The following is a 72,089-nucleotide window of genomic DNA, read 5'->3' on the forward strand; positions in this document are numbered from 1 at the left end:
AATGAGAATTATGCTACTCTTTTGGGGTCATAAAACAATGAACTTGAACACTTCAGTTTAGTGACTAAATCAAGTGGTTTCATTTCAAATTTTCATTCATTTCACAGTAAAGTACTAGAGGTAGAGAAAGTCTATAAGAAGAGATGAAACCGCAACTTCTAGCAAAAGCTATGCCATAAGCATGTTATAAACCAAATGGCAGGTACCTAGAGCACCGGGCCTACAGTCAGGAAGACCCAAGTTTAATTTTGGCTATTAGGCTTAACCTTGTTTCCCTCAGTTTCCTCTGTTAGTCTGTAAACTGATCTAAAGAGTGAAATGATAAACACTCCAATTGATCTTCATCAAGAAAATCCTAAATGGGATCATAAAGAATTGGACACAACTGAAATGACTGAACAACAACAAAAACAAATGGCATTGTCAGTCTGTGCATAGAGAATTAGATTGGCAAAGGAAGAAATTAAGGATGAGATTAATTTGACCTTACTTCAATTTTTTAGTGACTAGTGATTCAGCTGGTTTACATATTTCCTCTATCCAAACAGTTCCTGGCATTCACTATAGTAGTCACTTAAGAAATGCTGATTGATTAATTGTAGATTTGGATTAGAAGATCATTAAGATTCCCTCTCACTCCAAATCTATGACCCTGTGAAAAGGGCAAATCACTAATGGTGTCAATTATGCAAGAGTAGATCTGAGCTGAGAGAGATTAGAGCAAATCACAGAGGGAAATGGAATTCTGATTTTCAAAGATTAATTTATCAGTGTTTCCTCTACTTTAATGCCCACACATGCATAGTCTATTCACATACCTATGTGGCCTCATTCCTACATTTCTATAGAGCCCTTATGTGTCTTTTGTGCTGGAGGACAGGAGTTGGGAGTGGGAATAATGGAGAAAGTATGTATCAGAGAGTGAAAATGAAGCTTAAGAAAGCCTTTGGTGTTTCACTCTGGGTTAAATATATCTGGAGAGATAGATTTCCCTTGGCCTTTTATATAGAATCTGAAGGGACTAGTCTTTCCTTTATAGTTATTATCTTTTTTGTTGTTGTTACATAGTTGTCTTGTTCATGTTAGAAGCAGGTACATAAACTAAGGTTGTGTCTTTCTTTACCTTTTATAATTACTTATTGACCCATTCACATAAAATCAATTTTATTTCACTACTACTGTCATTTTTATCATAATGGCCAAAATTCTTGATTAATGTTACTAACTGCTAGTTTCCCATACTTGCACAGAGTTCTGAATATACTAGCAACTATTTGGGTGAATGAAAAGAGAAATCAATTAATGAAGAGTATATCTACTAGTTGCCAATCTTTGTGCTGGATAATGAAAATAAGAAGAAAAATTTTAAAAAGGAAGATTCAAGGAAAGGTGTTGTATAGAATAGATCTGCAAAATGTCCAATGCAATGAGTGTTGTCAATTATCCAGGCACTGACTGGATTGGATTAGGAGGAAGAGGCTGGTGTGTGTTAGTGTATCTGGTAAAGGATTTTTCCTAATTCAATATGTGCATCAACCAGCATGGAAAAAAGGAATGCTTGATTTATGATTAAGTAATGAAAGGACTATTATTACATACCTAAAGATAGGAAGACCCTTTATTGTGACCTCAGTCAGAATGGAAACAGGTAAAAAAGGAAAACAAGCAGACTATTTTAAACCTAAAAATTATTTAAGATATGTTAAAACTAAAAAAAAGAGGAATAAATAAAACTTAAAACATTTAAGGAAAATTGAGAAATAGCTATGATCCTTATTTTATAACGAGACACAATTCAGAAGTCATTTATGCTACAGTGCTGAATGATTCTGTTGCCTGGGAATTAAAAATGAAGAGCTAGAGAAGACCAGAATAAAAGGTATAAGATCATTTGTGTTTACATTTGTAAGTGTGCAATTGGGGTGAATCAAGGATCCCTAAGCATTCATCTTGGAAGGGGACTGGAAACTGACCCCACAGAACCCTGAGAGAATTCCGTTTGGGAGGGGGCAGCAGCAAGAGGAGTTTGGAGGAATTTTTCTCAATTGTCACTTCTCTCCTGACTGGACTGGGACCCTGGGGGGTTGGTTTTTTAGTTGGGAGGTTTTGATTTTGGGGTGGATCCTGCAAGAATTCGGTTCCTCTGTACTTTTATTACTGATTGTTAGGAGATCACAACTATTAGCATCAATTCCCACTCTCTTCATTTACCAACAAAGAAGACATTGAACAGCAATTCTCCAATTTGGCCAGAGAGCTCAAACTTCTGGGGGAGCGGGCTTGAATGAGGGGGGGGGTTCCCTTCCCTGATCCTGCCTGAATCCATTGATCCTGTTATTTCCTTTTTATATTAGTTTAGAAATATTTGATAGGAGACTGTGTGTGGGGGATGGGGGGAGGGAGAAAGAGTGGGCTACTGTGACCAAGCCACCAAGATAATGAAACTGAAAGAGCACATATGACAATTTAGGGTGGGCAATGGCATTTACCCTGCACCAAATAACTCAAATACTACAAAAAACTGTCTCCAAACCATCTCAAAAATAGTAACTACAGTGATATACCACAAGAGAAGGAAAGGGAAATTACAGAAGCAGCTGCATCCTTTCCCTCCTTCCTTGATTCCAGCCTATACCCTTTTCCCCTGTCCCCTGAATTTAATTACCCTTTAATAAACCTCTCATAGTTTGACAGTTAGAGACTGGAGCAGTTACACTGAGGGGGGAGGGGAGGCGACTGATCTTGGGGCTGAGGGGCAGACCATTACTGGACTCCATCTTGATGGGCAAAAGTTAACTTGAACTTAGGAGTGGGGGAAGTTTGTCTCAACAGGGCTGGCTCTCAAGGTGGGAACCTACCCATTAGGGTCACAATTGAACCCCAACACCTTCCTTCAGCATCCCCACTATAGCTTTGCCAGTTTGGGGAACCTCTGAGTTTGTTCCCTCATAGGTCTTCCCTGGGGTGGGGGAGAATGATAGCTGATGTGGTTCATTGAAAGCTAAGAAGGGGGAGTCTAGATACACCCCCTCTTACCATCAATACTTACCCCAATACATTTTTGGTGAGCCAAAACAAACAAACAAAAAAGAACCTGATTTAATTTTTAAAAAAAAAGCCATTTTATTGAACCAAATACTGAAAAGTAGTCAGACGGCAGCCATTTTGGATCAGCCCCTCCCAATAACTACAGAAGCCTCAAAAGGACAAAAAGCATAGAATGGCAAAGCAGAAAACCTTACTAGCTAAGTAGATACATTGAAACATGGCCTGGGAAAAGGGAAGAGCTTTGTTTTGTGGTTCTAAGTAGCTCTATCATGCTATATATATTCTTTGGAACTATGTGTGTATGGACTATGGACAGAGACTATACTGAATTATATATTAAATTTCATTCATTTAATAGATTCTTGCAACTGGTTAAAGATGGAAATAGAAAAACTGATAGCATTTATTCCATCATTTATGGCAGCTATTGTTTCATTACTGCAGATGTACTGGGTGCTACAAAAGCTGATGGGACAGTTATTGGGAAACAAAGCTGAGGAACAAGTGATTTTAGCAACTCTAAAAGCTGAGTTAGCTAAAATGATACAGGAAGAAATCGCCAAGATGGGGGGAAAGATGGGAGAAAAGGCAAATGGCCAGGACAATATATTGATAATTACAGAGACTAATGACAAAGAGAATACAGACAAGCAAGGCAATGACAATGAAGGCAAAGACACCACAGTAAAAGGAGCAGAAGCAACTATTCCTCTCCTTCCTTTACATGATAAAGCAATTTTAAGGAGAGGAATATCTTGCAGTTACAGAAAGATTTACGAAGTATAAAAAATGACATTTATGAGACAGAATCAGCAAAGGCAATAGAGAAAAAACAAAACAATAAACAAACAGACATACTTACAAACATAAAGACATGTAAAGAGAGTACAAGAGACATGATAATGGAAAAAAGCAAAATCAAAGACATAAATCAAAGCAAATCACAAGAAAAAGCAAAGACAAACCTCAAATCTGCAACACATACAGAAGAAGAATCCACAGACATGCAAAATTAAAACACAATGATAGAAATTTCACCACAAAAGCAATTATTAACCAATGAATACACAAAACTTACAGAGATAAATTCATTTGGGTATTCTGATGAATTTAAAACACAAACTGCTATAGAAATAGATAAAACAGAACAGATCTGTACATATGGGAATGGGAAGGAAAGATTAGAACAGGGATATTTAGTCATGCAAGAAAATAATCTCCCCAAGAGGAAAGGGAAAGTGATATTGCAAATGAGTTTTCAGGAAATAATAATAACTTCAATGCTAAATCCAAACAACAAGGAATTTGTCCCTGCCACATCCAGGATGGATTCTGTCCCAAAGGTATCAATCTTGTCATTTTACAAACACACAGGGATGTATGGAGAAAAATCACAAAAGTCAAAGCAAGCTCAACAAAAGAAATATGTGAAACTTGAGGTGGCAATGGAAGGAAATAAGACCAATACAAAACCTTTGTTGCTTAATGAGGAGAATAACAAAAAACATTTGAAACAAAGCTTAACTGAAGTCCATCTTGTTAATGCAAAAGGCAAGGAAGTATCTAAGAACCCAAACTGCAAATAATTTATCCCTGCAACAGCTCAAACGGAAAACTCTCTAACAAAAGTACCAATTCTTGCACTTTCCAAACACAAAGAAATGCATGCAGAAAGATCAACTAGATTAAAAGACCTTCAAAACCAAGCAAATGAGGAAATGTATGCAGAAGCAGGGAAGAATGAAAAGGAAAACAGAAATACAAAACAAACTGTATCTACATTCAAGCCTGCTAATGCAAAAAGTAAAGAGACAACAAAAGTCTTGCAATGAAACCTTTATCACAGACAAGTTTTTCTTGAGTCAAACAAAAATGAAGATCAAACAGAAATGATCAAGAACACAAAAGAATCTTTTTCTTACCCAAACCCAATAATACAAACAGAATCAAATGATACCTTAACTGGTCATAACATCTTGTATGATACACATGTACCAATCAATAATATTACTGAAGATAGCAGTCACACAACAACACAATCAATCATGAATGAGAAAGATCAAGGGGAAGTGAATCTCAAAAGGGGAAACAAGTGGCTTTGGAGGGAAACAGACTAGGTTGGATATAGCACAAGAGAAGGACTGTGATAATATTGTCTCCATCAATTGACTGGTACAAATCCACCAAGATAATGATACTGAAAGACCACCCATGACAATGAGAGTTGACAATGAAATTTACCCTACACTAAATAACTCAAATACTACAAAAACTATCTCCAAACCATCTCAAAAACATAGCAAAGACAGTGATACACCACAAGAGAAGGAAAGGGAGATTACAGAAGCAGCTGCATCCATGAGCCTAGTCAATCAAGCAACAGAAAACAATGAACCATACATGACTAGCATACTACCAGAAAATGATTTAATAAACATAGACATTGAATCAAATTTAGCATTAGATATAGTTCATACCAAACCATCATGAACATACCCTATGCACACAGACTCTGATGACATGAGTTCTGATGATGATGATGAAATGAGAATACTGTATCAAGAAGCAAATAAACCAGCAATTATGATACCAGGCATAGGCACTGCGGAAAGACAATCATGGTTAAGGTACCAATATGACACTAGTTGTGATGAAGAAGAACAAATAGGAAATCCATATCCAAGAGAAACTAGGCTCAATTCGCAACAACAAGAAGAGATAGTAACAATTCAGCAACTCTTATACCTAGAGTCTGAATGGCATAACTTCAGGTCTAGGAACGAAGTCTATAAGAAGAAAGTCAGCAAAGAGAAAAAGAGAAAGAGTGGTATGATCTGGGGGACATATGCACTTACAATTACATAGTGCACAGGACAGGATACGTCTATCAGGAAGATTTGAGTGAGCACATTACACAAATGTATAGACAATTAAAACAATACAACTATAGAGCACACAAGAAAGATCCAAAGAAAGAGAGAATACCAACAAAGTGTAGAGTAGACTGTAGTAGGAAAGGCACAGCAGATGGATGGAATCTGAGCAACACTGGGGGCTAGTTCCAATGATAGAAAACATTATACCTCCAAAGAAACCTGTTTACACATGGATATTGAATCCACAAACTCAAGTTACAGCAAAGCAAAAGGTTTCAGAAAGCATGTATACAGGGAACACAGAAACCATCATCTGCCAAGTGTAAAGCCAAGATACAGAAAACTCACATAGGTGTGCATGCATGGGGAAAAAAAAGAGCATTGCAAAATACAGCATCCAAATCTAGCAGAAAATGAACAATGAACTCAGAGTCAAGAAATAAACATACATACATAAATACATATATGTACATACATATATATAAAACATACACACACAATCAAATGATAAACACCACTGACAAAACATTTCAATCCACATTGTTCTGGTATCCAGACCAGAGACCATTTCAGCTGGCAAGTGGGTGGACAACTGACAACATATGAGGGAGATACAGAGAAGGGGAAAAGAATCAAGAGAAGAACAGGGAAGCAGAAAATCACCAAGAAAAAGATGCAAGGAGAGAGGACTTTGAAAGACAATGGGAAAGATCAAGAACTTTGCAAGAAGGACAAGGAATGGGAGTTGTAAGACTAGTGCGGCGATACCACAAAAACACATTGACATCATACAATAGGGAAAATTGTATCCACACTACATAAAACTCATCAAGGAAGAGAATCTATAGTCACCTTGAGAAGATAGACAATGGGAAATGAAGAAAAGGTAAGTATAGGCATCCACACAACACAAAAAGGACATAAACCCCAACACAAACTGATAACTAGCGGACACTGTGCGTAAATAAGCAAGTGTCAAAAGACTGGATTGTAAATATATATATATATATATATATATATATATATATATATATATATAAATGTATAAGAATGTACATAAATGTAAATAGTTAGCAACTCAGGAAGGTCTTGGCCAAGTATGAAGCCGAAAAGCTTTGTATATGGTTAACACTGGAATGCAGATTGCAAAAAGGATGTACATAGTTTAAAAATCTTGTGAATAACTGTATTATAGATGTAAACCTTAGAGTAGGCTGTAAATACTTCCAAACCATGTAAATACTAAACATACTAATAGTAGTAGAGGTAATTAGAAAAATAGACATTAGGGAGAGAGATAGTTAGGGAAAATTCAAAATTCAAGGAAGAAAGAATCAGGGAGAGAATAAGAACACAGTGTTAAAAATAGTTTAAAAGACAGTAGCAATACTAATCCAATAACCCTTGTCCTTGTTATAAAGTAGTATTGTATTTAAGACATAAACAGGCAAGACATAGGTAAAGTAATAGTTAAACATAAAAGAAGAGCATTAATTTTATTGTTATTAAATTAAAAATAGAGAAAGTAGCTAAATAGAAATGTTAAGAATATTGTTTAATAAGCTTAGACACAAAATTAGGTAAGAAATTGTTAAGAATAGGAATTGGTATGTTGCAAAACTTTGATATTGTATTCATTAGGGAAAATCTATTAATTGTTGCAAAATTGTTTCACGTGTTAGAAATATATATTGGAACCTCGTATTCCCTTCCATTCCCTTACCAACTTTCCTAGCCCTCCTTAGCAAAGTATAGAAAGGATAGCATTAATATAGGATAAGATAAATGTAGGATTTTTTATTTGGGGGGAGGAATGAGGAATTAAGAATAGAAAGGGAATAGATAAATAGAGTAGATGGAACATACGTGGACCCTCTGGTGGATGGTGCACAAGACAAAAACAGGGGAATCTGTAAGTGTGGAATTGGGGTGAATGAAGGTTCACTAAGCATTTGTCTTGGATGGGGACTGGAAACCATCCCCAAAGAACCCTGAGAGAATTCTGTTTGGAAGGGACCAGCAGCAAGAGGAGTTTGGAGGAGTTTTTATCAACTGTCACTTCTCTCCTGACTGGACTGGGACCCTGGGGGGTTGATTCTTTGGTTGGGAGATTTTGATTTTGGGGTGGATCCTGACTGAATTGGGCTCCTCTGTACTTTTATTACTGATTATTGGGAGATCACAATTACTAAAATCAATTCCTACTATCTTCATTTACCAACAAGAAGACATTGAACAGCAATTCTCCAATTTGGCCAGAGAGCTCAAATTCCTGGGGGAGTGGGCTTGAATGAGCAGGGATCTCTTCCCTGATCCCACCTGAATCCATTGATCCTATTACTTCCCTTTTATATTAGTTTAGAAATATTTGATAGGAGACTTTAGGGGGGAAGAGAAAGTGGGCTACTGTGAACAAGCCTCAGAAGATGTCCAGAGCTGTTCTCTTGGGGAGAAGGCATAGTTGTTAGTGAAGTTCATCCTTTCCCTCCTTCCTTGATTCCCTTATATCTTTTTCCCTTGTACCCTGAATTTAATTTATCCTTTAATATACCCTTCATAGTTTGATACTTAGCATCTGGAGCAGTTATACTGAGGGGGGGAGGTGACTGATCTTGGGGCTGAGAGGCAGACCATTTCCTGACTCCATCTTGATGGGCAAAAGCTAACTTGAACTTAGGAGTGGGGGAGGCTTGTCTCAACAGGATTGGCTCTCAAGGTGGGATCCAACCCATTAGAATCACAACTGAACCCCAACACCTTCCTTCAGCATCCCCACTATACCTTTGCCAGTTTGGGGAAGTTTGTTCCCTCATAAGTCTTCTCTGGGGTGGGGATGAGTGATAGCTGATCTGGCCCATTGAAAGCTAACAAAGATCTAGACTAGATACACACCCTCCTACCATCAATACTCACCCCCATACACAATAAGAAAAGAGGAGAGGCCTAATTGTTTTTCATCTTCACAGTATTATCATCACAACTTCTTATATTTAGCCTTTATGATGCTTTCCTGCCTCCACCAAATTTCTTAATTCATTTCCTTCTTCCTAAAATATCTTTTCCTAATCTCTTTGCTTGAAGAAAACTTTACTATACTTCAAGAACTGAATCAAATACCATCTCCTCTTTAATGTACTAAATGGATTCCCACTGGTCTCAATGTTTGTCATGTACATTTTGGTGGTATTGTGCTGTAATTATATTGAAGGGCCCTCATCAAGTCTACTTCTATAGCATCTCCTACTAGACTGCTAAGATATAAACACAGACATAAATATAATTTTCACTCTACATGCATTAGAGAATTACAAAGTGAATTGTAATGGAGAGGCTGGTACTTGTGAAGATGTATTAGCTTGCAAAGATGGTGTCACTACCAAGGAACAAACTCAGGAGATGCATCTGAGAAAGTGATTGTGCCCTTTCCTTTATTGTCTGGTTAATGGAATCATCTTCCTCCTTCAGACTAATATGCCCCAAATCAATGGCAAATGCTAACTCAGGCTGTCTTTTGAAGACACTGAGAATTCTGCCCCTCCACTTAATAGAAGAAAACTTTCTCTCTGCCATATGGTAGGTAGGAAAACAGAGAATGAATGTCCATGCAGACTCTTATCCTCATGATTCTGTAAGAGGCTCCCAATTCTCTTCCACAGAAATATCTTAGCAAAAAGTAAGAAACAGGAATCCATTATGGATGTGGTAGCTTGTGGATGGCTTAAATGCAAGAATAATAGCTATAATGTAGGCAGAAGAATGGACAGCTAAGGTTCTCTGTGGATAGAGTATCAAGCCTGGAGTCAGCAAGACCTGAGTTCAAATCTACCTTAATAAACTTACAAACAAGGTAGAAAAATATCAGAAAATAAATCCTGAAGACCATAGTTTAAAAAAAAGTCAAGAAATGTCAGAAAAAAAAAACATGCAAAGCAAAACAAACAAGCAAAAAAAGCTTAGGATAATAGTTTTAAATGGCTTCAGATTCTAGACACAAATATACAAAATATGGGAAATGATCAATTTGAACTAAACAGTCTAATGCAAGATAGAAAATTTGACCCCTCAGATATCACTGGGACTTTTTCAGATGAGAAGTACAAATCTATTTAATGAAAAGGAATAGAAAAGTAAAACTGAATAGAGGGGGAGGAATGGGGTAGTGTTATACCAGTGGTTCCCAAACTTTTTTGGCCTACTGCCCCCTTTCCAGAAAAAAATATTATTAGTCCCCTGGAAGTTAATTTTTTTAAAAATTTTAATAGCAATTAATAGGAAAGATTAATTCACCTGTGGCCATCACCACCTACCTGGATCACTGCATCATCCACCAGGGGGTGGTGGCACCCACTTTGGGAATCACTGTGTTGTATATATTCCCTTCTAAGGAAGTCTAGGAATAACAAATGGAAGATAAAGTAGAAAAAAATTATGGAGATGAAAAGGAAGAAATAGAAGGAATATTATTATCAAAGCGTCCTAAAGATCATCTATACAGAAATTCCTGAACAGAGAAGTTCAGGAAACTCATAAACATGATATAGAAGAATGGACAGAGTAGTCCTAGAAGATTTCCATTATCCATAAATCTCCTGAGACTCTCTCTTCTAAAAGTGAATCTTCTAATAACTTTCTTGATTTTTCTCATGGGTAATTTCCATCTTTAAAAGTGAATGAGAGATTTCAGGAGAAAGGACCTGGCTGTGGGAATGGAAATAACAGAAATGCTAAAGGGAAATGAACTCTTCACCTTACAATATGTGGAAAAGGAGAGAAACAGGAATAGTTTGACATTAACCCTCAATTTTAGGAGATTATTTCTCAAAATATCCAGAAAAGGGTAGAGAATGAGAACTTATTTAGCACCAGTTTTACAAATACCTTTTTTAATCCTCTAAATAATTATGAGAAGTAACTACTATTTTTATCCCCATTTTACAGATGAGAAAATTGAGACAGATAGAGGCTAAATAACTTGCCAAAAGTTACAGAGGTAGTAAGGGTATGAGGCTGCATCTAAATTCAAACCTTCTTGTCTTCAGTATTTTATCCACTGTGCCAGCTAGCTAGGTAGAAATCTAAAGAATAATATCCTACAAGGGGACTTAGCTCAAGAGAGACTGAAAGTTCTAAATATTCAAATTCTAATGATATAAAGAAAAGAAGGGTAGAATTTTCTAATGCAGATTTTATAAGATTACAGTCAAGAATACTAAAATTCTAAATGAACTAAAGATATTGTGAAAAAGTAAGGATATTTATAAGCATTATTTTAAAGCTATATTGGGTAAGACAGGAGAATTTTATAATTTTATATCTTGGAGTAAATGAAAAAAATAATAATTAAGGACTGAAAGGAGGCTAAATGTTATAGATTTTTTTGTTTCTCTCTCTCTCTCTCTCTCTCTCTCTCTCTCTCTCTCTCTCTCTCTCTCTCTCTCTCATTATTCCTCTTTTCTTTGCCAAGAAGAATGATCTTTGAACTGGAAAGAACAGAACAAAAATTGTAAAAAAAAATGGGAGTTGTAATCCAAGATAAAAAGGGAGCGAGTAAAAGAGCAGTAAGCTACCCCCTGCTGTGATTTTTACCAAGCTTAAGTGAACTCTATCCTGGAGTAATGAAAGAACTGGCCAATGTTATTGTTGGATCATGGGGAAGAATGATGGGGAATGAGAGAGTAGCTGAAGGATTGCAAAAAACATATTTCATTGATTTCAAAAACAGAAAAAAATGAAATCTATAATTAATATTCCAGTGAGGTAACCTTGATTCTTGGGCAAAATCTATAATGTACTATTCCAGATGGTAAGCTAGGTGGCTTAGAGGATAAAACATCAAGCCTGTAGACAGGAAGACTCATCTTTGTTAGTTCAATCTAGTCTCAGACACTTACTAGCAGTGTGACCTTAGGCAAGTCACTTAATCCTGTTTGCTTTAGTTTCCTCATCTGTGAAATGAACCATAGAAGGAAATGGCAAACCACTTCAGTATCTTTAACAAGAAAATCCCAGATATGGTCATGAAGAGTGAGATACAATTGGAAAAAAAATGGACAAACAATTTAATATAGGCATTGTAAATTCAGAGAAAAAAGCAATTACAAAGAAGCAGGAAGGCTTGATCAAGAAAAGGTCACACCAGACTAAAGTATGTTTTTGATGAGCTCCTTAAACTGATAGACCAGGGGGATCCTTTAAATAGAGGTTGCCTCAGTTTTAAGAAAACAGTTAATAGATTTCCCTCATGTTATTCCCACAGACAGGCTGGAGAGCTATAAATGAGATAACACACAAATATGTGATTTTGGAACTGGGGGAACAACCAGACCCACATGGTAGTCATTGATGTCTCTAAGCCAAGTTGGAAGGAAGCCACCAGTGAAATTCCCTTCATTTGGCATTATTCTGTTTAAAATTTTTAGCAGTAACTTAAGTAAAGACATAAATAATATAATTATTAAATCCACAGATAACACAAAGCTAATAGGGATAGCTAACATACTATGGAACATAGTCAGGGAACCCTCTTCATCATATTATATTAAGATGGGGCGAACAAACTGATGTTCTTTAACCTGAACAAAAGAAAACTTAAAGTTGACAAGATCTTTGTCTCTAGTGTTTGAAGGGATGTCATATGTAAAAGGGAATGGACATTTTGTTTTAGTTACAAGAAGACATGAGTGCGAATTTCAAATAGTGAAATGAAAAGGATGTCTTTTAGGGGGTACAGTGATCACCTTCACTATGGGCTGGATGATGATTTGTTCTGTTTGTTATACAGGGCATCCTTACTAAGGGACAATAGCCCCTCAAATTTCTTGCATCTCTAAAATTTGATAATTCATGAAGAATGTGACAATTGATTTAGGTGTTAAAGGAAGACTGAAGACATTCCAACAGGGAATAGCTTGATCAAAGGCATGGATGCTAGACAATTTGTGGAGTGGAGTAGAAATCAGATTAAATTCAAAAATTACTTAGTCACCGGTAAAATATGTTCACATGTAATAATGCCTATCTCTCTAGAGGTAACGGGTGCTTGATGATAATTTAGGTTTTTGTTTGGGGTCTTTGTTTTTTTTATTGTAAGGATATGTACCATATTAGAGAAATTACAGGCAATGCTACTAAAACAATCAGCCAAATTTCAAGGAAAATGGTTTCTATAATTATTTATTTTATTAGTATCCCTGATATGCTGTGGATTTCTGTAAATTTCAGGTTAAATGTTTTTTAAAAAATGAAAGTGTGTTCCAAAAGGTATACTTAAAAAATTAAATGCTTTGAGAAAACATCTCACCCCCAAAATGTTTTCTTTTGAAAGTAGATTTTCAACATGCTCAGTTTCCCATATTTAATTCATACTAGTTCTCAGGCTAATCCAAATTCAAATCCTCCTAATTTGGTTCCAGTTTTTTTTTTTTTTAATGAGGAAATGAAAGTTGCAGATTGGGAATAGGCAACATCAGGGGAAATAGATGAAACGAACGGTCTGAGATAAAGCAATTAAAAATATTAAATTGATTAAAGAAGATGAAAGAGGATTAAAATAAAAGGAATAAAGAAAAACAATATGTCAGAAAAAATAATTTGGTAGTGAGTCATGATACCCCTTAAGGGAAATGAGTGGGTGGTTCAGTGACAGATGAACTTGACATAGCCAAATTCTAGATGAATTTTCAGACTTCTCCAAGGAAACAGAAAAATCTTTTCTTGAGATGTACTTGTTCCAAGGAGATTTCCATAGTCACTATAGCTGCTACATTTATATTTACAAGGTGTTTTGTTTATTAATTGTGTTCGTTTATCCCTCACAACTTTTCCAAGATAGATGAATATTATTATATCTACTTTTCAATAGAAATTATATAGATGAGCCAAGGGAAAAAAATCCTTCTCTTAAATAACACAAAAAGTCAAATTTAGACCAGGTAGATGGAGCAGTGGAAAGAGCACCAGGCCTAGAGTCTCAGTTTAAATCTAGCCTCAGAAAATTATTGGCTGTGTGACCCTGGATAAATCTTATAAGCCTGTTTGCCTCTGTTTCCTCATCTGTAAAATGTGTTAGAGAAGGAAATGGCAGACCATTCCTGTATCTTTGTCAAGAAAATTCCACATGAGGTCATGAAGACTCACTCTTAAATTCATAGCCTCTGACTCAAGAATGAATACTTTTTCTGCTGAGTAATGTTCCCTCCTTTCAGCTCAACTTTGGATAATTTAAGAATAAGAATTAGATGAAGATGATAAAGAAATGAAAAATGGACAACTAGTGGTGATCACGATATTTCTTATTATCTGGCTAATTCCAGGTGGCTTTCCAAAGCTCTCTACAAATTTGACCTCATTCAACCTAATGGTTATTTTGCTCCTGGATGGATACTCTTCCTATCTGACCTTTCTCCAGTAACTCCAGTAACACCAGTGACTCCAGTAACAATATGTTATTTTTGCTTAGTGCAATGACAGTCCTAAGAAAATAGGGACCTCTCTTTCTTCATTGTATTCATATTTGTGTCATAAAAGGAATTTGGTAGGACTCCTTCTTTGCTTATTATATCAAATAATTTGTATAGTATTGGGATTAATTGTTCTTTGAATGTTTGATAGAATTCACTTGTGATTCCATCAGGCCCTGGCAATTTTTCTTAGGGAGTTCTTTAATGGCCTGTTCAATTTCTTTTTCTGATATTGGATTATTTAAGTATTCTATTTCTTCTGCTGTTAATCTAGGCAATTTATATTTTTGCAAATATTCATCCATATCACCTAGATTGCTAAATTCATTGCCATATAATTGGGCAAAATAGTTTTTAATGATTGCCTTAATTTCCTCTTCATTAAAGGTGAGGTCTCCCTTTTCATCCTTGATACTATTAATTTGGTTTTCTTCTTTCCTTTTTTAAATTAGATTAACTAGTACTTTGCTATTTTATCTGTTTTTTCAAAATACCAGCTTCTAGTCTTATTTATTAATACAATAGTTCTTTTACTTTTGATTTTACTAATTTCTCCTTTGATTTTTAGTATTTCTAATTTAGTTTTCATCTGAGGATTTTTAATTTGTTCATTTTCTAGTTTGTTAAGTTGCATGCCCAATTCATTAACTTCTGCCCTCCCTAATTTGTTAATATATGCACTCAGTGACATAAATTTTCCCCTTAGAACTGATTTGGCTGCATCCCATAGGTTTGGGTAAGATGTCTCATCATTGTCTTCAATGTAATTATTGTTTCTGTGATTTGTTCTTTCACTAAATTATTTTGGAGAATCATATTATTTAATTTCCAATTAGTTTTGGTTTGCCTCTCCATGTATTCTTACTAATAACTATTTTAATTGCATTATGATCTGAGAAGGTTACATTTATTATTTCTGCTTTCTTTGCATTCGTTTGCCATGTTTCTGTGCCCTATTACATGGCCTATCTTTGTGAATGTTCCATGTGCTGCTAAAAAGGAGGTATATTCCTTTTTGTCCCTATTTATTTTTCTCCATATATCTATTAACTCTAATTTTTCTAGGGTTTCATTCACCTCTCTTATTTCTTATTTATTTTTTGGTTTGATTTATCTAGATCTCATAGGGGAAGGTTGAGGTCCCCCACTAGTATGGTTTTGCTATCTATTTCCTCCTTGAGCTCCACTAGCTTCTCCTTTAGAAATTTGGAAACTATACTGTTTGGTGCATGCAGATTGAGTACTGACATTTCTTCATTGTTTATACTGCCTTTTATTAGGATGTAGTTACCTTCCCTATCTCTTTTCACCTTATCTATTTTTACTTTGGCTCTTTCAGAGATCATGATAGCCACACCTGCCTTCTTTTTCTCATTTGAAGCCCAAATGATTTTGCTCCATTCTCTCATTTTCACTCTATGTCTGACTGTCTGTCTGATGTGTGTTTCTTGTAGACAACATATGGTTGGGTTTTGGTTTCTAATCCACTCTGCTATTTGCTTCCTTTTATGGGTGAGTTCATCCCATTCACATTCAGAGTTATAATTATCAACTGTGCATTCCCAGTTTTGACTCTCTTTCCTAGTCCTGTCCTTTCTTCTTTCACTATTTCCTTCTATACCAGTGTTTTGTTTTTAATCAGTTGCTATAACCCCCTTCCTTGTTGTACTTCCCTTTCTTCCCCCACTCCCTTCTTATTCCCCTCTTATTGTTCTTTAAAGCCATGTGGTGCTCCCCTCCATGCTCTCTCCCTCCCTAGTATTGCTTCCCTCTCCACCAGTCTGTTTGTTACCCTTCTACTTCTCTATAGGGCGCGAATCAATTTTCTGCCTCTATGGATCTGATTGCTCTTCTCTAAGTTGATTTCAATGCATTTAAGTATTGAATATTTCCTCTCTCTAACCTCTTCACCCTTACAGTCCATTGTTATTTTTCTCTGTTGATCCCATGCGCTTCTTTATGGAATATAAATTTATTCCTTTTTGCTTGTTTTCCTCTTTTTCTTATTACTATGTTCTTCCCCCCAGTTTTGTATATATTTATACCTACATACCTACATACATATATACATATACATATACATATACATATACATACATATATATACATATATATATATATATATATATATATATATATCTTGACATTTCTTTCATCCTATACAGTTTGTCCCTGTTTCCTCTATGTAAACTTCTTCTAGTTACCCTGTTGGTAATAATAATTTTTAATATTTGTCAATANATAGTAAGAGTATGAAAGTAGGAATGAACTAGGAGACTGCTCACTGGTAGTCTGGCACTTTATCTACCACACCATACTGCCTCTTATCACAAGACCTTTTCCAGTGTGTTAGAATCTGCCCAAATTTGTACTTGCATAGCCTTTAAGAACTGATAGGTACTTTCACAACACAAAGTAGAACTTGGATTAGGACTTTACTGAAGACATGTAAATAAACAGTTAGGTGGTACAGTGGATAGAACACTGGGTGTAAGGTTTTTTTTTTTTTAATAATTTTTATTTAGAATATTTTTCCATAGTTACATGATTCATGATTCTTCCACCCCACACTTTCTCAAACCCCCCCTCCCAAAGCCGACAAGCAGTTCCACTGGGTTATACATGTATCATTGTTCAAAATCTATTTCTATGTTATTCATATTTACAGTAGTACAATCCTTTAACATCAAAACCCCAATCACATCCCTATCACACTACATGATCAATCATATATTTTTCTAATGATTTCTGGTTCCATAGATCTTTCTCTGGAAAGGAATAGCATTCTCTCTCATAAGTTCCTCTGGATTGTCCTGAGTCATTGTGTTGCTGCTAGTAGAGAAGTCCATTACATTCAATTGTGCCACAGTGTATCGGTCTCTGTGTATAATGTTCTCTTGGTTCTGCTCCTTTCACCCTGCATCAATTCCTGGAGGTCGTTCCAGTTCACGTGGAATTCCTCCAGTTCATTATTCCTTTCAACACAATAGCATTCCATCACCATCAGACACCAAAATTTGTTCAGCCATCCCCCAGTCGATGGACAGACACTCCCTCATTTTCCAATTTTTTGCCACTACAAAGAGTGAGGCTATAAATATTTCTGTACAAGTCTTTTTCCTCATTTTCTCTTTGGGGTAAAAGCCCTGAAGTGCTGTAGCTGGATCAAAGGGCAGGCATTCATTTAAAGCCTTTTGGGCTTTAAATTCAAATTGCCCTCCAGAATGGTTAGACCAATAGACAACTCCACCAGCAGTGGACCAATTTTGCCACATCCCCTCCAACATTTATCACTTTCCTTTGCTGTCATATTGACCAATCTAGGTGTAAGGTAATACCTCAAAGTTGTTTTAATTTGCATTTTTCTAATCAGGAAGGATTTAGAACACTTTTTCATGTGCTCATTGATAGTTTTGATTTCATCATGTGAAAACTGCCTATTCATATGCCTTGACCATTTGTTGATTAGGGAATGGCTTGATTTTTTTGTAAATTTGACTTAGTCCTTACATATTTTGGAATTTAAACCTTCCTCAAAGAGCTTTGTTAAAAAATGTTCTCCCAGTTTGTTGATTTCCTTCTAATTTTGGTTGCATTGGTTTTGTTTGCACAAAACCTTTTTAATGTAATATAATAAAAGTCATTCATTTTACTTTTTGCAATGTCCTCTATCTCTTGCTTGGTATTAAATTCCTTCCTTTCCCACAGATCTGACTGATATACTAATCTATGTTCATCTAATTTATTTATTATTTCACTCTTTATATTTAAGTCATTTATTCATTTTGAATTTATCTTGGTATAGAGTGCAAGATGTTGATCTAAACCTAATTTTCCCCATACAATTTTCCAATTATCCCAGCAGTTTTTGTCAAATGGATATACATTTTAAAAGATCCAAGTTCAAATTCAGCTTAAGTACTTCTTAATTTTGTGACCTTAGCCTATTCTCTTAATTTATCTTTGCCTCAGGCTCCTTATCTGTAAAATGTGGATGATAATAACAGTATCTGGCTCCTAAGGTTATTGTGGAAATAAAATGAGTTAATATATTTAAAGTGCTTTGGAAACCACTATATGAATGTTTATTACTTTCCATATTTTACAAGAAAAATAAATAATTTATTTATATTTATAGAGCTAATAACAGAGTGAATTCCTTCTATGATTTCTAACTTCAAACCTAATGGTGTTTCAAATTATGCATTAATAATAAGTGGTAGAAATTAAGAAAATAATTTAATGGTGAGGATCTCTAGTTATTATTTGGTATCTTAAAGGTGCTAGGAAATTGGTGATGACTTCCATTGTAATTAACTAATGTGGGACTGGAACTGCTTAATTCTCTTGGATTTTGGGTAGAGTTCTAGTGGCAGTTTCTGATTACCATGACTTCTTGGAAGTTTTTCATTCTGTGGAATCATGGACTCGGGAGTTTTGCAATTACATCTTAAAAGGTCTTTAAATAAACTTTGTCAATATCATAGGGTTGCTGACTTATTTGCTCTCCTAAAGTAGATTTTTGTAGTTCTTTCTAGTATTTCCTATACATAACTCACAGACCTTGTGATCAAGATCATAACAAACGTTGCCTCAGAAGAGTATTGTAGAAAAGAGGGACAATTTCCTTAATTCTTTCAACAGCCCCAGCATAGTACTACAAAGATTAGTGTTAAAAGCACTAAAACTTACAATGAACTTCTAGCAAAGAATATGAAAAAATAAAATAAAAAAAACGGAGGGATTTGTTTATTGGCTGGTTGGTTTCTTTGTTTTTGTTTTATAAGGTGTATAAGGGAAATGAGAGATAATCAAAGAAGGGACAGAACTGATATTTCAGACAAATGGGAAGATGATAATGGATTATGGAAAGAATATATATCAATTAAATTCTTATTTTCTTTCAACTTTTTTCCTGATTCTGCTTATTTCACTCTGCATAGTTCATCTAGATCTTTCCAGTGTTTCCTGAAATCATCCTGCTCATCATTTCTTATACCACAATAGCACACCATCACTGTCATATATCACAATTTGTTCAATTATTGCCCAAATGATGGACATCTCAATTTCCAATTCATTGTCACCACAAAGAGAACTTCTATAAAAATTAAAAAACATTCTATTTTTCCCAATTACATTTAAAAAAATTTTTTTTAACAGAAAGGATTCTGAGAGGCAGAAGTGAAGAGAAAGAATACTCAGGACAGACTGTGAAATGACATAAAAGCAGATGATTGAATGTCACATAAGCAGAATAGATAAGTTGGTTTGATTATCATTTAGAGTATGTGAAGGTAAACAATGTGAAATCAATCTGTAGTGTAATCTTAATATATATTCACTCTATTCTTCAATAAAATATCTTTTGCTTTCAACTGTGTCCTCTATGTTAGTAAGAGAAAACAGACAGGTGGGAGCTTGTGGTTATTCACTTGAAGAGAATATAGAGTTGAATCCCTATCAAGCTTCAAAATCTTGGAAGTAGATTTACATACAACTATAATGATTGGATACATGATTATGAAAGGAACAATGGACCAGGAGGCAAGAAACCTCAATTTAGTCTTAGCTCTACCATAAACATGTTGTGTGACATTGGACAAGTCATATAAAATCTTTCCTTAAGTCATAATTGCCATATTTATTGTCATAAAGCCAGGAAAATTGGAGAGACAAAGTAAACATTTACCAGCTCCCAAACCTCCCTCTTTGGTCTGCCATGTTACAGCTCTTTATTTTTACTCAACCTGAAATTTCCATCTTTAGAACTGATCTTTGGGGTTGGACACCAAAGATGGGACCATTTCCTTCTGAAAACCATGAATATAATCAATGGGCAGTAACTGATTATATAATTGGTGAGGTTTAAGGAGAGGGCAAGTAGTGGTCAAGGTCAGAGGCAATCTTTTATATTCTTATTAACATCATAATGTGTCATCAATGGAGTAAGCTTGTGACTTGGATATCTTGGCAAAGACTGAGAGACTGATCAGAGGAATGAGATAAGAATAGATAAAGTTCAATGGGAAAGAGATAGTGAAGATAGGAAAGGAATGGGGTTTGGGAATGTGTAAATGAATGAATGTGAGAGAGAAAGCACAAGACAGAAACTATGATACCAATCAAAGAAACCTATTTCATATAGGTAACTTCACTGAGATTCATGGACCTTGAGCCCCTTAACAAGGAGATTAGTCTTTTCAGGTTCAGCAGTACCAATTTTCATTACCTCTAAATAATATGAAATTCATCTTTTTTTTCTTATTCATGCCATGGAGCACAAGCTTAATCATGTAACCCTCAGGTGTAATTTTGGCTTGAGCAACATAGAACTAAATTATCTTAGATGCTAGCCCATAGTGTCATATTAAATAAATGGGCAAGATTTGAGAATTTTTACTTAAGAATATCATATACTTCATAAACTATATACAAAAGAAATATTACAAAGGATAAGAAATAAATGAATGTAGAGAGCACAGGCCATTTAGTGTCTTGGATAGAGAACAGGATTTGTAGCCCCAGTATCCTGAGCTTTGGATACCACCTCTGATATTGCTTAAAAAAAAGTAAATAAAAATGTTCCTTCTACCTTTATTTGTGGAGATGAGGGACTGCAGGGTTAGAGCATTATTTATGAACTCAGAGTGTTGATGTATTAGTTTTACTAAAGTTTTTTTTTTTCTTTTTCTTTTAGAATCTATCACTGGTAGGGTAATTAGAAGGAGGAATTTCAAAATAACATTAAGGTAGAAACAAAAGATATTCATTTAAAAAGCAAAAGTAAAGTATTTATGGTTTCTAGGAATTAATTATTTTCATAGGACAAATATATTTTTTTTTCAAATAACATTTTGTAATGAATATAACTCTCAATTTAGATGATAAAAATTGACCAAATCTTGATTGGTCCTGTAAGGGAAAATGAAATCACCACTCTTATCATCAAAAGGAAGAAGATGAGAACAGTCTCCAACAATGCAGGATCAGATTAGCAGTAGCTTCTCAGAGAAAATGAAAATGTTCATAAAAAAGTGGAAACATTCAGTCATGGTACCCACTCTTGTTTCCCAGTCCAATGTGTTATCTATCTCCCTAACACTGCAAACTCCTAGTCTCCAGCTTCTTAGGACTAGCAATCAAGGTACCAGGTTGGCTTAATGTCTTCTAAGGTGTCCTATATTGCTCTCTGATTTTGGTAATGCAGGTGGGAAAATACATCATCTCCCTTCCTTTTGTCTACTCAAGATCCCTGTAGTATTATTTTGTCCCATGCCTTGCCATCATGAATTTTAAAAAGGGGAGGGAGGCAGTTCTGAAAACTGAGATGTGAAAGCAAATGTAGTGAAGCTTCCATTTTGTTTATTTAGTCTTTTTAAATAGGAGTAGAAATCCCTGGTGAAAGGGAGACAATGCACAAACTGCCCTGGAATTCTTGGTATTCTATCCTTAACTCAGAAGGAAGGAAAAAAAAAAAAAAGATTCATTGGGAATGAGAGTGTTGTAGGGACCCATTTTTTGATGGGGGTAGATGTATCCACAGACTACAAGAAATGAAAATCATTGAATTGGGTTCTGTAATTCCTTTTCTATACCAAGATCCTGACTCTGGCCCAGTTTCAAAGAGACAATTGTAGATTTTTATAAAGTCAGTGGAAGTTTATAGAAGGAAGGAAGGAAAGAAGGAAAGAAGGGAGGGAAGGGTGGAAAGAAAAAGAGAGGAAAGGATAGAGAGGAAGGAAGGAAAGGAGGAAGAGAAGAAAGTAAGAAAGAAGGAAGGCATACAAGGAGGGATAGAAGATGGCAGTAAAGGATTAAGAGAGGGAGGAAAGGAAGAACATAGGGAGGGAATGAAGGAGAAAGGAAAGGAGGGAAAAGAAAGAAAGAGAAAGAATGAAGGAAAGTTAAAGGTAAACAGAGAGACCAGTCAAAATCAGTAAGCAAAGAGGAAACAATACAGCCTAATTTGCAACTGTAACTACTCTAAGAAGAATTCCAGACCAATAATGATCAGAAAATGCAGTAACTACAGTGAATGAGGGTTTTTAGCACTCAACGATAAGTTCAATCTATAGGCAGGGAAGAAACTGTGGAATAGTGCTCACCTGAATTAGGTATCCACACATAGTATCCACTGTATCAACTAGCTGCCTAAAAGGCAAATGAAATAGCATCACAGGTAAGAACAACTTACATAGCAAAACTTCAGGAAAAAGGTCTGGGAGTGAGTTTGTTTTTTTTAATGTTTTGATGATTTTAAAAGGAGAAAGTTAGGAAATGGGGGAAAGATACACAATGGAAGGAATGAATAGGAATGGGAGCATTTATATCATGTTATCTAGGTACATAAGTAGAAGACTATAAACATAGCAATGTAGAGAGTGAACAAGATGACTACGTGGTTCGGTAGATAGAACTCTAGACCTAGAGTTAGGAAGACTTGAGTTGAAATCCAAATTCAGACATTAGCTATGTGACCCTGGGCAAGTAACTTAACCCTGCTTGCCTCAGTTTCTTCATCTATAAAATGAATAGGATAAGGAAATGGCAAACCACTGCAATAACCTAGCTAAGAAACCCAAATGGGGTCAAGAGTAGAAGGCATGAAGAAGAAAAATGAATGAATAAAACAACAAACAACAAGAAATGGTGGACATCACTTGGACTTCTGAAACGATGCAGAGTGAAGTGAACAGAACCAGGAAAACAATTTTAACAATAATAAGAACTTCTTAAAACAAGAACAAAGCAAACAAAAAAAATAAAATCAATATTTCTGTTACAATGAAGTTAGTAATCACAGTGGTTTAGTTTACCTGTCAATATTCTGATGGAAAGGAATGTTATGTGTTACTTGTACTGGGTGAGAAACATGTTTTTGGATGTGGTCAATTTGGAAATGGCTTTTTCTCGATATGAATTTTTTGAAGTTTTTTCCCTTTTTTCCCTAGTGTTAGAATTTAGAAGGAAAGGAACAGGAGATAAATGATTAATTTTAAAATATAAAAAAGAAAATCAGAAAAATAGGGAATGAAGAAAAGCAAATGGGAGTGAGAAAAAGAAAAGTGGAAAGCAAGACAAGAAAAGAAGTATATTATTTATCTGTCACTGGAGAATAAGATGCTCCACAAAGTTGTAGTTTACAGATTCCTGAAGTTTATATCTTTTTTCTGCTAAAATCATTTTTTTTTGTCTTCAGTGATTTGGACTTCCTGACCTCTGACACCACAATTTTGATTGGCAATTGAGTCAAAGAAAACTCATATCTCACTGGATAAATCCCTATCCTGCCATTCATCAGATCTCATACAACCAATTATCCAAGTTATCTTGGATTTGCAATATTAATCAAACTAATAATATCATTCCTACTAAAAAAAGTCAATAGACTATGACTCCATTTACTATTGTTATGACTTACCAGATCAAAATACCTTTCCTTGGTCACCAGTTTACTAAATTTGCCAATCTCTTTTGTTGAAATGTAAGCTCCTTAAAAGCAGAGATTATTTTCCTTTGCACTTGGTAGAATATCTGGAATATAATATGTAATTAATGAAAGCTTTATATTGTCATTCATTTATGCTCTTTATTCATTTATTTTTATTTAGTATTTGAAACTTTAAGAATCTATCATTTCATCAATAAGAATTTTCATTGTTAAAGTAGGTCATAATCCTTTTACAATTTAGGTGTTTTCTAAGTCATTGTAATAAACACTCTTTACTTCCTACCAAATCATCATCCTATAGATGCACTAGTGTGGAGTCACTCTGAATGTAGCTTGTATTCAGACCACTAATGTACAGTTAATCAATGGACCCAGAAGTGAAGTCTTTCAAGTTTGGTAGAATTTAGACCCAAAGTCAAAACCTTTGAGAATCCAAGGTTATTTCTTCCATGCAGCAATGAGGTAAATAAGAGAAAAAAAATTAGAGAAGGCTTGTTATTTTAACCATTTTCAATAGAAATGTTTGTAAAATGTATTATGTATATATGTGTGAAATTGAATATGCTGACATTATTTTTATCTTGATGACTTGGCACTGTGAATATCAATATTACTGTATTTTTCCTGTGGTATAATAATGTCCACAGGAGTTATTATTGTTTTGGTATAATAAAAGGAATACTGTAACTTATTGTAAACACTCATTAGATTGGGAGAGGGGCATCAGGAGTTATGAGGTTTTGTCCTGGCTCTGTTAGTAATTCATTGTTTCACCTTGGACAAGACATTCTTCATTTGTGAAATTAGCAAAGTGGGGTAGCTCACTCCAAGGTCCTTCTAGACACACACACACACACACACACACACGATCATGTATTTTCACTTATATGTTCTCCCATACTTGAAAAGAAAATCAAAATCATATTGCATTATTGTCTCCACTCCCTAAAATTCCCAAACACAGGTACTTTTCCTTGTGATTTGAATTTTGTATTATCCACATCATTTAACCTCTTTCACATTCAGTGACTTCATCTGTAAAATGTGGTGGTTAAACTCTATGCCCTCAAGGTACTTCCTAGCTTTTGACCTTTGACATGTTTCTTGCTAATTGAGGCTTCTGTAAGCAGAAGATAATTTTACCTGCCAGTATAAGCAAAAAAAAAAAGTTAAATTAAAATATCAATCTAATCATTGTAACTCTCTGGCAGGAAAGATGGCCCAAATAGTCAACATTCTGTCTCTCTGTTCCTTTCAGTTCTTCTGTTCAACAGTTCCACTGTCTAATTTATTTTTTCGAGCAAAAATTTTAGTGATTATCTGGCAAGAACATGGGTGTAGGCTCAGCAGTAGTGACAAGTGGATTAGTAAAAAAGGTAAGAGTAGCCTAAATAGAGACACAAGCTCAGGAGATTTTATCTCCTTATGAAAGATGGCCAGAATGCTTATTATTGTGAACTAGTAGGAAGGAATGAAGGAAGGAAGGAAGGAAGGAAAAAAGGGAGGGAGGGAAGAATGAAGGAAGGGAGGGAGTGAAGAAAGGAGGGAGGGAATTCTAAATTCAGAGTCATCTTTAGTTTTAGCTTTTAATAGCTTAAAATAGCACTATGACTTTTGGACCACGCTATATAAACACACTGACTTTGAATCACTTGATTCTCTACTCTACAACATCCCTCCACCCACTCTTCCACACACCTTTCCACACACACACACACACACACACACACACACAGTGTCACAGGCTTATCTCACAAATGTATCCGACCTTTCTTGAAAGATAGAGGGTGAGGAGATTATGAATATAAGTATTCCATAGCTCTGTCAAAATAATTATTGAATTGATTAGCTAGGTCAGGAGCATCTTTGGGATTTCCTTAAATTTAGGTTCGTGATTATATATAGTTTTAACAGTTGCTCACGATATCTCAGTTTTTTGGTAAGTCATGTCGCTGATGGGAGACAGTTCTTCTCATATTCTATCCATGTGTATGTAGGTCTAGTCAAGCTTTAGATTTTGATGATATTCATAAAATCAATGTAGATGTCAAAGAAGGACACAGTCTGATTTGGGAGTAACCCAAAGTCAACATAACAGTATCTGAATTTTCATCCTCACTCTCTTTTGAGGGTGGTGGAATTAGTCCGCAGCAAATCAGACTGCATCAATCTTTTAATTGCATCTGATTTTACACTATACCATTGAGGATCTCAGTTTCATGGTGTAATACACCAATGTTGTGTTTCACTTTCCTTTATAGTCATCAAGAATGTCTGAGGGGAATCTTGTTACGTATTACATGTCATCCTTCCTTGATTGTCATCTTATGAGATATTATTTATAGTATCTGACACATAGCATTTAGTCTGTTTAGATAAAATCATATTTAACATATCAGACAAGCAGACTGTAGGCTATCTTCCCTTTTTCCTCTGTTCAGACTCAGTATGATTAGTTAAACCTTTTGACAAAGCAAATGAATTTCTCTTTTGTTCTTAAAATGACAGATTTTGCCATAACTTCCCAAGTCAACCAGGTGCTGGTTTTTCAGTTTCTGATACTTTATTCTACTATTGGGATTGTTTATTTTCAGTTTTCATTTTATTTTGTTTTGAAGGTGAAATAGGAGCCAGGTTCTGTTAATGTGAGAAACCTACTGATTTACCTACTGACTTTCCTTTAAGATCCACCTAAAATCCTTTCTTTTACTGGAAGATTTTCCCAATCCCCCTCAATTCTAGTGCTTTCTTTGTTAATGTTTTTCCCTATTTATGCTGTAGGTGGCTTGTTTTGTATATATTTGTTCACATGTTGTCTCACCCATTAGATTATAAGCTCCTTGAGGTCTTGGGGCAGTCTGTCTCTTTTTGAATCATTTAAATTTGAATTTTGAATCATTTGAATCATTTTGAATCATGAATTAGCACAGTGTTTAATAAACACTGACTGATCGAATCTGTTCTAAAAAATGGAAATTTTCTTCACAAATTCAGTTCAGTAACTTTTTCTTTCCAAATGTTGCCTAAAGTGAATGGAGAAGATATTTTTTCAAACCAATTATACTTTTGCAGAGAATTTTACATATATTATTTCAGTCTTGCAACACCCATATCATGCAAGTATTATGATCCCCATTTTATAGACTAGGAAACAGAGGCCCAGGAAAGTGAAATGCCTTGTCCCAGTTCATTCAGAAGGTTGATGGATGGCATTACCAGGATTAGATCAATTCCTCTGCCTCCAAATCAAGAGTCTGTTCTTTCTATTGTACTATGTGGTATATGCTGCTTATTTTCCATCTTATTATTTTAATGGAATATCCTTACCAACCTGTTCCTCTATGAGAGCTGATTAATTTAGATCTGTTTTACTTCTGATAGTTTATTTTAGGGGTAATAAATTAGATGACTAAGTAAAGCTAGTTCTACCTTTCTAATTAGAAGAGTCTAGAGCCAATTTTCTAGATTTTAGGAGGAAAAAAACAAACAAAAATCAACATGAATCCCTCAGATATCCAGTACACATGACACAGTTTTCAGTAAAGACTGGGGCAGAATAACTGGAGCTCCTGAGAGTGGAACTTCTGGGCTGGTTGGTAAATTCCTCAAGGGCAGGGCCTGTGTCTATGTAACTAAACTCAATCACCACCCTGTACAGTACATATTAAGTATACTGAATAAATAAATACGTGTAGGTGGGGCTGTACTTCTGATGATCTGCATCATCCATCCTGAGCATGTCACTCAAGTGTGGGACCAGGGCATGGGAGGAGGTGGAGCTTGGCCACCATCAGTCTTCTCATGGAAAAGTACGTGCTCCTCCACGGGTCACCAGGCAAATGCCCAAATTGCCTCCTAGGGGTAATTTGACCTTGGAAGGAGATGAATAACTATAATTTCAACCCTGTTGAATTTGAGTCTTACTTTCTCTCCAGGACTATCCTCAAACCCCAACAACAGTTAACACAAAAATCTCCAGCAGGAACAGGGCACTCTTGAGTTCAATCCAAATCATTATACATGTTTTTGGTCAAAAGGATGAATTTAGTCAATCTGTAATCCTTTCTCCCCAGCCCCACTAGGTCATAGAACGCAGCTGCTCCTGTGACTTCCTGTAGATTGGTTTTTCTACCTAATGAACTGTTCTCATTTACATGATTCTCCTCCAGGCAAACACCTGCATATACCTACCCACACACGCTAGGGCACGTTAAAGGACAGTAGCCCATATATGCATCGTGGAAAAGAAAAAAATAAAACCAAAATTTCACCATTGTTTTTTTTCTTTCCATCTTCATAACTGAGGCAAGATTTGCTATATATTAAAAGTAAAACATGAGATTGAGCTATTAAAAAACCAACGCCAAATCACTGCCAGATAATCATTTAAAATAAAAACATTCCAACTCTAGATTTGCTGAAATCAGTGGATATTTCCCATTTGACAGCTTATCAGTAAAATTCCTTCCCCCAACCCCAGGGATGTGCCTCAGTCATGATAGCCATGTGTATAATTCGTAATGGAAATAGATTTAAATAAGCCAGCTCAGTAGTCCAGTGTGCGAAAATTCAGCAAGATAGTTTTCTTTTCACTGTCTCTACAGTTACCATGCTTTCTCAGTTGTCTCCAACCTCCTCCCTCTCCCCATCCCACATTATATTTACCTTTTGTATTTGGGATCATAACATAATTTGTTTCCAAATGTACATTAAAAAGAAAAAAAAAACAACTTTGAGTGACATAAGGACAACGCAGTAAATGAGAAGCAGGATTGCATTTTCATGTAAATCACATTTTATAAATATTTAAATCACTCCTTTTTTGCTGAGGAGAAGTGTATGAATATACTTTAAATGTACTCTACGATTTCTGCTGGAGGAGTTTTACCTTGTAAAGCTATTGTTCACAACAATGCACATTATAATTTTTTTCTGTTTTTTTTTTTTTTAACATCGTTCTTCTAGTCTCGTCAGTGCTTAAAGGATTGAGAAGAAAACAATAGTTATTCCATCTGAACTCGATAAGACTGTCATCATACTCAACAACTCAACAATCTTTTCTCCACTCTAAATTATAGAACATGATACATGTTCGAATAGCACAGCTATTTTTTTTGTTAGGGTGAATACTCTTTGGAGAGAGACTAAGGGAAGACACTGCTCAAAAACAGAAACAAAGCAATAATTGAGACTTATTATATCAAATCTACAAATTAGAAGTTTGTAATTATTCAGAACATATATGATTCTTATTGAGGAGAAATAATTCAGGGCCCTAACAGAAGGATCATAGAAGCAAAGGGCATAGTGCCTAAAATTAGAAGCACTGTTTAATCAAGGGCTTCAAAAAACAGGAATTCCTTCTATCTTCGTTTTCAGAGTTTACCAATTACATCTTATATTAGAAAATACTGTTTTGTTTATGATACCTTTTTACATAATGGAGACCTGTTGTGAATTATAATTTGTTGATTATCTCATTTGGCTTCATTGATGATAAAGGCTGCATTTGAAAGCAATCAAAATTAATTTTTCTTAAAATGGCTTATCATTTTGATGTTTTTAACTGTCAGACTGGCTTTCTCCCATATTATATTGAACTCGTGAGGTCTTACTGTATTTGAGGATGTACCTTGAAAATTAATTTCAGAAGCAGAATGCAGTAAATTAAATTAGTTTTGGATTCTATCATTCTGAATAAATACTGCATCAATTACTAAAAATTAGAGAACCCTGCATTAAATTAGGAAAATTGAAGAGAAAAGGGAATTTTATATGAACATGTCCCTATCTGCTTGAGGGTTGATGACCGTTCACATATGAACAACATGAAACTCCTTTGAAGTAAATAGACTTACGAAATCCAGTCAAGGATCCAATCTATGGAATTTCCTTCTCTCTTTTAGTCTCTCTTTTGTTTCATTCTTTTCCTTCTAGAATTTCAATGTATTTTTAAAAAATCAACTCTAAGAGTACTTTTTGAAGTCAAAAACAGACCCATTCAACATGAGCAAAAATAATAATAACAATTTCCCTTTTATATCATCTGTCTTTGCTATGAAAAAGAGATTTTTAAAGAATATAACACCAGATTTAAAAAATCTGCTTTGATAATTGTTAATTCTTTTTCATGATAATCAGAATTTAATTGTGTCTATATTCTTGCATAAGGAGAATCATTTTATTATTAAGTGTTTTGATGTTCCATGCTCATATATATATATAATTACCCCAATTAGGCTTGATTTTGAATCGAACTTTTGCCTTCAGTGGAATTGCAATCCAGTTTTTCAATTTGTCATTTCCATTCCTTTTAGTAGAAATGAGCCTCATCTTTTAAAAATATATTTTAAAAATAGTTTTGAATTTTTAGATTATTTAGACTTTTCCTTTTTAGGCTTCCTACAGACCCCCTTGGCCTAATTCTTAACTGGTTTAATTCTTTTGCTCTATTTTTTGTCTTGGTGAGATTGGCTGTCCATAAGTTTTCAAAGAAGGGGAGTTGTAGGAAAATATCATATTCCGGCAAAAAATTCCATGATGATAAAGATCTGATGCATTTCCAGTTACTACTTATTTTCTTTGTGACTAAGGACTAGTTTCTTAACTAGTTAGTGCCTCTGCCTCTCAGTCTACAAATTACAAACAATTAAAATCATCAAACCTGTTATGTAAGAATGGACTTGTGATTCCATTGGTATCAGAACTTCTGGGTGAGAAAACTCCCTCTATGAATGCAGATCAATATCTTCATTTAAAGAAAATTGTATTCAGTCAGTTAAGCACCTTGCCTAGTGTCATATTTATCAGGAAAAGGATTTGAATCTATTGCTTCTTTAATGTCAAATCCAGATCTATGTCCATTTCATGAAAACAACAACTAACTTCCTTTTTTTAGAAAGAAAATCCATCTATCCATGAAAATAGTCATCTTGTCATGCTCTTTCATTCTGAATATTTATTTTTTTTATTATTTTTTCTTTTTTTTTTTTTATAAACCCTTATCATCATCTTGGAGTCAATACTGTGTATTGGCACCAAGGCAGTAGAATGGTAAGGGTAGACAATGGAGGTCAAGTGACTTGCCCAGGGTCGCACAACTGGGAAGTGTCTAAGGCCATTTTTGAATCTAGGACATCCAGTCTCTAGGCCTGGCTCTCAAACCACTGAGCTACTCAGCTGCCCCAGATTCTGAATATTTCTTGAGAGTGTCCTTCCAGAGATATCTTTCATATGGAATGCCATTGATCTGCATTGACAAGAAGAAAAGTTAGTGCAAATATAGGTTGCATTAAGAGAGGTGTGCTGTTCAGGATGAGTTAACATAGTAGCCTCCTTTTACTCTTTTTGCTGTTCAGGTTGTATCTGAAGAAGAAAGGTGTTGAGGGGTGGATGCCACATTTTTGGAAATGTATTGATAAGCTGAAGGGCATCCAGAGAAGGGCAACCAGGCCAACAAGTTCATATCATATGAATAACAGCAGGAGGAAATGGAGATATTTAACTTGGAGTGAGAAAAGACATAAAAGAGACAAGATAACAGTTTTAAAGTATTTGAATGTCAATCAAGTAGACAAGGGTTAATATTATTCTCCTTGAACCAGAAGAAAGAAATAAGATCAATGAATAGAAGCTGCAAAGGGAGAATGTTAGTTTGATGTAATCAAATTTTTCCCAATAATGCAGCTATTCAAAAGGGGAATAAGCAACCCCAGAAGATAGCATATTGCCTCTCAATAGATATCTTTGAGCCATGGGTGAATGAACAATTAATTAGGCTGTTACTGCATAGGTGAACTGAAGAACTAATAAAACCTTGAAGAATGTTCAGGGCACAATCCTAGTTTTGGCCACATTCCATTGACAGAGTAATATGAAAAGTGAACAATAAGTTTTGGTTCAGGAGATCTAGGTTCTAGAAGCAATACTTGCCAATTCCTAGCCATGTGGTCTTAGGACATCAGAGGGAAAGGTGTAGCAGGTCCTACCAAACTTAAGAGGGTTTGTTGAAGGGTTCTCTAACAAGAACCACCCAAGGCAAATTTGGAAAAGTTCATTAATGGAAAGTAAGTAAGTCTGTTGTCCACAGTAATATCTGTGGTAGTACGAAGAAGAAAACAGACCATGGAGTCAGGAAAACCTGGGTTCAAATAACACTCCTTACACATAATACCTAAAAAACCATACAGTTGTTCAGTTGTCTCTGACTGTTTGTGACCCAATTGGGCTTTACTTGTCAAAATATTGTGGTAGCTTGGCATTTCTTACTCCAGCTCATTTTATAGATGAGGAAACAGACAAACAGGTTAAGTAAGTTGCCCAGAGTCACACAGCTAATGTCCAAGGTCAGATACGAACCCAGGAAAATGTGTCTTCCTGACTCTAGGTCTAGCATTCTCCAGATACTTTCTAATTGCTTAAGTGGCTAAGGTCTTAGGTTCAAATCCTGGCTCTTCTCATTATTTAGCTAACCTTGGCAAGTCAGTTGACTTCCCTAAGGCTCTTTCCCTTTCCAAAATGGGACTCATCATGTTACAGATGTATAGCTGATCAGTATCATTGGATCGGTGTTCCTACACTAATAAAAAGACACAAGTCACCATCTCTGAAGTTAATAGAGAGGATGCAAATATGCATCAGTGGAGGGATCAGAAATAGCAAGATATTATTTTAAATTACAGAATGACAAAGCATTATTATTATTATATTTCCTTACCTATTCAACTGCAAGGTACAAAAAAGTCAAAACATTTCCATAGAAATACTATTTCTGTATCATGGCAAAGAAGAGATAGTGTAAAGAAAGAAGGGAAGGAAGGAAGGAAGGGAGAAGGAAAAGTAGAAAGGAAGGAAGAAATGGAGGAAAAGGAAGGAAGGGAAGAACGGAGGAAGGGAGGAAAAGAAAAAGTAAATTTGGGAATATAAGGAGCCACATATAAGTATGTATTTGTCTTTTTTTCCCCTAATTTTATTTCCACCTTAGTTAAAATGATTTATTTTTGCTTCATGCATTGGTTAATTTTCTAAGTTAAATCTGCTTATTATTACTGGTGTATGCTGATTTGTCTATAAAACTTTCAGAAGAAAAAAAAGTGCTGCCTGGGGGAAGTGGTAACAGGAAATCTTTGTTGACCTAATAACTTTTTTCACTTACTTCTTTTGTATCTATCAATTATAATCTCATTGAGGGCAATACCAATTTTGTATCCTTGAATCTATAATGCTTATTATAATTCCTAATATTGGAGCTCAGTGTTAAATAAATAATTTTTAAAATATTTTTTCCAATTACATGAAAAATATTTATAACATTTGTCCTCTAAAATTCAGAGCTTTAAACTCCCAATCTCACCTCCCCCCTCACTGAGAAGTCTAGCAATTTGATATAAGCTATACATGTGCAGTCATGCAAAACACAAGTCTATATTAGTCATATTGTGAAAGAAAACACAGTCACCCTTGATACCAGGAAAGGAGAGAGACAGAGAGACAGAGAGAGACAGAGAGACAGAGACAGAAACAGAGAGAGACAGAGAAACAGGCAGAGAGACAGACAGAGACAGAGACAGAGACAGAGACAGAGACAGAGACAGAGACAGAGACAGAGACAGAGACAGAGTGTATTATAATCTGCACTCAGACTCAGATTCTGTAAATTCCATCTCTGGAGTTAGACAGCATTGAAATCATAAATCTTCTGAATTGCCTTGTTGCTCTGGATCACTGCATTTCTGAGAATGGCCAAGTCATTAACCTCAGATCATCTTGCAATATTGCTCCCATTTCTGTGTACACCATTCTCCTGGTGTACTTTGAGCACTTCACTTTGCATCAGTTCACCTAAGTCTTATCAGGTTTTTCTGAAAGAACCCACCTTGTGATTTCTTATACTACAATAGGATTCCCTCAAAATTACATACTATAACTTGTCTAACCATTCCCAAATTGATGGACATCCACTCAATTTTCAATTCTTTACCGACACAAAAAGAGCTGCAATGAATAATATTATACATATAGTTTTTTTTTATCTCTTTGGGATACAGACTTAATAGTGACATTGCTTAATCAAAGGGTATGCATGATTTTAGAACCTTTTGAACATAGTTTCAAAATACTCTCCAGAATGGTTATATCAATTCACAACTCCACCAAAAGTGTGTTAATGTCCCAGTTCTCCCACATTCGCTCTAACATTTGTCATTTTCCTTTTCTGTCATACTAGGTAACCTGATCGGTTTGAGCTGGTGCCTCAGATTATGTTTAATTTGCATTTCTCTACTCAATAGTGATATAGAGAATATTTTATATAGCTATAGCTTTGATTTCTTCATTTGAAAACTGTCTGTTCATATTATTTGATCATTTAGCAAATGGGAAGTGTCTTCTATTCTTATAAATTTGACTCAGTTCTTTTAAATATTTGGGGGGAAAAAGCATTTAGCAGAGAAACTTGCTTTAAATTTTTTTCACAGTTGTGATTACAATGTATTTCCTTCCATTCTATTTTTTCCACCCTCTCTTTACTCTGTCCAACGTCGAAAGTATTTTATTTCTAGCCACCATTTCCCAAAGTACCTTCCATCCTTCTCTTCCATCCTTCTATCACTCCCTCCTTCTCTTATCCACTTCCTCTCCTACTTCACTATAGGATAAGATAGATTTCCATACTTAGCATAGCATGTATATTATTCCTTACTTGAAACAATTCTAATGAGGGTAAAATTCAAGCGTTGTCCACCAGATCCACCTTCCCCTTCACTATATAAGTTCTTATGCATCTTATTTTTATGAGTTAATTACATTCTGCCTTCACCCTTTGTTCTTCTCCTAGTACCTCATTCTTTCTCACCTCTTAATTTTACTTTTTAGATATCATCCCATCCTAGTCAACTTCTACCTGTAATTTCTGTCTATGCATATTTCCATGTAGAATGTAAACAATTTAACCTTATTGAGTCCTTTATTTCTGATTTCTTTATTTCTGATTTCTCTTTCTGATTGCCTTAATAAGGTTCTCTTGAGTCATATTTGAAAGTCCAATTTTCTATTCAGCTTTGATCTTTTCATCAAGAATGCTTAAAAGTTCTATAGTTCATTGGACATCCATATTTTTCCTCTGAAGGATATTACTTCATTTTTCTGAGTAGGTGATTCATAACTGTAATTCTAAATCCTTTCCATTCCATGTGTCATACTCTAAGACTTCTGAACTTTTAATCTAAAAGCTGCTAAATCTTGTTTTATCCTAACTGTGCTCCACAATATTTGAGTTGTTTCTTTCTGACTGTTGCAATATTTCCTTATTAAACTGGGAGCTCTGGAATTTGGTTATATTATTCCTATCTCTTTCAGGAGGTAGTCAGTGAATTGTTCCAATTCTTATTTTACCTTTTGGTTCTAAGGTATGAGTACACTTTTCTCTTTGATGATTTCTTGAAATAGAATAGAATGGAATGTCTAATCTTTCTTTTTCAGTATGATATCAAGGTAGCTTATTCATTTTCAAATTATCACTTCCAAATCTATTTTTCGGGTTACTTGTTTTTCCAATGAGAAATTTAACAACATTTTTTTCTTTTTTTTCCTTTATTTTAATTTTGTTTGGTTGGTTCTTGATGTTCATATGGTCATTAGCTTCCACTTCTCCAGTTTTCAGATTTAAGGCATTATTTTCTTCAGCCAGCTTTTGTACCATCTATTCATTTGGTTACATCTGCTTTTTATTTTTTCTTTAAACCTTTGCCTTTTATATTGGCTCCAAGGCAGAAGGGTGGTAAAGGCTAGGCAATTGAGAGTTAAGTGACTTGCCCAGGGTCACACAGCAAGGAAGTATTTGAGGCCAGATTTGAACCTACAACCTCCCATCTGTAGGCCTGGCTCTCAATCCACTGAGCAACCCAGCTGCCTCCTATTTGTGTTTTTTAAAGGTTCTTTTCTTAAGTTAATCTTCTGTCTCTTTTACCATTTGACTGATTCTGTTTTTTAAGGTATTATGTTCTCTAATAAATTTTGGGCTTCTTTTACTTAGTTGACAACTCTTTTTTCATGATTTTCTTGAATTATTCTCATTTCTGTTCTATAACTGAAAAGCACTCGTTTTATGCCCAGAAACTATGACCAAGGATACCTCTCCCATTAGTGTTCCTTCTTACCCTTGGACTACAACCCAAGAGTCATTTGGGCAATATAACAGAGTCTTGTTTCTAGGAAAGGTCCTTTAAATTGTCCTTCTGATGAATTATCAAACCCTTTTATTTTCTGTGAGATGAGAGCTCCAGAATACATATCTTATTCAACAACTGTCAATATCTACTTGCGATTTGCTGGGGCATATTCTGTAATAGATTTTATGACAATGAGACAGACCTTTCCTTCTGAAACTCTCAGGTATCTTATGTTGGGAAATTGTTTGGTTTTGCTGCTCCAGATTTCATTTTAAGGAATTATTTTTAAAATTGTTTGGAGGTAAATTATAGAATGCTTAAGTGAATCCCTCCCTTTACTCTCCCATCTTGGCTCTGTCTCTAAATAAGTTGCTATTGATTGAAAGGAGAAGATAGTCATTACATTTCAGTACTTAGTCTTTTGATTGTAGAAAAAAATTTTTTTTCATTATTTTGTAATTTTCCATTGGGCTTTTAATATACTATTTATATAATATATGAATAAGTAAATACTTAAAATATTAATTTATTTGTTTGGAAGTTTAGTGGCTAGGTAAAGTCTTGATTGTTAAGAACAGAAATTTATTTGCAATCATTATGCTTTTATTTTATGTATTATATGATTTTTGACCTTTGAAAATCTCTTTATTCAATACCTGGGAAACATGAATATTCTGTCCATCTAAACAGTATCATTTAAATAAAATCCATTAAAAGTCATAGCCATGTCACAATATTATAACAAATATTGCGTTGACATTAAGAAATTGATTCTTCATTTGATTCAGTAAATATTCATTAATATCCATGTCTTGAGGGTACTGAAGTAGATTCTGCTAGAGGTACGAATTTAAATTCAGCTCTGATCCTTGTACTCAAGCAGATTAAAGTCTAGTACAGAAATGTACTAATGCATACATTTTGCTTTGGGCCCCACATTTTAGAAAGGTTTGGTTCTACACTAAATGAATTCAGTGAATCCAGCTTTCACTGGATAACTTTGTAGAACAATTCATATTCATCTTTCTTCTATTGGCATGATTTTCCCTTGGAAAGCATCAAAGTTAATTCTTCCTTTACTTATTCTAACTCCCTTTGAACTATTATAAAATGATCAATGAACTCAAGAAAATCAACATTAATTTGAATCATTCATACTCAGATAAGTAAGGGTTAAACCTAGGTCCTTTTTAAAAAAAAAAAAAAACTAAAAATGATCAATGGAGTCATCGAGGTGACATTTTTGGCACTTTTGCAATCCCCTTTTAGGGAACAGATAATTTTTCTCATGCCATTTCCAAACATGTGCACTAAGAAGGTGTTTTTCTCTGTAAAAATGTGTCATCTTGTCCCTTGGAACTCCTTTTTCTACTTTAGAAAATATTGTGCTGTCTCTTCAAGTTATTCATGCCACAGAAGGTTGAATTGAAGAACCCTTCTGAATGTACAATTTCCATTGAAGTCAGTCAGAGACATATGCTTGCAACGGATGGCATCCGTATGATATTATTTGCTTCTTTAGGGAGTATCTGGGAATATATTTCATGAATTCTGTCTTTCCAAGGAAGCACAAAGTGATTGCCTTGAAGAATATCCTTCACAAAAAGCTTAGCCTCCAATATTTTTCAAAAAAGTTTCACTGATATTATTTTTAATACCAGAGTTATTTTCCAATTTATTTCTGTATATTAGAACTTTTCTCAGAATATTTTTCATTTGCAATTAAGAAAAATACTTTGAGAAAAGTGCCTGCCAGGAGGTATATTATCCCACAGATAACCTTATATTTCTCATCTGTAGTCCAGAAATAATGTTTTACCTCCAGTTTGACTATGATATTAATTTATAATAAAACCTCAATTGAAATCAAATTGAGACATTGTCCCCATCCCCCATAATATTCAGGCTTGGTTCTGTCTTCACTGAATCAACAAGACACAAGGAGAAAAGTGTTGAAATAGCCTATCCTACCGAGTCAAACTAAAATCTATTTATAACTAGGATTTCTATCAGAAGACTTCAAACCTTAATAGCATTTCTTAAATAATTGGGGGTAAAGCCTTTTTTCTTATTTATTTTAAATCATTTAGACACTTCTTTTTATTTCCTATTCCAGTTAGTATAAACATATATATATGTATATATATATATATATACATGTATATATGTATATATAAAATCTACCTCTTTAAGCTGTTAGTTTCAAGATGGTGCTTTTGCATTTTCTTTGTATCCCAAGCTTTCAACACAAGACTTTGCCTATTATAGAATCTTGCTGAATGTTTGATGATTGAATGATTTATTTTTCTTTCCAAGACAAAAGTGAGCATCCTGATGCCATAACTTGATCTATGATACTACTTTAGGATTTTTTGCATCCTGTCTGAAGTACACGTGTCAAAGTTTTCCTCCTCAAAGTGTAACAACATTCCCAGGGAGACAGCAGAGAGTGGGTGCAAATAAAAATACTATATTATGTTCCATTAATGTTTTCCCACATATGCCAAAAAGATTATGACTAATGATAACATGAGGATCAGTCAGTAAAAACTATTAAAACAATATGCAGTTAGATAAATGCATCTCTAAGTAAGCAAGTAGCATAATATTCTGCTTGGGGAACACAAGGGAACAGCAGATATTACTCAAAAGACAGAAAAAGAAAATAAATTTCTCAACATCCTCATAGTATAGTAGTCCTAGAAATACTTGCGCAGGTGATTTTCCAAATGACTTCCAGATTGCCAATAAATATTTTCTTTTGTCCTAAACATGTTAAATGTTAATACACAATTGAAGATTGATAAATCATTAACATTTCTTTTAAGTTCACCCTCCATGCTTCTACAGCAAGTATTTTAGTTGTTGGTGGAATGAATTGCCATGAAAGTATTTCATTTTATTAAGCATACAAATGAAGTTAAGATTTCAGTGCTGATTAGCTGAAATCTCTCTTCAATGAAATAGAAGTAGAGTCCTAGCATGGATCTTATAGGAATGGGGTGGGAGAAGGGCTGCAACAGATTTATACACGTATGACTTCTCATTTGCCTCATAAAATATTTTTAACTTCATGAAAGATGCTGAAAGTTCTGAGTTTGCTGGAAACATCTGACATCATTGAGACCAAAGTATAGTGAAAAGGTATTTATTTGCCAATGGACCTCTTAGGGCCATATTAGCAGGGCACTGGGGGCAGAAATCTCTGATTGAGGCAGATTTCAGCTTTGCAGTTCACTTTTAGTGCATGCATATTCATGGTCTATAATTTTAATGTGTTCCATACAATAAAAGCATTCTCTTCTCTAGGGCAAAAACTGGGCACACGTAAGAGAAATTCAGGGCACAACCATCTTTAAAAGATTTCCTTTCGCTTTATAGCCTTCTCCTATGTAGGGAAAAATAAACAGCAACAAGCCACTGAAAATCAATGCCTGAACAAGGGCCATGGAGACTATAACACAAATAAGCAAAAAGTAATCACACATAATGTCTATTTTTAGTAGACTCACTATACTCCTGTTTTTGCAAGGCAGTTACTATAGAAGTCCATGAGACACATGCCCCAATAGCTACATGAAATCAAGATAATCTAGCTCATTAAATCTAAACTATTGAAAGGGCTATAGGGAGGTTCTTTAGGTGTCATGGATAAATAAAACATTTACATTGTAACTTTCTATAACGAGTGCCAAAATGTATGGCTTAAACTGTCAAAAAGTTCAAAACTTGGGGCCAAAGACTGCAAAATGGCATTGGACTAGACAATAGCCATTTTAATTCTGCACTTCTGGATAGGAGACAGTTCATCTCAGGTTGTCATTTTCACCTTCCCCATTTACACATTTGTCAATTTTTTAAGCTGTTTATTTTAACTTTTAGTATATTCCATTTGACTTTTATATGCAACCTTAATGCTATATATACACTGAGATTATTTGGGCAAGTTGACTCTTTTTTTAATCATATCAACTTTTGCTATGAGGAGTGGTAATAGAAAGCCAGAAGACACAGCTATCCAATTTTCTTTCTGTGGACATGCTAGGATTTCTTAAGAAAGAACTATGTTTCTGGAACTTTCTTAGTTTAGTTGAATGACTCAGATGAATTTTCCAAAAGTTCAGGATACTTTAAATATTATTTTGAGGGTGAGCAAGAGATTATTTCCTAATCTTAATCTTTACATTTTTGATATCTCACATGTAGAAATATTTAAAGTTTTCTTGATCCAAAAAGAAAACTATTCCTCATTCGTGTATTTATTTTTGTCTGTCCATTAATTATTTGGAATTCTTCAGGTAAGTGGTCGAGTCTATAAAACAGCAACATCATTTTAGTAATCATAAAACTTCTGTCAATTTCTATCTGGTCTCAGCGAATAAATGTTTTAGAGGCACATGCAGAAACTCAGAGGGCCACTAGATGGCAATGATTGCATTTGTGTCTGAGAAACTCCATCTCTTAGTGGCAGTTCAATGTGAGAAACCAGCATTAAGTTTCTAAGGACATCAAAGTGTAAAATATACCAGTAACTATTCAAAAGCTCTCACAATCCTGGGGGATCGTTTTGCCTCTAACCCCTCTCCATCCCCAAGCTGTGGAAAAGGCTTTCTTATTTGCAGTACCATTAGTGGTAATTGATGGTATTCTCTCAATGGTCTTTTTTTTTGGGGGGGGGATGAGGCAAGGGAGAAGAGCTGGGGCAGACATCATGGGGAATCATATTCACCCTGGCCAAAGAATGGGCGCCTCTTTCCAAATTAGAAAGTTTAGAGTATTTTAACTGTTGCTATTTGTTTTTATTATCTACCTTCATCACAGTTAAACTATTCTTAATGGTACATGATACCTTCATTTCTGGAGTTCGGTTTTTTGTTTGGCCTACAAGCTTGGGGCAGGGGCATAACAGGGTTTAATTTGGACCTCTGATTTTTCTCTGCTCTAGTCCTGAAGATAGACTATGATTTATCCATTGTCACCAACTATTAGGTTCAAGATACAATATTTGAACCCAGATCTTCCTTAATTTTCTATTCAATATGTCTTCATTCTATTGAATAAAGCTTTTCCATTGTGTTTGTACAAAGATTTATTTAACTATGATTATTATTAGTTTTTCTAGGATGGATTGGTCTTAACTGGATCAGGGAACTAATACTTTAAAAGCATTCTTAAAGACATGATTAGAGGAAAGACTGTAGAAATGTGTGTGTGTTTTTGGAGAGATTTTTTTTTCTTAAGCATCATTATTATAGAGTCAGAAGAAGTTTATAAAGTTGTTAGTGGATCTTCAGGTATTCACCCATCAATTCTTCCCATCCCTATCATTGGCATAGAGATGAGGGTTAAAGAAGGAAAGAATAAGAGGTAGAGGAGAAGAATGTGGTTCAATGGACTGAGTAAGGAACCCACATCATCTGGTTCCACTGATAACACTGACTGAGGAAAAAATAGTTTCATATTTTCTGCCTTGCCTGTGGACAGGAGGATTGCTGCTATGGACTTAGTGATGAAAAACAAAAAATGAAAGCAAAGTGTACATTTATATTTAAAAAAGACAATAAAAAATAATTATGTTCCTTGGTACAAGAAAATTTAATGGCATTGTTTTAGGGTAAAAATGTAGCAAATACACACAAAAAAGTTATCAGGTTGATATGTATCAAAATTCTCTCTGCCCAAACTCAGACCCTCATTTCGAAATATGAGAAAATTAAAGCTTGTTAATCCAGCCTTATAAATAGGCAATCACCAAGGAGGTACACCAGTGAATACAATTAGAATAATAAAAATAAACCAGGTGCATTAGCCTTTCTACATTATATTTGTACCTTCTTAACAGATTACTGCTAAGCTCCACTGACACCATCCCACCAATTCTCTCTATGATCCTCCCTCACCCTGATTTCTGACACCTACACACCTTACAAGATCTTCCAAATTTTAAATTGGCTTAAAAAACATCATTGTAAGGAATTCAATAAATTATCTGCATTGTTAGAATATTCTATAAACTGACCAAGCTCTGTATCAAGGGAAAAAATTAAATTTTCTTAAAATTGTCTGAATGTGAGTGTATGTGATTTCCTTTTTTTCTTGTTATTTTTCCCATACTCTCTTTCCACTCTCTCCTTTCTTTCCTTCTTTCTTCCTTCCTTTTCCATTTAGCAATACATAGAGACTCCTTTCAATGATCGAAAATGTTTGTTAATGATGGAATAGGAATGGTGGGAAAATTGTTCACATCTATGAAAATAGATGTTAAGAAATACCTTTAAAATTTTACATGTGCTTTAGACATGGAATAATTAGCTTTTGACACAAGGAGTAATGGAAATTTAAGGGCTCATTTGTAGGTTTACAACTACCAAACCAAGTCAAGGCAGAACTAGTCTGTTTGGTTTTACTACAGCCCAACCACGTGGATGTGCTGTAGCCAAGTCAATAAAGTGATGATCTGCATGGATCATTAAGAGACCACAGGAACTGATTCAGTTTTACCATATTTATGCATGCTCCAAGTCAACCCAAACTTTAAAAAGACTGGCTGTAATTTGTGGCCCCTTAAAATCTATTCTGGTCTTTCAATTGTTCAGTATCTTATTTTTCTTAGGTGAGTTTAAAAATGCAAAATGGAATTGGGGAATAGCAATTTTCTGAATAGTTGACTAGATTATACTCCCAGTTTTACCTTGCCCTCAAAAAAAGATTCACTATTACCTTTTCCTCGTTGTTTTTACCTCATTCCAGACTACAATGTGAAGTATCAAAATCTGGATGTGTTCAGAATTAACTTCATCCATACTATAAATATGAACTAATAATCTAGTAATTTGTATGAATATAAACTCAATGTATAATAATAATAAAAATAGCTAATACTCAAATAGCACCTACTATATGCCATGTAGTATGTTAAGTATTTAAAAATATTGTCTCTTTTGATCCTAACAACAACTCTGAAAAGTAGATGTTAGTAATTCCCCCAGTTTATAGATGAGAAAACCAAGACAAACAGAGGTTTAGTGAATTACTTCTATAGGGGTCACATAATTAGTAAGTGTCTTAGTTTGAGTTTGAACTTAGGTCTTTCTGACTCCAGGTCTTGCACTCTTTCCATTATATTTTAATTAAGAACCTGGTTTAAAATAGTGTTATAATTCCCTGATATTCATACAAGTTAATTCTAGACCACCACAAGGTCCTCTTCTAATGTCTCATCCCTGGGGGTTCTGGAAAGTGGAGCACAAGATCTGCAAAGTCTTATCAAGCTAGAAGGAGTCTGAGTACTGGTCTAGGAATTGGAGGTGTGCCTGTGGTCCAGATGGAGTCTACTTAAATTCAGTTTTATAACCACATTGAATGAGGACTAATGAAATTTTCAGCTATAGTAGAACTTTTACCCTATTTGCTAAATCATGAAAACTATGCGATTAAGGAGTAATGACATATATTAAACCACAGATATTTGAAATCTTGAAGAGATATCCAAAGGGACTCAGAGTATAGGCACAGTGTCAAGAGTATTGGCTCTGGAGTCAAACTATTTGGGTTCAAATCTCACCTTCCATATTTTCCCTTATGCTCTCAGGATCTCAGTTACTCTTCAGTAAAATTAAGGGATTTAGAATAAATGACCATTTAAGTGTCTTCCAGCTCCAGATTTATTCTGCTATATGACCTTGGATGAGTGATGAGTGAGTTAACCTTCAATAATCTCAGATATTTAATATATAAAATGAGGAGTTTAGATGTGATGGTCACATAATTCCCTTCCAGTCCTTAGTCTATGGTATTACTAATTGTATGAGAATGACAATTGACAAAAATATCCATTTCATTGTCAAACCAATCTGATTGCTTTTACAAATGGTAAAAAGAATAAGGAGTTGAACTGGGGAGAGGATATTATTCAGAAAATAACATATTCTTGAGGAACAGAAGAGAGAAATGGGAAATTCACTTGAGTTGTTTTCATAAGCAAATTTCTGGAAAATGCCATGTGTCATTCTATATGCCCCACCATCTTTAGGCACAATGGTATGCAAACTATTCTAGGAAGGTAACACTACCCTTTTCCTTAAAATGATACCTTTTTTTTTTAACTATATGCTATTTCTTATATGAAAAAAAAAGATCCAAATGTCTTAGTCTCATGAATAAGCTCTGTAATTTTACATCACAGAGGGGAAAAAAAAAGGCTGCAACAGAAAGTATGATTCGATTTGATTTTGTGAGGGAATATATACAGGAAGTGAAAATAATGCTCAGATCCCTCCTAGGAGCCACTCAAATCATAGTAATATGGTTTCAGTGTTAAGGGGAGGCACATAGACTATTTATGCTTCATGCAATATTTTGAAATTTTTTCATGGTACAACATGCTCTTCTGCTAAGTTTGCTAATCAGTAGACCTTAGGTGATAGTTGAGTTTAAAAGGTGACAGAATTTGGAGTGAGGAGCATTTCACGAATTGATTGAGAGAAATGAAAATCTGTCAGTTTAGATACTGTTCCAAAAATATTGTGCTAAGAACCTCTGCTTTCCAATGCCTCCAAGAATGGTTGTGGTGTACTTCTAGCCAAATTTGCATTTTCCTGTGCTCAATGGATAGTACTGTGGAAAGTGAGTCAGCAAGGTAAATCAGCCTAACTATAGAATGACTGCGAAGGATCTTTTGAGAAATAAGAAGATAGGCATTCAGATCCTACTACACATTATTTAATGCTTTATTTTAGGCTTTATAGGGTGCTCAAAGACTGGGAAAAATCCTCCAAGATACAAGTTCACTTTCTGATGTGTACAAGTCATAAAATCCCGGTAAATCTGTTCTCAAAATACTGAATAACAGCCAAACTTCTCTCTAAGTGCTGATTTAACTATCTCCCCTTACCCTTACTTCTGTAGAGGCTTTATGGGTCCCTAGGTATAACTAACAGTAAATTCTCAGCCTTGATTAAATTCATAGCATTCATAATTTGCAATTGGTTCTTACTCTGCTTTCTTAATATTCAATAACCATAGTTCATCTTTCTTTTTCAACTGTCCTGTCATTCTTAATGTGGGGGTCAGCATTCCAGCATGCCCAATCACTCACTGGGTCTCTAAACTACATAAACATGAATGTTTAAAACTAGGGAACTTAAAAAAAAAAAAGCCTTGCAGCTAAGCACCACCTATATTTTTAAGATATGATGAGAAGTAAGACATGAGTGCCAGTAAGAAAAGTCTGCCAAGTGGGAAGCCAAGGTTCTTGACTCCATATCCCTGTATCATGGTAAGTTAATGCCAGTTGATAAACTACTGAAATGTCAGGAAGCACACAAAGCACTGGGGGAAAAGATGGAATGAACTCAGGAGAGACTGGAGACACAAGAACTGTTGGAGACATTGATAGAGGCTGACTGAATCTATACAAGGAAAGAAGATCATGGTATTTGACCCAGATTGTATATTACCAAGTTGGCTCTTTATTAATGGACCAAAGAAAATGAGAAAAAAGCAAAACCGTGATTACCTGGAGATGGTTAGTTCTGACAATGCCCTTTAACAGGAATATTCCATTAATATGAGGTAACAAAAGTCGTTTTGAAACCCTGGATTTTTAACAAATAGAAAGACGTCCTTGTGTCTGAGGTGTGGCAGAAAAGAGAGAGAAGAGTTAGATGAAAGGCCAGCTGAGGTCTTGATTAGTTGCCAAACCTTATGCATCTCTCATATCCATCTCCTTCTCTGTATTCACTGAGCTACTACCTCATTTCAAGCCATCATCACCTTTTGCTTAGACTTTGGGAATAGGTTTTCAGTTGGTCTCCTGCTTCTACTTACTCCTTCACTCAAATCTCTTCTTCCTATTGTAACTAAAATGATATTACTTAAGGCACTTTATGAATTCCTGGCTGCAATGTATGTTCTGATTCTTATTAGACCTTTCTCTCTTTTCATGTAGGGCAGCTAAGTTGAGCAGTGAATAGAGAGATGGACCTGGAATCAAGAAGACTCATCTTCTTGAGTTCGAGTGTGGTCTCAGGTATTTTATATGAACCTAAGCCAGTCACTTAGCCTGTGGATGCCTCAATTTCTCCATCTGTAAAATGAGCTTAAGGAAGAAATTGCAAGGCATTCTAGAATATTTGCCAAGATAATTCCAAATGAGATTATGAAGAGCCAGACAAGACTGAAAAAATTAAAAACTGCCAGTACCAACTACCCCTTCATGCATGCTTCAGTCTAGCTATTTTGGTTTTCTTACTTTATGTGATTCATAACACTTCATTCTTCATCTCTAAACCTTTTCATTTTTTATGTCACAGTAAGCTTATGTACTCCTTCCTCACCTCTACCTCTTAGGTACCCTATTTTGTTTGTTCGTTTGTTTTAAAATATCAGCTCAAGATCATTTTCTGTATGAAACCTCCATCAAATCTTCACAGGTATCACACACCCCCTCCACCATTACTTTTCATCTTTTTTACAAATGTCTATAAATGGATGTGTCTCCTCTGGCTAGATTATAAGCTTCTTAAGGTGAAGAAAGGTTTCCCGTTTCTCTTAATATCTCAAGCCCAAATAAAATGTCTAGCACACATTAGAAACTTAAAAGGTATTTGTTTTAGTTGTTTATCAATATAAAAAAGTCAGAGACAAGGAAGATTGGATTTCATCTTGTTGGGATTTTCATCAAATGCTGTTCTTCCTTTTTTCTTGTCTTCATCTTTAGCCATTTCAGTCCATTACCATTAACCCCCATTGATTCAAAGGATCATAGATATGGAAAGAACTTTGCAGCCATGAAGGCTCACTCCCATCTCCCCTCCTCCCCTCTCACACACTATATATACATACATATATACATATACATATACGTATTCATACACATACACATATACATATACATACACATATAAGAATCTTAAGATGAAATGAAGCTAAACATCTTGCCTAGGATCACACAACTAAGAAGCATCTGATGCAGGATTTGAATCTACTGTGCTACATAGCTGCCTCTCTGTGTCATGTAGCTTTTGTGCTTCCAAGGACTAACAAAAAAAAAGAAGAGAAAAGAAAAAGAAAGAAAAGAAAAGAAAAGAAAAGAAAAGAAAAGAAAAGGAAAGAAAAGAAAAGAAAAGAAAAGAAAAGAAGAAAAGAAAAGAAAAACATTTTATCTTGCCTGGGAAATAGTTTGTTTCCAAAAGAAAAACTCTGGTAGTTATATGATTTCTTTGACATTACCATTAAATAGGAAATAGACATTACCATCATCTCACAAAAAATTATCTTTATAATAAACATATCTCTTTCCTTTACTTGTCAAATGTCTTCCTAGGTTAGTAATATGCTTCCACTCACATTCAGATTCCAAGTTCATATACATATACACATATACACACAGAGAATCAGAGAATTTCAGAGCTGAAAAAGAAACTATAAGAACAATGTATTTAACTTCCTTATTTTAGTGATTAGGAAACTGAGGCTATGAACTTTGTGTATCTTAGTCACTTGCCTGAGTGTGTGGCCAGGTGGAGTTAAGACCTAAATGAGAATTCAATTCTTTTGACTTCGATCACAAAACTATTCTATTGCTTGTGGTAACTCTAGTTTTGTTCTTATATTAGAAGATTTGCCAACAACCACTACCTTAACAAAATGGATAGTTGACATAATGTAGAAATACTCTACATTATTTTACTAAGTTGCATCTGTATGTGGATTAATAAATATGATTCATTTTCTCTTCTATTTTGTAATAGGTTGTTTGTGTTTCTGTTTACATTGTAAATTCCCTTCGGGCTAGAGGAAAGCTTTATTTCCCTTAACATAAGATGCTCTGAAAATTTTGGAGAGAAGCAAGATCAAAGTCTATTTTTTTATTAATGTTGAAACTCCCGTGTGTGAAAATTTCTTCTAATTATAAAAATCTGAAACTAATTTCAAGTTAAAGTCTTAAAGAGTTGTCTGGAGCAATAAGAAATTAAATAATTTGTGCATGATCACATATCCAATATATCTCAGAAAGGACTTGAATCCATATCTTTCTGACTCTTAGCCTGTCCCTCTCTACACAATATGAATTATAACAATAACAAAAACAACAGTAATAAGAATAGTATTGATACAGTGCTTTACAAACATTATCTTATTTTATCCTTATAACAATATTAGGTGTGCATTTAGTTCCATTTTATAGTTGAGGAAACTATGGCAAAAAAAGAAGTCAAGGGTTAAGGGTGCCACAGCCAGTAAGTGTCTGAGGTGGATTCGAACTCAGCTCTTCCTGACTCCAGTGCTCTCTGTTCATTGCAACATAGAGATGTCTATACATAGTAGTTATTTGACAGCTATTGGTTGAATTTAATTCAATGAAGTTGGAATGAATGAATATAAAAGGTAGTTTAAAATGTTGTATCAAACATTTCAAAATCAAAGGAATGAAGAAGTGTACCTCTTAACTTCTAAATTTTACTTACTTTTTGTCAGGAAGTGGTGACACATCATCACTGAATAAAATATATAAGATTATAACTAGGCAGCCATGGTGGTACCCTGCTACTAGGGCAGACTGACGCCAGTAAATAGCTTAACTTTAGAATTTCTGAGCTGCAAAAGAGATAAGTTCCATTTGGTATCTACACTAAGTCCAATACATGTGGTGAACTTCTTCAGGAACAGAGAACCAACAGGTTGTCTAAGGAGGAGGGGAAACTGAATTGATCTTAGATGATAACATCTAATCCAACCCTGTCCCCCCAACACACACACACACACACACACACACACACACACACACACACACACACTCCCCTTATTAAAAATGAAGAAGCTATGGGCACCTAGGTAGTAGAGTATGAGTACAAGGCCTGGAGTCAGGTAGACCTAAGTTCAAATCCAGTCTCAAATATTTACTAGCTATGTGATCCTGAGAAAGTCGCTTGACACTGTTTTCCTCAGTTTCTTCATTTGTAAAATGAATGGGAGAAAGAAATGGCAAGCCATTCCAATCTCTTTGCCAAGAAAACCTCAAAAGGAAGCATGAAGAGTCTTATGTCACTTAAACAGTTGAATTACAACAACAAACTGTGGCATAATAGAAGGGTTAAGTGATTTACCTATGATTACTTATGCAGCAAATTTCATAGGCAGAATCTGAATACAGGTCATCTGTCCTCCAGGTTTAGAAGTTTATACTACTCTATTCCACATGGGTTTTGAAATATCTTGTCATCACAACATGATGTTTTGGGGTCTGTCCCACAATCTTATGCTCCTTTGGGTAAATCTCCTTTTCTTTACTCAAATCATAAGATAAGAAAGAGTAGGGGAAAAATCAGATAAAGCCACCTTCTCTATTCCTAACTTGACCGAGGGGAAAAAAAAACAAAATGAGCAGAGAAAATAGTTTTCTCTACTTTGACTTGGAACCATTTGTGAGCACCTAAATAGTGTTTGCTGGCTAATTCACATCTTACATAACAGGCTTTTAGAGCCCTAAACATAGCAGACACTCAGTGTTTGTTTCTCTGTTAACAATTCTAAAGATACTTAATGAGTGCTTGATAAGTTTGGGTTAAATGAATAAATGAATGACAGCATGTATGATGATCACAAAGATGTCACTGAACCAAGGTAATTCCAAGGTAGGTATTACACAAGATGTAGGGATGTATGAATGAATGGTGACTGCCACTGTATCACTTGTTGTCCTAGTATAGATGTCCTCTCAATTACACAAAAAGAAAGGATAATAAGACTTTAGATTAAAAACGTAGGAGTCATCTGAAGGCTACCTGTCTTTGAGCTTCCTATATAAGTAAAAAGGATAGTATCTTCCAAAATACATTAATTCCAAAATAGAGTTGATTACATTTATAAAATTCAATAAAATTTGAGCATTTTTTGAAAATGCATCATTAATTTTTAACATATAGTTCAATAATGTCCTTGTTGATGGTTCTCAATTATCTTTATAGTCTGAGGATCAACTGATATTAGAGACTTTAATCAAACTTTGGATTTAATGATTTGGACTTAACTTAAAATCCATCAAAATAGATGAGGTCTAAATAAAATTCTACTCTGAAACTTTGTTACATATATGTAGGACATTAGATAAGCTTTGTGAAAAGAAAGCCAACCCTCCAAAAAAACTTAAATCAGATTTCTTTTAACTTTAGAAAAGTCTAACTTGAAATAAAAGTGGACTTTTGTTTTTTTTTGAATTTCATTTTTAATGATTGTGGGGCAAATTTTGTGCAACTATATAGAAAATATGAAATTCCAATTTAGAATTCCATCATGAAACTACACCATTCTAATTTCTCCAGGCCACGGTTTGTTAATATTCCACAAAGTCCCAGGATGCAACTATAAGACTGCATTCAAATCTATGAACATGAGGCAATCATGCTCAGCAGAGTATAACAATAATTATAATAGAGATTAAATAAAAATAATTAGAAAAAGTTCATCTAGTTTTGATGTATTAATTATTCTGACCCTGTTCTATTCAGAGTCTAATTATCTGGTTCAGTGAAAATGCCAAGATTTCTACGACTCATAAAAATTACATTCAAGTAATTATGTCAGCAAACTAAACAGTATTCATTTACCATGCCTTTTTATGCACACATTTGAATATGCTTTTTTAACTGTTTTTGCTCTTTGTTCCTATTCATGGGAAATAATACCTGTAGAGAAATTTGAAAGTCAGTAGTACTCTGCAATTCCTGCTGATATTTTTCTTTTGTAAGACTGCTGTAAGTCTCATATAACCTTTGTTTAAAAAACATGAATTAAAGTTCACTCTTCACTTGTTTCAAAGAAACCTTTAAAAGCCAGGCTGTAATAATATTTAAAAAAAAGTTTCAGGCAGTAGTGCAAGGCAAATCTTAGAAAGTTTGTCACTTCTACAAGCTCAGAAGAAGACGGAATTGTTCAACATGTTTCACTTAATTACTGATTGCCTTCCCGTGTCTCTCTTGGAAACTTTTAAAGAAAAATGTATCTGTATTTGGAGCATAAAATTCTGTCTGTCCTGCACTGTAGTGATACAATGGAGATTCCAAATCACTGGGGGAAAAATGTAAATTGACCAGAAGAAAAATACAAGAGTTTTGCTGCACCACAAAAGGAGATTTCTTTTTTCCCAGAATCAATTACTTTGTGTGAATACAGACCTAGAATTACATTAGGTGAGTAGTTCCCTGGACAAGTTTCAGTACATATGACAACCTTTTCCTGTTCCATGATTCTTTATGTAAGATTGTGTGTGTGTGTGTGTGTGTGTGTGTGTGTGTGTGTGTGTGTGTGTGTGTGCATGGACCCCTTCACCTGTGATTTCATTAATATGTGTCAGGTAGAATTTAAAACCAAATCTCCCAGACCCCAAAGGCCTATTTCCAAAAAATTACCTACTCCTGTATTTCCTATCTATACCATACAGATAACTACTTCATTTCCTCTTAGTAGAGAAATACAGTTTTTGAACAGAAAGTTAAAAGACAGTCCCATGCACAAAATAGTATGTGCTGCTAGGAGGCCTACTCTGCCTCAAATGCTCCCACTTTTTTCCCACCAGTTTGCTCCTGGACTTGACTCATGTCCTTACCCCGATAACACCTGGGCTGGTAGCAGCACAGACTGTGGCGATTTCATTCTGGCCCAGTTTCTTGCCTATGAAGCAAGGTTGGAGGTTTTATTCTCTTCTGCTCCACTGTCTCTGAAATCTATACACACCAGCTCTTTAGGTTTCTTGGTTGTAAAAAGGTTTGAAAATTTTAAGTGACCTTAAGGATGCTAGTTAGAATTATCGATACTTCATGCATTTTACTCCCTATCTAGACTCTTACATGAAAGCAAGAACCCGGTATTATTTATATGTATATCTATTATAGGACGTAACATTATTTTCTTCATAATAATTTTGAATAAATATAAAAATTATATATTTTAAAAGAAATTGAGCTATACCTTAATTAACATTAAGAACACATAGGTATGTACAGTTATTTCAATGTATTTGTTGCTTGGTTTTCTAATAATAGGTTTTTTAAAAATTTGTCTAGTTGGTTGGTTGTTTTAGGAGATGGAAGTTTCTGTATTAGATTTGTAATTTTCTGTGAAGTACCAGGACAGATCGATATGACCCTGGCCTATCTATAGATGCATTTAAAAGAAAATTTTAAAAGGAACAAAACTAGTAAGTGTAGTAAAAAGAGTACTAGGCCTAATCATGAAGACATTTCAATGCCTGTCTCATATGCTTGTACTAGCTGTATAATCCTGGGCAAGTCACTTAACCTCTGCCTGTCTTATTTTTCTGATACATACAATGGGGGTAATAAGAGTACATCCTAAGAGAGAGAAAGAGAAGGAAAGAGAGAGAGAGAGAGAGAAGGAGAGAGACAGAAAGAGAAAGAGAAAGAAAGAGAAAGAAGGAAAAAGAGAGACAGAAGGAAAGAGAGAGAGAAGGAAAGAGAGAGAGAAGGGGAGAGAGAGAGAAAGAGAGAGAGAGAGAGAGAGAGAGAGAGAGAGAGAGAGAGAGAGAGAGAAGAGAGAGAGAGAGAGAGAATTCTAGGAATATAGCTGATTTTCTGTGTTTGAAAGTTCTACTTGTCTGGTAGCTTGATAACCTTTGGGAACTTATAAAGTTCAAGATGGAAATTGAGACAATATATGACTGGGTGATGCTGCAATAGTGAGGCAGCAAGGCTTTCTTTGAATGTCAGTCAGTTCCTATCCCTTTTTTTGTACATATGCTGTATAAGTGCCCCCTTAGTTCCCATAGATATCTCTTCCTCATTTTCCTGGGATACATACATATAAGCATGTATAAGAAACAATTATTTTTCCCATGGAATTTTGCCAAGTAAATAGCCTTAATGTGAAAGAGATACTCACCTAGTCAGTAGCCTTTTTTTACCCCAAAGGTAAACACGCCTGTTTACATGATGAACACTGTAATTCAAATCAGCAGATTTTAAAATAGGACAGGTAGCAAATATGTACATGTCTATGCAAATAACCACTTAGACAATTGGCTGGTATAATAGCAAATAGTAAACAGGAATGGCAATTTTATTGTACATGACATAAAATACTCATTTTATTTAATTATTATTTAATGTGAATTATATGAAAGAAGTAAGAAATCTAGCAGAATGCCCTGTTATGCTGGTAAATTTAGATTACAATCTTTGTGGACATGTCTGCTTGTTCCTTTTCAAAGGAATCCAGGTCTCTCTGTTTTGTACAACATCATGGGCTACCATGATGACAGTCAAGGAAAAACTCTGACCATAAGCCTTTGATTTCTAGTATAAAGGGGTTGAGTGTATGCCTGAATGAAGTCTGAATATATAATATGCCTCGCAAATAAAGATACAAGTTTTCTTCCACTCTGTGGAGAAGAGAGTTTTGTATTCATAGGATTTCCAAAACATTCCCTCTTCAGCAAAAGGCATGCAGGATATACTGGGAGAATTTGCGTGTAACTATGTTTAGCCCTTCCCTGGTGGTTAGGATTCTACAGAATGAAGTTTTAGGGCAACTAAGTGGTGCAGTGGACAGTGTCAGGCTTGGAATCAGGAAGACTCATCTTGAGTTCAAATCTTGCTTTATACACTTTCTACAGCTTTATGACATTGGAAAAACTGCTTAACCTTATTTGCTTCAGTTTCCTCAACTGAAAATTAACCGGAGAAGAAAATGTATCCTCCAGGCTCATTGTCAATTTATTGCAATAGCCATGAAGTCAGCAGAAGCAGGAGCTTTGCAACACTTAGAGCTTGGTCAGATATTGAAAATGCGAAGGTCATCCACTGTATCCCTAAATCAGTGTTAGTCATCCTAACTTTTGTCTTGCCATTAGACTTTGATGAGTCTGGAAGAGAATGAGGATGATGATTTTTTTGCACAGCTGTTTCACTTAAATATAATTCATGCAGAAGTCAAGTTATCTACTCAGGATGTCATTGGTCCTCTGAAAACTAAGAACAATAATTAGAGTATATAGACAGGAATAGAGTATGTTCACAGTGCTCTAGGAGCCTGAGATCTAGTGAGTGGGTAAGACAAGTCACTAAACCAGGTAGAATGTAATGTAACTATAAAAAAGACTAGTTATTGTAAATGAGAGACTATAATTATTGTTGTGCATGTCTTTTGGTCTGGATGATAGAATCTTATTCTTTGCTGGAAATCCCTTTTCTAGAGTGCTTATCTAGAGGAATATATAGATTGCCAAATGAGAAACAATCTTGTTAGCCCTGAGCATTCTTTTTAATAGGAAGTACTGTACTTAGATATATTTTCAGAAGTTTGATCCAGAGCAGTAGAATTTGTAATTCCCTGGTTAAGGAAACAAAGATTATCTGTGTAAATTGCAGGACTTCAATAAATGTTTGCTGCATGAACGAATGGAAAAAGATAACAGTCTTAGTTATAACCACCCACTGTGCTTCCAGTTGCTTTTGTTGGACAAACAGAACAGTCTTCCACCAAGTTGGTGTTATGAAAAGAACCTAAGACTCTAAGTTTGAAATTTTTATTGTTAGAAATTGGGTCATTTTAAACAAATTATTCATTTCTGAGCTTTTCTGACCCTTAGTTCCCACCTCTAAAAATGATTAGTTTAGCTTAGGTGTTCTTAAATATACTCTTCAGCTCTGGGTTTGGGATCTTCACTGCTACCCCAGCATATCATGCTCATTTTCACATCTCTGACTTTGTCCACAATTTGCTTCCAAAATGAAATGCCCTCTGCCTTCTTTACTACATTCTACCTATGCTTCAAGACTCAGAGATTCATTGTTTTCATGAAGTCTTACCCATCCTCTAAGCTCATAGGGATCTCTCTCTCTCTCCTGTGCCTTCTCTAATAGTTCTCCTCTGGAACCCTCATTTGGACTTTTAACACTTACATTCCAGATGGTTTCTGTTGTTTCTTAAATGCTTCCCTTATTTATCTTTTACTTTTCCATACAAAGCAATGGTCATTTCTTTGAGGAAAGTGATCATGTTTTGTGTTGGTTTGGAATTTCCCACAGCATCTAGAAATGTATGCCTACTTAGAATTCAATTTTTATTGAATTCATTTAATAGGGAGAGTAAAAAATGCTTTAAATAATCAATTTCCGTTTTTAATGCATCCTGGAGCACCTATGATGTTTCCTTAATATTTGCTTATTACCCATACCCCTACATGAATATAGATGTTATGGTTCCTATCTTGGAGAAATTTACATCCTATAGCTAAATTGTGTTGATGGTTTTACTGTTATGTTATGGCTTGATTAAGTTAGGTTAGGTGAGAACAGAATTAACAAGCATTTATATGGTTCTTGCTATGTGCCAGGCACTGTGCAAAGCACTTTTCAAATATCACATTTGACCCTCATAACAACCATGTGAGATAGGTGCTGTTATTATCCCCATTTTGTAATTGAGGAATCTGAAGCAGAGATTTAAATAACTTGTCCAATGTCACATAGTTAATAAATGTCTGAGGACATATTTGAACTCTGATCTCCAGACCTAGAACTCTATCTACTGGGCCACCAGCTACCTGTATTTTTTTTAACTTTTATTTAAGTAGTTTTCCATGTTCCCATGATTTATTTTTTTTCCTTCCCTTTTTCTCCTCCACCCTCCCAAAGCCAACAACCAATTCCACTGGGTTATACATGTATTATCACCAAATACCCATTTCCATAATAATCGTTTTTGTAATAATCTTTTAAAAACCAAAACCTTATATCTAATATCCATAAAAACAAGTGAAAAATCAGATGTTTTCCTTCTGTGTTTCTAATCCCACAGAACTTTCTTTCGTTTTGGATGTGGATAGTGCTCCTTCTCATAAGTCCTTGGGATTATCCTGGATCACTGCATTGCTATCAGTAGCAAGGTTGATTCCATGTGATCGTCCCACAATGTTTCCGTGTCTGTGTATGGGTTCTCCTGGTTCTGCTCATTTCACTCTGCATCAGTCTGTGGAGGTCGTTCCAGTTCACATGGAAATCAAACAGTTCATCATTCCTTATAGCATAATAATATTCCATCACCATCAGATACCACAATTTATTCAGCCATTCCCCAATTAAGAGACACCCTCTCATTTTCCAACTTTTTACCACCACAGAGGAGCTATCTCTATTACATATATTTTCTTAGAATAATATTATAATTATACTATATTATATTGTAATATATAATATCATGTTATATTATGTTAAATGAGCAATGTGTGGGTATTATGGATGGTATGATTTGTAGAGTTGTTGTATCAAGGTTTGGTTTACCCACACAGAGTGTAGGCCTGAGAGGCAGTTTGTAGGCCCAGAACACTATCTGACTAGTTAACAACTTGGTAAAAAATAGTAATTAAGATTTATTAACATCAAGTAAAAGAGGAAGGGAGGAGGATCAGGAACAAGGAGTCCCTAAGTTTAAAATCTGGATATTCTACCCAAACTCCTACGGATCCCACAAGGAACCATCTTCAAAGGTCTTCTGGCTGCCTGACACACTATACTTACTGTCTATAATCCCACACCATTTATCTATCCTGACCTAACTGTCTATAATTATAGACTATACTGTCTATAATTCCACACTATTTATCTATCCTGACCTAACTGGTCCTCCAAATTAATGGTAGACAAGTTAAAAGCTCATCAAGATATGATAGCTTGAACCCTTGATGAATTCACCCTCTTTGGCCTAACCCAAGATGGCAATATCACTGGGCCTTTCCCAAAGACAGGCTTCACTGGGTACTGGAAGCTCTCTCTCAGCAGTCAAGAAACACTCAGGACACAAGATATTACAGGAACACAAGCAGATGGAAATTGGAGACAGGGAATGACAAAATCTTCCACCAGGATCTCAGAATCTCAAGATCTATGGAAAGCAGGAATCTTCAACTCTCAGGGAACAGGTATGTCCACTTCCCAAGGCTTAGACAGCTCCGCCACCACGAAGTTACTTCTTTGATCACCCTGAGGGACAGGAACAACCGATTCCCAACTATCTCAGTATGTCCAGTTTTAAGAAGTCCCCAGATTCTAGAATAGCTTCTTTAATTACATGCTTGTGGCCAGTCCCTCTTTGCAAAGTTTTACATTGAGTCTCTTATGCAAAATCTTTCCTTTTTTCTTTCTCTCTCTCCAATGGAACCTATTATGTTATTTTGTTATTTTATTATACTAATTGTATTTCACAAAATCACACCATCAGAAAGAACTACAGAAGTCATCTACTCCAACCACAGCCTGAATAAGAGTCACCTATAATATCCCAAACAAATGGTCACTCAACTAATTACTTTAAGGCTTCTAGTGGGCAGCAGAGTGGGAAAGAGGCATTTTATACCCTCAGACAACCTATTACCCTTTGGCATGTTAAGGAACTTTTTCCTTATGTATGTCAAATCTACATATATCCTTCTCCAATGTCTACCAACTCATTACTTCTAGGTCTGCCCTCTATGGAGAACAAGTCTAATCTTCCCTCCTCATAACAGTCATAAAATACCTGAAGATGACCATTTTATTCATTTTTCTTCACTTCCCTGGGCTAACATCATTATTTTCTTTAATTGATTGCCATATTGAGAACTTCACCTCTCTGTTCATCCTAAGTTGGCCCTCCAACATTAATCTTAAATCATTAAGTTTTACTCTGGCTATTTTCAAAGGAACAAAATGCAAGAACTTTGAATACCTCTCTAGAAAAACATCTTCTAGCAATTAAGATCTAGAACTATAATAGTAAGAAGCCCATGAGAGGGTCTTTGAGAAATTTTCTCTTAATCTATCAATGGAAGAAGAATCACAATCTCAGGACCTTTATTAAATAAGTAAAAGGATACCCAAGATAAACACATTCTTAATGTACTAAGCCTTTTGAGTTCTTCCAGACCATTAGCACAGATAGCTTGAGCCATCGGTTTTTACAGATCACGGCTTTTAGCAGAAACTATTCATTTAACTCATCTGGAAAGAGGTATAATATACTGTGTTCAGTTTCTGGCAAATGGAAAAATAGAGGCCACAAAATATTTTAAATGAGAAAAGAGGCTTAAAAAAGGTTGGGGAAATCCCCATCTTAATAGGTACTATGATAATGAGTTGTGGTGAGGTGGGGAAATATGTATATTTATGGAGAAAATACTATTATATTTTCTATTGAAATGCACTGTACACAAAACTCTCTCAACATCAGCTTCACGAGCATTGAATAAAAATAGCAAATGTGTTGCTTACATGCATATAAAGTTCAGAATTATGTGTTTTTAAAAAACATTATTGTGCCAAGAATGCATCTTTTAAAAATGGCAGTGAGGAAAACTCTCTCTTTAAGGAAAAATGGGAAGGGGGAGGGATAGAACATTAAGGAAATGAAGAGAAATCAGGAGAGTAAAAGTAAGAATTTTCATGGTAAGCATAGGCCTGTGTTTATGAACCAGTAATATATTTTTGGAGTAATGACATTTCTCAGTAGAGAAATAAAGTATCATCTTTTCACCTAAAAATCAATTGAGTCTTTATGTATGATAGTTGTGATAGTGATACACATCAGGTTTTTAGTAGTACCGATGGAGGATACTAATGTCTGATGGAAAAAAAGCATTTATAAAAATACTTAGCCATCTGCTACTCACTTTAATAATATGGCAACTCCATGACACACTGAATGATCAAATGCTGCTACCTTTTTAAATTTTATATATAATCCTTTTTTGTAGAATCAAGATAAAATAATTATTCTTCCAATAGAAGATCTAAATTCATACTTTAAAAGATATATTCAGTTTTGTTTCTCCTTTGAAATATTATCAAACCATGTAACTTAGGTTGAAGGTCACGGCCTTTTCTCATTTCTTTCCAAGGTTACAATCCTTTGGTCAATACCTGAATCAAGTAAGAGCATTCTCAGGTCATGACAAGGTGTCACCTTAAATTATTTCAATGGATAGTTTCCTTTTGAGAAAAAAAGAAAACTCCATCAAAAATATATGAGATGGGTGGGCTGTAGCTATCAATTACTTTCTGAGACCCAGTTTTAGCTAAGTCTTTATTGCAGTTTATTCCCTAATGATACAGAGGTTAACATGTTAAGTTGAGAGTTGATCCCAAAGTAGACATTAATGTCTTAATGCATTTAGGGGTTGTGGATCTTTTAGTCAAAGATCCCTTGAGATTATATTGTTTTCTCATAACTTGACTGGGTCACCAATCACAGAAGGCACCTGGAATGCTTGAGTAAATATAGCTCAATTTACTCTCTTCCTAGTTATTAATTCAAAGTTGTATGACTGTACTGTTAGAAAGGTTCATGTGTCTTGAAATATGCACAGGGAACCAACAAGAATAATATAACCAATCTCTGAAGTTGGGCATCATTCCTCTCTATATGTTGTTTCAGGAATAGCAATACTATTCATTCTCTGGTGCTGAAAATCCATGTGAGAAATTTTCATCCCCTTTTGTTTCTGTGTTATCAGAAGTACAATGGTGAGATGATTGATTGAATTTTGGACCTTGGAAGTCAGATGACTGATTCACATTGGAAGGAAGGAAGCAAGGAAGGAAGAGAACAAGGGAGGGAAGGAGAGAGGGAGGGGAGGAAGGAAGGGAGGAGGAAGGAGTAAAATTCTAAGTTGTATTTCCTTCTTGTCATTGATATATCTTTGAAAATGTAGGAAGGCATCATCTGGCCAGCCCTGTGGCATTTCAAAACTCAACACAATCTTGCTACAAGAGAAAGGGAGTACAGTAAACTCCTGCTAGTTAGTAAAGTTCAGCTCCTAGTAAAAGTATCTTGGCCCTAATTCTTCTTACACTGCTGGTTTCAAACTCAGGCCTCAAGCAATCCAACTCTATCATGCATGTTAACTGAGCCAAATTGATTCCTGATTCTTTTAAGTGTTTAAAAGACCCTCTTTGCTCATAGTGTTTGGAAAACTAAAGAAATTCAAAAGATACTAGTACTAGAATCAATCATGCTCTGAATCTATAAATAATAACTTCTGGGAATCAGGAAATATGGTTTTTCTTCTGTAGAATGTAGCAACGATTTTATTTAAATAAACACTGGAACTTCCTGGTAGTCTTACTACTGCTGTTTGCATTCGACTTAATATTTATTCTGTACGTTTCATGAAACTGAAATTAGTAGAACCCAATTCATTTTAAATCTCATGTAAATGAGAGTTGGAAAAATAATGATCTTGGATCAGTGATTGAATAAAGAGAAGAGCCCATGTTTCTTTAAAGCTTATTAATCAATTTAGTTGGATGGGTTGTTGTTTTTCCTTAAGAGCATGGAATGGTAGTTTTTGCTAACAACAATTACTTTTACCCTTGTACACTTATATACACATATACAAAGATACATTCACAAATACACATATATGTTTCTACTTAGCCAGGTGGCATAATGCATACAGTATTGGATTTGAAATTGGGAAGTTCTGAGTTCAAATCCTGATTCAGACTCTTACTTGCTGGCAACCCTGGGTAAATAAGCTTCAATGTCCCCATCTCTAATAGGAGGATAAAAATATTGCCTCTTCCCTGGGGTTGTTATGAGGATCAAATGAGATAATACATGTCACATGCTATGCAAATATTAAAGTGCTATATAAATGATATTTATGAAAAAGTCCAGGGATGAGATACAAACCATAAAGATGATTCCAAAGTTTTATACAAAGACAATAACATATCTAGCAGTTGAAATTAAGTTTTCTCTCCTAAAGAGATGAAATTTTACCTGTTTCCATAAAGGTAGGAAGTAGGTAAAATTACCTAGAGAATATGAAAATATTTAAGAGAAAATATCTACTTCTTTGGAGATAAAATTTAAGAAGCTTTGGGAGGGCTTGGCAAAGGAGTTTGGATGATATGGGTGTGCATTCTGAGAAGGCAACTTGTGGTTGGAAATGGATCCATGGAAAAATTGAAGAAAGGAAGACCTGGGAATAAAGGTTAATCTGTGAAAATGCACCACCCATAGATTTATAGAGCATTAAAGTCAGAAGAGATCAGCTAACCCTTCTACTTTATATGACAATTGGGAAATTGAGTTCCATTGAGGTAATTGTCACTTACCAAGTCCTGTAGACTACATCTCCCAATCTCTTTTACTTCCCTATTCTCTTCACACAACCACCAATTTAGTTCAGGCCTTCAATGCTGATTTATACTACTGCAGTAATCGTAAAATCAAAGCAATGAATAGAATGTAGGACTTGAAGTCATATAAATTTGTCTCCTAGCACTTATACCTTTGTGTCTGAACTATTTGTTTAACATTTTGGGGACTAGTTTCCTCACTGATAAAATGGAGATAGCAATAGGATCCAAATAACCTTTTGTTAGGAGGATGAAATGAGTTAACATATAAAATGCTTTGCAAACCTTAACGTGTTAAATAAATGCTATGACAATCTATTTGTTTCTTGTTTTCAATCTCTTCTCTTTCCAAGGTAGTCTTTATATAGCTGCTAAATGTGACATCCCTAAAGCAAAAGTCTGACCATGAAAGTTTCTAGAAACTCAAAAAGTGCTTTCCTATTATTCCTCAGGATCAAATATAAATTGTTAGTATTGACAATTCAAATCACTCATGATCTGGCTAAGATATACCTCTTAAACCTTATTTTACATACATTATAGTTCAGTCAATTGGGTTTTCTGCAGTTCTTTACACATTATGTTCTATCTTGCATCTCCATGCCCTTTGCCTTCCATTGCTTGAATTCATTCCCACCAAACTTTCCTTTATTCCTGAAAATCTCAGTTGAAATACTATTTTCTACATGATAACTGTGTTAATCTCCACATCCCAGTTCCTAGTGCCTTCCTCCTTGTATTTAGTTTTATTTTTCTTTCTTTCTCTTTAATTGTTTCTTCTTTCTTTGTTTCCTCTCTAAAACAGAAGAGCAGTAAGGGCTAGGAATTTCTTAAATTCAGATTCGCACCCAGGTTCTCCTAATGCCTCGGATAGTGCTCTATCCACTATTCCACTTAGCTGATCCCTTTACATTTATTTTTATATACATACTCATGCACACACAATTTATCTCCTCAGAGAGAATATATATTCTTTGAAAGTAGGGGAAATTTCATTCTTATTTTTTCCCCTAAAAACTAAGCAGAAGTATTGTTTTTCTCTATGTTTAAAGAATGTTTGTTAGTTAATTGTCCAAAATCATATCATTTATTCTTTCAATATTTAATATCATTGGATCTCCCCTAAGTCCTCAAGCTTGCTATAATCCTGCTATGTTATTTTCCTTCACTAGTAGTCCAGAGGAGACCAGAGAGCTAATAGTACAGATAATTGATCAAATATCTCCTAGTAAAGGCTTTATAATATTTTGGAAAATTCATTTGGATTTGATCAATTAATTAATCAATCAATCAACCAGAATATGTTGAAATATTATGGAAAGCTTCATGGAAATTCTTTGTGATTATTGGAATTTATTTGGTTGAGGCTGAAAAAGCAAGGAACACGGGACAACATTCAGCTTATATCTTTATATTCATAAATAGAATAGAACATTTGTCTTCTAAGCCTTTAAGAAGTAATTTAAGTAACTTGTTCCAACTTGCCTATGAGTATTCTCAGGATTCAGTAGCTCTAGGACTCAGTGTTTAAACTGCGGTAATATTGACCTTTCCTATAGTGTTCTCTTTGGGCAATTGAAGTAAATAAAGATTGTTCATTATCTCATTAATCTTCAGTATAACCTTGGGAGGTGATAAATGGTAAATATAAATGGTAAATTCCCAATGTACAAAAGGAGACATTTTATTCAGCTCAAGGAGGAGCCTAAGAATAGTTCCAGTTTCTGATTCTTATTAATTAGAGATACTTAAGAAATTGTTTAACTTCTCTAGATCTCAACTGCAAATTGAGAAGGTTAAATAATATGGTCTTTAAGAACCTTTCCAAATATAAATCTATAACGTTATCTAATTTAACTCATCCAAGACAGGTTTTAGAGATTGCTTCCACAATGGAATAACTATGAAAGAAGATGACAAGGAAATACGAAGAGAAAATAACATGTGTACAAAGAGCTGTTTTCAAATAATAGATAAGCTATCATTTAGAAGAGGAATAGACTAGATCCTATGTTGCTTCTGGAGATAGAACTAAAGATCTCTGAGGAAGGAAGGCTTGGGCTCAATGTAATGAAGTCCTTTTTTTTTTTAACTTTTAACTTAAGGCTATTTCTCAGTAGAATAGGCTTTCTTATAAAAGAAAGATATTGTTAATACTGTGAATACCAAACTAGGGGCCATTCCATCCATATTTTCTTCTTATCTTTCCTATGAAATATTAGAAAAGAGATCCCTAAACTAGGAAGGAAGATGACTTAGGTGACAAAGACCCTTTCATAGGATTATAGTATCAGGGATTGAGAGCTGAATAGGAGCTCAAAGATGAACTAGTACAACTCTCATTTTATAAGTAAGGAAAGTGAGTTGCATGATTATCCAGGGAAATAAAGCAATTAGTAGTTGAAATGGAATATAATAGTTATTCTCAGTCAAGAGCCTATGCTTTTTCTGTGGTGTCTTCTGTTCTGACACCATTTAGCTCCATATTAAGTGACTTCTAAGGATGAGAGTCTGATGGAACATGAAGTTAATCTTCATTCTATTAAAAATATGAGAATATTTCAAGAGGCATTGGGCAATACCTGAACAAAGGATTTAAATTTAATTGATAAAAGAATATAAACAATGTGAGAGCAAGAACTCTTATTTTTTCTGTTTTTATCTCCAATTTCTAGCATTATATTTCACACACAATCAGTACTTAATAAAAGCTTGTTTGAAATATCAGTTTGTACATTGTTTCCCTTTGTGGGGCTATTGCCTTTTCTTCTAGTTCTCTTTAAAAGGCCAGCATTCATTCCTGACCAAGGGTAATATGTTTCCCCCCTCCCCCAATGCTTGGTGTGAATGAGTTACTAGATGAGTTTAATTATGTAAAAAAGACAAATGTCTAATTTCTCGAATTTATAAGGAGCTAAGTCAATTGTACAAAAAAATCAAGCCATTCTCCAATTGACAAATGATCAAGGGACATGAATAGGTAGTTTTCAGATAAAGAAATCAAAACTATCCTTAAGCACATGAAAAAATTTTCTAAATCTCTCATAATTAGAGAAATGCAAATCAAAATATCTCTGAGGTACCACCTCACACCTAGCAGATTGGACAATATGACAATAAAATAAAGTGATAAATGTTGGAGGGGATATGGCAAAATTGGGACATTAATGCATTGCTGGTGGAGTTGTGAACTGATTCAACCATTCTGGAAGACAATTTGGAACTATGCCCAAAGGGCTTTAAAAGACTTTCTGCCCTTTGATCCAGCCATTCCACTGCTGGGTTGTACCCCAAAGAGATAATAAGGGAAAATACTTGTACAAAAAGATTTACAACTGTGCTTTTTATAGTGGCAAAAAATTAGAAAATGAGGAGATGTCCATCGATTGGGGAATAGCTGAACAAATTGTGGTGTCTGATGATGGTGGAATACTACTGTGCTGAAAGGATATTATAAGGAACTGGAGGAATTCCATGTGAACTGGAAAGACCTCTAAGAGTTGATGTAGAACGAAATGAGTAGAACCAGGAGAACATTGTACACAGAAATGGAAACATTGTGTCACAATCAAATGTAATGAGCTTCTTTACTAGTAGCAATGCAATGATCCAGGACAATCCTGAGGGATCTAGGAGAAAGAACACTATCAACATCCAGAGAAAGAACAGTGGGGAATAGAAATGCAGAAGAAATTCATATGAATGATCACATGGTTTGATGGGTACATGATTGGGGATGTTGACTTTATATGATTACTCTATTACAAATATTAATAATATGGAAATAGGTTTTGAACAGTAATAATAGTGTAACCCAGTGGAATTACTTATCAGCTCTGGAAAGGGAGAGAAAAAAGGGGAGAGAAAAGGACATGAATCATGTAACTATGGAAAAATATTCTTAATTAATTAATTAAAATAATGTATAAAAGAAATAAAGATTGGGTAGATGAGGACAATAGGGTCCAGGTCCTGGTTCTAGCTCATCCACTGACTATGGAATCTAGGCTTCTCATATCCAAAACAAATAATGTGGATCCTATAATTGCTATTGTCCCTTTTGCTTCTAAAATCCAGTTCTACATAGGATCATGAATGTCATCATCATCTCCATTACCAGGGAAGAGAAGATAATCCTTGAGTGCAAAACAAAGAAAGGAGGGTGGGAGTTAGGAGAAAGGATGCAAAAGGCAAACCTGATCTTCTTTTCTACTTGGCCTAGAGCAAGCTCTGCATAACTTAATTAAAAGGATATGCTTATCTCTGAATTAAGGAACTACAATGATATGTGTTTTCTAAATACACAAATAGATAATAATGATAATACCTCAGATCTTATTTAATTTCTTCCTTCCAAAGAACATATGAAACATGAAGTGTGCCATATATCCTGAGGGGACTAAATAGCTAATTGATGAAGATAGATGATGAAGATTAATCCTTATACCAGACTAAAAGCAGACTAATGAGATTAATAAAGTTAATGTTACTATGCCCATTGTAAAGATGGGGAAAAATTAGGCATTAAAAAATCAGGCAACTGGGGAAAAAGACAATTTAGAGCTAGAACTCAGAGCTTTACTGAAGGAAAACAAGACTTAGAGATAAAAAACATGAATTTGAATTCTAGCTCAGATATACACTAGCTGTGTGACAAGTTACTTATCTCTGAGGCTATTTACTCATTTGCAAAATGAGAATAATATCTAATGAAGTTGTGAAGAATATATTTCTTACAGAACTCCTTGGGATTTTATATAAAAAATGAGCCATTATTATGTACCAATAATATATTGTTTGAGTCATTAGTACTTTGATGACGGATTCATTACTATTTTTATATATAGTATGTATATAGATATAGATATGTAGACATATATGGCACCGTATCTAAGATAGTATCTGTAGGATAGCTACAACAAATATAATAGAGTATCTGCTTTGATATAGTAGTGAACTCTTTAACAAAAATATTGTTCTAAAATCTATTATCAAAACTTTATTTCATGAAGAAAGTACATACAATTTCAAGACCAATACCGCTGCCAAACAAAAACAAATAAATAAAAATTGCCACAGTTATATGCTGATTTCCTGGACACCAAGCTGCAGTCCCACAGACAATTCAGATATATTGAACTATCTTTAGGATCTGGCTCAGCAAATTCTCCCTTAGCCAATTAAGAGACACTCTCCATACTGTGTCCCAAAGAGCAGATTCCAGATCTATCTGAATTGCATAATATCCTATTTCTTTTAAATCTACACTTTAAAAATGACTAGGAGTTAGGGTTTATCAGGCGGGCATGATGAGAGTAGGAGCTGAGATATGAAACACAAATTTTGGGATGAAGAGAAAAATCAACGACACAGTGGGAAATATCGATGACAAAGCCTCTAGTTTGCAAAGCAGTGTTATAAAAACCAAGCACCCCTTCTCTATTGGGTATTAAAGTGTTTGACAGTCAACTTAGGATCAAGGAAGCACTTTGTGAAATTTGTTTAGAAGTACATAATTTCAACTTGTGCTTCTGGGTGTATTTATATAGAATCTAAAGTGGAAAAGTTAATAATTTGCTATTGCTGGTTGTATATATATATGGCTTAGTTATGTGATTCTGCAACTTCAGCCAGCTTTTTGTCTCTGGGTCTGAATTCCTTATTCTGTAATATGAAGGCAGAAACCATTTTCTCTTTGATTCTCTGTGTCTCTGCTTTCTCTGTCTTTGTCTGTCTCTGTCTCTCTCTTTCTTGACTCCATCTCTCTATGATTCAGCTTCTCTGTCTCTCTCTATGCTCTATTGACAATTCTTTGAGGCCTATAAAGTGTTAGAATTCCTAGACCCAAGGTGCTACATAATATATAGATACAAGATGTTTACTGGAAGAGAATCCATCTTCCTTGAAGTCTTCAAGTCTTCTCCCCCAATGCCCTTTCTACTGATGCATAACTAATATTTAATGATAGCTATGTTTGCATTTTAAATTACTTTGTGTGTGTTGGATATTTACTCAGAACACAAGAGGTTTGCTGTGTTGGTAGGTGTTTGGTTGCATTTATAATTAACTGTTGATTTAAAAAATACTAAGAAACCTAGGGGGGAAATAAAACAAAGAAGCTTCATTAACCATGGAGTAGTTTTATTCCAATTCACCCCCCTCTATGAAGCGGTTGATTCATTTATTTCTTATGTAAGTTTATTTTGAGATTTACCTTGATCAGAGGAATGCATCAATATATTCTACCTCCTTTTTTTTAATATAATTTAGCAACACTATAATGGTCTCTCTTCTGCCTTTTGGACCCACAGTGACAGAGAACCTCTTACATTATAATACATATTTATATTCAGTAGTTAAATCTGGGTAAATTTAGTTTATTTCACATATCTGTATGATGAAGTATCGTTGAAGTCCTGCTTTGGACAGTTAATAACTCCTGATCTTGGACAAATCACTTAACTCAGTTACCTCAACTATAAAATGGGGATAATAATAGCACCAAACTTTCATGGTTGTTATGAGACAATATTTGCAAAGAGCTTTACAATTTTAAAGTGCTGAATAAATGCTATTGTTATTACTATCTAGATGATCATAGAATTAGATCATAGAAGGGACCTCAGAAGCCATTCTTATATTTATTTATTTAGTTAGTTGTTTGTTTGTTTAAACCCTTACCTTCTGTCTTTGAGTCAATACTGTGTATTAGCTCCAAGGCAGAAGAGTGTTAAGGGTAGGCAATGGGGGTCAAGTGACTTGCCCAGGGTCATACACCTGGGAAGTATCTGAGGCCAGATTTGAACCTAGGACCTTCTATCTCTAGGCCTGGCTCTCAATCCACTATATTTATTTTTATTACATTTTTATATAATTTTGTTATAGTTTTATATTCATATTTATTATGTAATATATGTATATGCATATTATATATTTATATATACATAGAGTGTGTACATGCAAATACATAGTATATATGTGTTTATGTATATATATATGATATATATATATGATCATTGATGAGAAAATCAAAATAACTGACAAATATGAGGACTACGGCCTGCATAAGGCCTTCAAATATCCTGAATACAGCCTGAACCAGGTTAAAATGTGATTGGGAGATATTTAACAAAACAAATAAAAATACAATTATATATAAATAACACTGAAATTTTTAATTGTCTTATTGTGGGTTAGTGGCCTTTTTTTTTTCTTTGAAATCGGTACCACTGATTTACCCAGAATATACTAAAGGGATCAGTGAAACCAGTATTAATTAAGTGCCTAGATGTTGTGCTTCATATGGAATAAGTGTTTTATTTCATTGTATTTCCTTCCTAAGCCTTCATCCAGTTAATAGGCACATTGATTGATATAAGTTCAGGTCATAACTTGGATAACTGCTTCTTAACTCATAATGGAAGATGTTATTTACATTTTAAATTACTTTTCTAGTGCTAGGTATTTGCTCAGGGCAAAAATAGATGCTTTCTGAGAGATGGTGTTTCTGTGCCTTGACTTTTTAACAAATCATAGACTCACACATCCAAATGGGATCTAGGGAGCCATTTGGTTCAATTCCTTTATTTGACAGATGAGGAAACTAAAGCCCAGGGAGGGAGTGACTCTGTCAACATCCGGAGTGAAAGCTCCATCCTCTGATTCTATAGATGATATTCTTTCCATGAGATTCTACTGCCAAATTGAAAGATATAATAACTGGATTGGATTAACAACCCAGACTGTGAATTAGAATCTCCTGCTTGGATATATCTCTCCAGAAGGACTGAAAATGTTCTGCTGCAGAAAAGTCATTATTTAATGGAAAAGGTTCATATACCTTGAGGTTGCTTCCCTCCAGCAGACATTTGCAAAACACAGCAAAAATCCTTGCAGTCAGTCACTCAAATGAATAAATGTGCTACTGTCTGTAGCCTACTGAGTCTATTGATGTTTTAACCTCCATCGCAATTTTAGTGTGTTCTAGTTTGGTAATCTGTGGTAGCTGTTCAGAACTGATGCACTGCCATAAGATATACTTCCTTGGCTCTGCTACCTGTGTTAAGTCAGATGTGGGTTCCTTTATTGAGGAAGATGAAAATACTATGGTAAATGGATGTGTTTTTAAAGTCAGGGCAGATGCTCATACGCTCCTTCTTCATTTCATCCTCTCCAGCTTCTCTAGCTTCATTAAAGACTAAACTCAAATCCCATTTTTTGTAAGAGTTCTTTCCTGTTCCTTCCTGAAATTACTTTCCATTTATCACATATGTATCCTGCCTAAGCATAATTATTTGCAATAGTCTCCCTGACTAGAATGTTAGCTCCTTGAGAGCAGGGATCACACTTAGTTTTGTTGACTTCATCTCTATCTCCAGTTTAGCACAACAAGCTCGTTGCCCAAGTTTGTTTCCTTAACTTAGCTTGACTTGGGCTATGTGGGATTATCATTGTGAACAACAGTTAGGTCTTTGATTTTGAGGGATCAAATCAGTTTTCTCTACCATATGAGCTGCTATACAATACTTAAAGTGCTAGAAATTAACATTATTATTATTACCTTTATTATCATTAACTGTTTTGGGATAAATCAAAGAGAATGTAGAAATGGGAATCAAGAACATTGAGTTTTATTTCTCATTGTGTCATAAAAAACAAACTCTATGACCTCAGGAAAGAAAGGAAGGAAATGAGCATTTATTAATAACTACTACATAACAGGCACTGACATCTGGTGGTGTAGCCAGTACAGCTCCAGGCCTAATCTGGCGTCAGACACTTATTAGTGGTGTGCTGTTGGGCAAGTCACTTGACTGTTTTTGCCTCAGTTTCCTTATCTGATAAATGGATTATAGCAGCAAACAGCAAGCAATTCCAGTGTCTGCCAACTAAATTCCAAATGAGGTCACAAAAAATCATATATGACTGGAAAAACAATGACAGCCTATGCTAGTCACTGTGATAATTACTCTGTAAATATCTAACCTCATAATCCTTTGAGATAGGTGCTTTCATTTTCCCCATTTTACAACTGAGGAAACATAAGTAGATAGATTTTAAATGAATTTCACAGGGTCACACAGCTAATAAGTGTTTAATGTTGGATTTGAACTTATGTATTCCTGACTCATGGTGCAGCTGTCTTGGCATTATGCCTTTAGTCACTTCACTTTTCTAATAATGTTTACTTTCTCTTCTGGTAAATGGGAAAGTTGTCCTATATTATATCTAAGGCTTCTTTTAGCTCTTAAATTCCAGGATTTGTGATCAACAAGTTTCATTTCGTTGATAAAAATGATAGAAATTATTTTTCCCATTATTCAATTACAATAGATAAATAATGCTGATTTCACTGACTGCTGGATTTTGGTACTATATTGTCTTGTGATTCGGATTTTAAGACTAGACTGATAAAATACATAGCATACACTAGAATATATTTCAACCTAAAATGTCAATAATAGAAAGCTTTCAGTTCTGATGAATGGAATAGTGTTGAAATAAATTTTCTTGCTCCATTGGTTACACTGCATAAGAATAACACATAATCAGTGACTACAGCAAAGAATTTTTATTTATATAAGAAACTACTGCATTTTAGTAGAGATATAAACCTAGGGTTTGGGCCTCTTTTGATTACTCAAGATCCTATGATTGGGCTAGCAAGCATAGGAGTTGAGTGCTATTCCCACTTCTACTGTTGACTTACTCAGTTCTCTTCAGTAAATTATTCAATTCATCTGGGATTCAGTTCCTGAAATATAAAATGCAAAGGACAGAACTGTTTTTTTTTCACTTAAATGTTGTTAGAAGGAAAAAAAGAACAAAAGAAAAAAGGCCACTCTAAATGTAAGGAATGGGCTGAACATTTTTCATTACTTTGTTTTAGAGAGAACTGCTCCTTAGGACTTCTTTGAAGACCAAGGAAGACATGGGATATAGTATAGTAAAATGGAATACGCACTGGTTCAAAAGTCAGAGTTATTTTTATTGTTGTTCAGTCATTTTTAATTGGGCCCAATTCTTCATGAACCTATCTGGGATTTTCTTAGCTATTACAGAGCAGTCAGAGGACCTTGGTTCAAATCCTATCTCTGATGTTTATTATGTGGGTGACCTTAGAGATGTCATTTAAGCTATCACTCTGTATTTTGTGCCTTTGGTTTCTTTTTCTGTCAAATGAAAGGAATTAGATAATATGGCCTCTGAGATCTCTTTTCTACATTTATGAAAGAAATGGAGCCCAGTTGAACTGAAACTCAGAAAATTTCCACCTAATTCAAATTATAAAGTAGAAAAAAATTGCTCTGTATTCCTAAAGACTCACATTGTATGTAATATATTGAATTTCTGCAGAGACATATGCCTGCCAATAGCCTATCTTGGTACAGATAGAACTGGCTTAAGTACAGGCCCCAGTGTATGTATGGCAGCCTCTTGACTACAACATCACTTTTCATGTAATGGCTCGGTTATAAGGGAAAGCAACAGCTTGTACCCAGTAATTCTTCCTTAGCTTTCTGTATCCATTCATCTGGAAATTAGGTGGCAGAATGGGTAGCATGTTGGACTTGAAATCAGGAGAGCCTGAATTCAGATTTCCCTCAGATCCTTATTAGTTCACTATCCAGGTCAAGTCACTTATAATAGTGCTAAAACTCAATTTCCTCATCTGTAACATGAAGAAGTTGGACTTGGTCACATTTAGATCTAGCAGTTTTAGCTTGAAATCTAAGATCCTATCTATATATAAAGGAATTAAAATGCATACATACATTTGTATATATTGTTAGACATATATATATATACATGTACATGCATATATATATGTACATATATATATATTTAAAATAAATAGTACTGTATAATGAAGTAAAGGCAGGACTCCCTCAATAATGGCAATAATTGATTTCATAGAAATTCACTGCAGAAAGTAGAGTCAAGAT

The sequence above is a fragment of the Gracilinanus agilis genome, chromosome 5, assembly GCF_016433145.1.
Source record: "Gracilinanus agilis isolate LMUSP501 chromosome 5, AgileGrace, whole genome shotgun sequence".
In the NCBI taxonomy this organism is placed as follows: Eukaryota; Metazoa; Chordata; class Mammalia; order Didelphimorphia; family Didelphidae; genus Gracilinanus; species Gracilinanus agilis.